This window comes from Camelus ferus, chromosome 15 (assembly GCF_009834535.1).
Source record: "Camelus ferus isolate YT-003-E chromosome 15, BCGSAC_Cfer_1.0, whole genome shotgun sequence".
Taxonomy (NCBI): Eukaryota; Metazoa; Chordata; class Mammalia; order Artiodactyla; family Camelidae; genus Camelus; species Camelus ferus.
The window spans coordinates 5192170-5245994 of NC_045710.1; the positions used below are offsets into that span (position 1 = coordinate 5192170).

At 51.2% G+C, this 53825-nt stretch overlaps 1 long non-coding RNA gene across 1 annotated transcript; it reads left to right on the forward strand.

Moving 5' to 3' along the window:
* The first annotated feature begins 6619 nt into the window (after window positions 1-6619).
* On the forward strand, window positions 6620-25359 carry LOC116668839. The gene is made up of 3 exons (XR_004326033.1): window positions 6620-6630; window positions 7896-7898; window positions 25275-25359. It is a non-coding gene; the product is annotated as an uncharacterized LOC116668839 (long non-coding RNA).
* The last annotated feature ends 28466 nt before the right edge of the window (window positions 25360-53825 follow it).

Here is a 53825-nt window from a genome sequence, read left to right on the forward strand (position 1 = left end):
CCCCGCTTAGGAATGGATTGCAACCTCCTGCAGTCGCTAAATATCTCTGTCATCTGGGCCGATCCTTCCAGCTCTTACATGGAATTTTCTGTGTGCTTGAGGGGAATGAGGACTAGGGAAGTATGTGTGAGGCTTTCACACACAAAAATCACCCCAGGATCTTGTTAAAATGCAGGTACTGATGAGGTGGGTCGGGGTGGAGACTGAGAGTCTGCATTTCCAACCAACTGCAGGGTGAAGCTGTTGATTCCCCACCCCACCTCCAGGGAAAGGGGCCAAGGCCACTCTGTTTAGAAGAAAAGATGTGTTGTAAAGAGATATGCTTTGCCCCCAGGACAACCCAGGACTATTGCAGGCGGCCTGTTAGGACCTCATGTTGCCAAGGATGCCCTAGAAAGGGAAGAGAGCCCGGCTCACAGGGCCGACATCTCCCCTCCCCCTTCCTCCCCAGGGGCCCTCACGGGTTCTAAGCTCACTGCTGATAGCTGGATGGTTTCTCGGTTTCTGATTCCTCAATGTCTGTTCTAGTACCTGGAAGGTGTTAGATGCCCAATAAATATTGACTAAATAAAGGAAGAAGGAAGGGAGGGAGGGAGGGAGGGAAGGGGGGAGAGTTAGGAAAAAAATTAGGACCTACATCAGAGAAGACTGAGACGTGATCTATGTTTGTGTAACACTCACAGTTGTCTAAGATGGCTCCAGGATGGCTACTTACTCCATGCTAGCTAATAGAAAGAACCCCAGCTTGTTTATGAAATTGTCTGCATTTCTGTAGCCTCACAGGGCCTAGGACCCTACCTTGCATACACTACAACAGCACCAAAGAAACTTCTGTACATCTGAAAGGTTACTTTTGTGTGTTAACATGGCTGGGTCATGGTGTCCAGATATTTGGTCAAACATTCTGTATGTTTCTGTGAGGGTGTTTTTTGTGGATGGGATTCACATTTAAATTGGTGGAATCTGAGTTGCAAATTGCCCTCCAGATGGTGGGTGGGCCTCGTCCAATCAGTTGAAGGCCTGAATAGAATGAAGACTGACCTCCCCTAAGCAAGAGGGAATTCTGCCAGCAGATGGCCTTCAGACTCGAACTGCAGTGTGGGTTCTCCTGGGTCTCCAGCCTGCTGTCCTTCCCTGCAGATTCCCTGCAGATTTTGGATTTGTCAGTCTCCTTAATCATAGGGGAATATCATAGATTGGAGAACCCACACTAATACAGAGGCAAAAAAGGGTACTGTGCTTTCTAGCAGATGATAAACACTGCTCATCTCAAAGGACACTCAGTGTAACAGGTGGACTTGAACAGAGGCTGAATAGACTCATGGCCGATGAATTAGCAAGTCACAGGACACTTCTGACCCAGGGAAATATGGACCAGGCCTTCCAACAGTGGTTGTCACACTCAGGTATGGATAAAGGTCAACAGGGGCACAATTAAAAGTGCACCTGCTGGGCACCCACCCCCAGAGGCCCTGGTTCCCTGGTTACGCTGCATCCCCAGCCTGCCCACGTCCCCAGAAGGGCCCTCAGATCGCACCTCAGTGTTGAGCAGCTTTCCTGGGAAGGGTTGCTTGTCTCAGTCAGAAAGAGGCAACCAACATATTCCCAAACACTAACAGGAGTTCCATATGATAGTACTTCTTTTCATACACCCTTAAACCATTGCACAGACCACCTGAAACCCTCTTTGACCATCTTTGACCTATAAAAATGGCAATTTTGTATATAGTTAACCTAACACATAAAACACCTGTAATTGTGCCTCATTTTTAAGATCCTATTGAATAAAGGCCACGAAGTCCTCCCTCTTACAGACCCTCTAGAATGTTCCCCTTCTTGACATCCCGTCTATGTTGGCAGTATATGGTCCTGAGAGAGGCCGGGGCACAGGGCCTTGAGCAAATCACTGCACCTCCAAGACAGCATGCTCACCCCCGAGTGCTGGCAACACAGTGCCGCCTTCCTGGGGCCTAGATGGGACTCAGATGGTCGATGTCTGTAAGCTTCCCTCACACACAGCCATAAGGAAGGGGTACTGTTTCCACGAGGCCCCATTCTTTGCTGGAAGATGATGCAAGAAATACCCCCAGCCCTTGTCTCCTGAGCTGCACGGGCTGCTGGGAGCTCTAGGCCCCGGGCCAGTCCAGAGCTGCGGCCCGTGGCCCCACCAGTGTTTACAGACCCTCCGGCCCCAAGAACTCAGAGTCCAGAGAGGCCCCTGTGGGCAGGGCTGTTCCAAACCCACCAGCTTCCCAGTGCTGACAGGAAGCCCAGCACACAGCAGGTGATGAGTAAATGGAGACAGAAAGGAAGGAGGTGAGGGGGAGCAGGGAGAGAAGGGAAAAAGGGAGGCCCTGGCCCCGTTTCCCACTCACTGCTCCCTCCAGGGCACCCGCCGTCTGGCCCCTGCTTCTGCCCACGGCCTTCCGTCTGCAGCCACCACGGGGAGGCCAGCTCTTTCCCCACGAAGGAGCTAGCTCCCACCCCCTGCTCCCTGCGGCTGCCAGCAGCCCTCCCATGACGCATGGCTACTCCACCAGGTGAGCGCCGCCAGCCCCACTTCTCCCGGCCCACACAACCCAAGGACCCCCGGCCTGCAGCCTGGCTCTTTGGCTGCTGCACCTGCCTCTGCTCATCCTGAACGGGACAGAGGGGTGGACAGAGGGGCCCACAGCAGACCGAGGGCACAGCACTGCCAAATAGCCCCTGCACCCTTCCCAAGGCTGCTGGCAGCCTGACCCAAGCCTTCCAAGCTGGCCCCCCGAAGCCTCACAGGCCCCCCTGAGAGGGCACCCCCAGGACAGTGAGCTCCGGGCTGCACACCCAAAACACGCGCTCCTCCCTCACAATCTGTGACTTCTCCAGCCAGCACCGACTGAGAGCCAGGGGGTCTCAGAAACTGCGGCCGGAGCCAAGGTGAAGAGCCCTGCAAAAGCCACGTGGGAGCGAGAGGGAAAGGGCGGGGGTGGGGACACAGAGATGACACAGGAGGAGAGAAGCCGCCTGCAGACACATCAGGCAGGAGACTCACCCCAGCCCTCGAAGCAGTCGCGGAAGGAGTCATTTAAGGACTAAGAACCTGACCCTTTGCAACCTCAATTAATGTGTGTTAAAGTGGCGAATATTTGTAAACAGCATCCTTGCAGAAGACTGCCCTTTGGTTTTGCTTAATAATTACTGTTTAGAGAAAGGCACACCTCACACAGACACAGCAGGCAGATCTGCATGTGAATCGGGTTCCTGAGGAAATTCACGTCGTGGAGGAAAGGAAGATCACCAGAGAAAAGAACTGACTTTTTGATTCCCCCAAATTGCCTTAAATTAGCTCGCGTCTCAGGCCGAACGTCCTAAGAGTGGCAGATCCACCTGAGAACCCGCCCTCCTTGTTGGGGTGGGGAGGATGCTGTGGTCCTGCTTGGTCTAGTTCAGTTTGCTTTCCTTTCCTGAGATAGAAGCTCAGCCAGGATGCTCATCCACTCATAAGCTGACTCATCCCAAGGCGGACAAGACAGCCAGTAGTAGGTGAGACAGCTCTGCTGCATGGAGGCCACGGAAGAGCCACCTGCCACCCACCCACTGAGGCCACTGTTTATCAGGCTTCTGCCGCACAGGGTTCTCTCTCTGCTAAGGACCACAAACAATGTGATCACGGTTGCTTCCCCTCCACTCAACACCCTAAATGATGGGGGGCCTGCTGTCCCCTTTGGCTCCGGGAAGTCCCCCAAGTCCGGGGTGGCCGCTGCAGAGCTGGCCGAAGGCCCACGGACCTCGGGGGCCTGAGAACCTCGGGTCGGGTCCCAGCTGAGGCCTGCAGCCAGCTGTCTGCATTCAGGGCTGGCTTAGAGAGCCGCGGGACCCCGCATTCACAGGCACAGAAAGTCATTGGCAACCGCGCTCAGCAATGCGGCCGGGCGGCCAGACTTTCTCAGCAGCAGACAATGCTCCCTCGACACCGCGCGCCTACTAAGAGGCACAGCATCTCATTAAACAAACCGGGTACGGATTGGGTGGCTCTGGCTTCTTTAGAGATGTAAGGCTTTTTGCAACGGAAGGAGCGCTGGCAGCTTAAACCCTAATCCTTCACGCGGCCCACAAAGTAGCCGTAAACCTGGAGAGAAATTAGAACACGTTTCAGTGGAATGACAGCCAAGAGAGCTGGGCCTTATTCTTATTCCCTCCACTTTGTCCCCGCTTTTGTTTTTCTTTTTAACCCACTTTTAATGTCTCCTGTGCTCATGTGTTTTTATCCCCTTATAAGCCACCTGAAATCCAGAACAGAGAAGGAAAGAACAAAACACCTGCAATGAAATGAGTTGAGATGAGATGAGATGGGATGAGACGAATGATCAGCTGTCAGACTGTCCCCTGAGGAGGGAAATCAGGGCCCCAGTGTGACGACCCTGCACGTGTCCCTCCGGGGCACGTCCCGGCAGGGCCAGGTGAGAACAGGCTCCCGCAGAAGCAGCAACACCAGGGATTTTTTTTTAATTGAAGTAAAGTTGATTTACAAGGTTGTGTTAGCTTCTGGTGCACAGCAAAGTGATTCAGTTATACATACACACATTATTTTCCATATTACAATCTACTGAATATAATTCCCTGTGCTATACAGTAGGACTTTGTTGTTTATCTATTATATATATAAAAGTTTGTATCCACGAATCCCAGACTCCTAATTTATCCTTCCCCCTTAATTCCCCCCACCATAACCATAAGTTTCTTTTCTATGTCTGTGAGTCTCTCTCTGTTTTGCTAGTAAATTCATTTGTATCATATTTTAGATTCCACCCATAAGTGGTATCATTGGATGGACCTAGAGGTTATCATACTAAGAGAAGTAAGTCAGAAGGAGAAAGCCACGTTAGGGATTTTAAAGGGTTTCCAGTTTCTGGCCCCAAGAGAAGGGTTTCTGTTATGTCAAAGGACCAGCAGCATCAAAATTTCCTGGGTTGCTGAAAACACACGCGCAAAACTGAAATTCCCATTTCTGGGCTCCAGCGGGTCAACGTCTGTGGGTGGCCAGAGCCAAGGATCTGTGCTCTTACCAGGTGACTCCTCGCTCAGGACGTGAGCACCGCTGCCCTGAAAATGTCCAGCCCCCAACCAGCGCCCACGTGGCAAGTCCGGGCCCTCCCGACGTCCAGCAGCGGCTCCCTCGTGCACCCCTGCCAGGCCTGCCCTCCCTCTCCGACACCCAGTCCCCCTCAAAGCCACAGCCACGCGGTGCCCTCCTTGCTGACCCCAGCCTGAAGCCCCCCTCCCCACCCTCCCCCTCCCTGTATGACTCCCATCCTGGCCACAGGGACACCGCGGGGGCCTGACTGGCTCCCCCAAGCCTGCTGGTGCCTCCCGCAGCTTCATGCTGCCCTTCACTGAGCCTCAGACAGGGTACATGGCAAGCAAATGTTTACCGAGCAAACAGATGGAGCTGTATTACTTCCCTCCAGGAACTCACTCGCCTCAAACACAGAGCTCATGACAAAACACTAGATTATAGTTTGGGAACCGTGTGCCTTTCCATGTCTCTAAGCCTGGCCCCCGTGCCAGTTCCCCTTCCTTTCTCCTTGATCAAACATGACTCAAGTTTCAGCCTCAGTTTCAATGCTGCCTCCTCTAGGAAGCCTTCTTTGATATTCTATTATTCATTCAACAAACACTTCCTAAGTGTCAATCTGGCTCAGGCACTTTACTGGGCTGAGAACAAGGAAAAGAGGTAATTCTTGCCAGGACCCTGCAGAGGCAAGTAAGAACCACAGTGATTCGAGGTCCCAGCCGCTCTCGGTGCCTCTGCCAGAGCCCTTTTCTCAGTCCCCCAGTTTCACTCCTACATCTTTATAACTACATTTCAGACGCACATGCCCTCTAACAGACAATGAGTGAGAATGAGTCTTAGTCATTGGCTTGGAAACTTATAAGCAAAAGTTGATCCAGAAAGTTTTGTTGAAAGAAACCAGGCCCACAGCAGGGGACTGTAGGTAAGGCTAAAAAATGAACACTAACACCATTAAAACCATAATAAGATAACACTACCCTCCGTTAGAATGGCCAAAATCCAGAACACGGACGAGAGCAAATGCTCTGAGGATGTGGAGCAACAGGAACTCCCACACATCATTGGTGGAGATGCAAATGGAACGGCCACTTTGGAAGGCAGTTTGGTGGCTTCTTATAAATCTAAACACACCATGTGGGGATCCAGCAATCATGCTCTTTAGTGCTGACTCGGGGGAGCTGGAGACTTAAATCCACACAAAAACCTGCACATGGGTATTTATAGCAGTTTTACTCATAACTGCTAAATCCATCTTGCTTGGATTTGGCAGCTATGAACCAAGAAACCAAGCAATCAAGATGTCCTTCAGCAGGTGAGTGGGTAAATCAACTATGGTGCATCCAGACAATGGAATAGCATTCAGCACTAAAAAGCACTCAAAAGAAATGAGCTATCAAGCCAAAAAAAAAAAAAAAAAAAACCAGAAGAACCTTATATACATATTCCTAAGGGAACGAAGCAATCTGACAAGGCTGCATATTGAGTGATTCGAAACATACGACATTCTGGAAAAGGCAAAACTACGAATACTGTAAAAGGATCAGTGGTTGCCAGAGGTTAAGGAGAGAGAGGAGAGGGTGAAAGGCGGAACACAGGATGTTTGGGGCAGTGGAGATACTCTGCGTGATACTGGAATGATGGACACTCCATTCTACCCTCATCCAAGCCCACAGAATGCACAACTCCGAGAATGACCCCCAGTGTGAACTATGGGCTTCGGGTGACTGTGAGGCGCAGTGCAACCCATGCCCCACTCTGGTGGGGGTGCTGACAGTGAGGGAGGCTGTGCACAAGTGGGGGCAGGGGGCACACGGGAAATCTCTGTCTTCCTCTCAGTGTGGCTGTGAACCTAAAACCGCTCTTAAAAAATTATCTTCAAAAATGTTTTTAATAAAAGAACACTCATCATGAGGAGTCACTTTTTTTCTTACTGGTGACAAAATTAAAGTCCCTGGTAGTAAATGGGGCTGGTAGCACACACCCTTCCCAGCGCCAGCTGCCTACAGCTAGGGCAGCAGGGCTAAAGCTGGCCTCCCTGGGCCAGACCCTTCACTAACCATAGCACGGGGTCCGCGGCAGGACACGCCAGCTGTCTGAGAGCCGCTGGGGACATCAGGAGACAGGAGCTGCCGAGGGCTGGGGCATGCCGGGAGGGAGGACTGGCCAGCAGCCTCCAAAGATGGTGATGTCCTGGGCAGCATGAGGAACAGGGATTGCCCTGGGATGGACAGGCCCGCAGCCCCACTGCCTGGGGGCAAACACCCCCTTCGGCCTTGTACCAGCTCTGTGACCTCAGGCACATGACTTTGCTTCTCTGTGCCTCGGTTTCGCCATCAGTAAAATGGGCAGGACAATAACCATGCTCTCCATGTTACAAGATTGCCATGCCATCTAAGTGAGGTGACACCACAAGCCGTCCCGGAGCCAGGACACATGGTACTATTACTGCCACTGTCCAGCCTGCACCGAACCCCTTCTGTTTCTTGGTTTGTTTAGTCCTCACCACCCCTTCCAAGGAAGTCTGACTATCCTCAAGCTCAGATGGCTTCCCGAGGCCACCGAGACCAAGGATGGCCACCTCTGAAGCCATCCTGCTGAGCTGCCTTTTGGGTCGGAAGTCACCGTGGAGGGTGTACACCGCCTGCAGTGAGCACCAAGCCTCCTGATCAGCACATCCCTCAGGTGGACGTGACCTGGGGACTGAAGTCCCAGCTGCAGGGCGGGGTGGGGGGGAGTGGGGGAGGGAAAGCTGGCCAGAAAAGCCCCAGGTAATGTAAACGGAAACTCTAATAGACAGCCCTGCACCTGGCGTTTCTGCATTTCCCAAGGCAGCTGAAGGGAGCCTGTGTGGAACTGTGAGCCACAGAGGAAACAGCTTCAGACCTGCGTCCGTAGTCATCTGGACAGCTGGGCTAGACCTGAAGCCTCTGCACATCCCAGCTTGGAAATTCCATGACGGAGCTGATTTAAGGCCACCCCTCAGGTGACCTGGAAAACACCTGGGAGTCGCCCCTGACCTGGGTTCTAAGCCAGACCCCTTCTGACAGGCCCTGAGAGCCACAGCCTACATGCCCGCCGGGGGATGCTGTCTGGCTTCCAGGTAGGAGGGAACAGTGCTCTGTCCCCCATGGGCTCCTGGGGGATTCAAGGGAGATCCCCAGGCCACTTGTCCAGGTTGCAGGCAAACTCTCCCCTGCACCCCAAGATCATGTTTTCAGGAACCCTAAGCGTCTGGCCCTCTCTGATGCCAAAAATGTAGGCAGCATACCCCAAAGACACAGGCATAGCAAAGGAAGTGGTGCTCAAAGCACTATGTAACCAGCTCAAGGTCACAGGTAACTGGAAGAAGCAGGACTCAGAGGCAGGCCTGCATCCAAGGCTCCTGCACTTTCCCTGAGCCAGCCGGGGCAGGAACCGCAGCCACTACGGGTTAGGGAAACCGGCGCCCTGGGGAGGGGAAGCCCCGGGCACCAGAAGACAAGGCCCCTGGCTTTGAATGACCATAAGTTGTGGGGCAGCAGGGCAACTGTGTGCAAACGACCAGAGCCAAATCCCCGCATCAGCAGGGCTGGCCCAGCTGCGCCAGACAGACAGACAGGCACGTGCCGAGTGGTCAGGGGCGTGGGGAAGCTGAAGGAGCCCCAGCAGCTGTGCGGTGGGAGGGGGCACGCGGCCAGCCAGCTGGCACCCGCCTGTAAGTGCTGATACCCACCCGAGGTGGCTGCAGAGGACACGGAAGTTCAGGCAGCAGGCCTCGCCCACGGCCCAGACCAGGCCCCAGAACGCAGCTGCGGGGAGAAGGTGGCCGGGAGGCCTTCCAGCCCCATCAGAGATTTTCATCTGAAGTGAGAGTTGGGCGGAGAGCACCCTTCAGAGACCCTGAAACTGCCAGCCGAGCGGGGTCTGCACCTCAAGGGTCCTGTGCGTGTCCCTGCAGGGGAGCAAGTACGGGGCAGGGGCAGTTTGGGGGAAGCTCCGGCCCCCAGTTCTGGTGGACTAGGCAGCAGTGCCCAGGTCTGTGTCCAGCTCCCCACAGCCTGAGCTCCGCTGACCCCCAGTCCCCCAGAAAGGTAGAGCCACCTTTGTTTGACTTGTCTATTTACCACTTGCCCAAAATGCATTCCTGCCCATCAGGTGGTCCCATTCAAGAGGCCCCTCAGACTTGAACTGCAAACCCTCCTGTCCACCGGAACCCTTTCTGAGAGGAGGCGCTTCTGTGAATGATCGTGACATTGACAGCTATTCCCCAGGAACCAAATGTTTGAGCGCAAAACGGCAAATCAGGCCAGATGTTGGCTGAGGGGCTTCACAGTTGCTAGGAAGCAAACTCCGAGTCAACGCACAGCTGAGCTGGGGCAGCCGGGCCGCCGGCCGCCTCTTCCAGCCTCTCTCCCTGAACTGCGGGCCCTTCGGCCTCCCACCCCATGGTGAGTGCCCGTCTTCTCACCCAGAACACTGTCCCTGCACTCTGGGTCCCTCGTCACCCTGTGGATTCAGGGGGCACAGCTCCCGAATGAGGTGACATCAGCTGGGCGGGCAGCCTCGAACTTTTGCTGTGATGCCGCCGCCTACGTCGTCAGGCAGACTCCGGGGAGCTGCACCCACAGCGGAGACGGGCCAGGCGACAGGAGAGCAAGAACTGAACCAGAACTGGGTGGGTCATTTTCATCGTCCCGCAGATCTGTAGCAAGGACCCGGACAGCTAAAGGGGCATCCCAGGCCCCGAGCCGGCTCCCCTCCCCCTCGGCCCCCGCCCTCCTTCAGCCCCCTCCCACCTCTTCCGGAAACTGAGACAGTGAGTCAGGTCAGAGCAGTCCCCGTTCTGCCATCTCCAGAGGAAAAAAGAATTAGTTGCCAAATATTCAGAATGGGTAATTGCTACCTGAATTAATGAGGGCAAACAGCCAGCAAGAAAACAGCGGTTTACTATTCCTAGGAGCTCGCCTCTCCAACTCGGAGTTCCAGGCTCTGCGGGGACAGACTGGCTCGGGGGAGACACGGCTCCCGCTGGCCGCCCCTGCACCTGGGTCAGTTCAAATGCTTCTGTGGCTGAGTCACACCTGTCTCCCTCACACACGCCATACACCCACATTGCACACCAGCAACAACCAAGGGTTTTGAGGAGACTGATCACATCACAACTCTCACCCAAGGCTTTCAACAAGTTGCCCAAGGTGCATCAGCTCTGACCAGGGGGCAGAGAGACCAAACTGAGGGTCCTGCGGGCACAGGAAGGGAGGAGAGGGCAAGTTAAGACAGGCCACCCAGAGAACACAGGCTCCTTGGAAGGCTGGAGGAGCCACAGCCCCAGTGCCCACCCCCAGGCACAGACTCCAGAGTCACACCCAGCAACCCTGGGGAGCCGGCTGAGCCCCATCTCCAATTGCTGTGTGACATCGGACAGGTGACTCCCCCTCTCTGGGCCTAAGCGTCTGCCTGTGTAGAAACAGAGTGAACAGTTCTGAGGTGCTGCCCTCCAGGAAGGCTTCAGTTCCAGTTTGGGGTCCTCAGTTGCCCCTGCCTTTCAGCCCCTCCCCCAACCCCTGCCCAAGCACTTACCATATGACTTCCCCTGAGCACAGTGGCAAGTGACTTCCTCTGGGGCGGCCACGGCTCTCTGGAAGCATCCTGATGTCACAGGCAGCTTGGGCCAGAGCCATCCAGCCACTGACACTGATGTCAAATCCGCACAGGGATCCCGGGCTGCATCTGGATGGACTGCCCACCCAAGTGAAGCCACTATGGAAATTAAGCCTTGTCTACCCGACACAGACAATTCCTCCTTCACTTCTTTATCTAATGGCACATGGTAAACAGCTCTCGCAGCTGTACATGGAGAGCTGTCTTTCTAACAGCCAAACAATATTTCTACCGAATGGCCATATCACAAAAGATCTACCTGATCTCCTACTGAGGTTATCTCATTTCAAGTATTTCCAATCTTGAGCTTTTACAAACATGGCTTATATGTGCTCATTTCAAATAAATAAGAGGTTCTGTGTGTGTGGGTATCTATATCTATCTTTAAAGGTTCATATGTGCCTAAGTCTGGAACCCACTCACCAAGTTTACTTTGGTGACCTCTAAGGGATAGGATTAGGGAAGAAAACTCAAATTTCTGTAAGCAAGTGTCACTTTTTAATTTTTCAAAAAAGAAATCAGTAAAGAGGGAAAGAAACAAAACACAGTCACTCTTCAACCTCTTTAGTAGGCACAGATCTGGCAAGAGCAGAGGCTGGTGAACCCAGAGCAAGGGGAGGAAGGCGGTGTGTCCAGGTGGGAGGGCCAGCACCCACTGCCTTGCTCCTTGAGGTCGGCTTTCCCCAGGACGGAGAGGAGAGGACCAGGTTCAAATTCTGGGGACAGGACTTCAGTCTCCTCAGGTGTCAAATGGGAAGCACTGGGGTACCCGGTAGCCAGGCTGCCGAGAGGTCACATGAAGTACACTGAGAACAGAGAGGCGCCACCAGGTCCTGCCCTGCTGACTTCCTTCCTCTATGACTTTCAGAGAAAAAGAAAGACTGAATTGACGGCCACCCCTCAAATCCTCACTCCTCCCCAGCCTCCTCCATGACTGGACCCAGTTGCTGTTGGGGGACCAGCAAGGGGGTGGCTGGCAGTTCACCCCTTGTCTTTCCTCCCAGAGAGGGAGCTTTGACAGCAGTGAGGCTTCGGGCACACATGTGAAGCCAACTTAAGCACATGTAGAAATTCCAAGACGATTCATGATTGCAACAACCCTCTCTGTCATCAGTAATACGAGAAGGAACCTACTGGCCAATGGTTTTAAAGCTTTTTTTTTTTTCAGGAAAATTCAGTAAGCCCAAGAACACAGAGACACAGCAGCTCCAGGGTGGAACAGAGATGTTTCAGATAGTTGCAAAGGTGTTTATAAAGTTAAACGATTCGCCCCTTCACAGGGACACACCCTGGGTTAGGGGTCAGGTCTCCTGCAAATTCAAGCTCAAAGGGAGACACAGACAGGAGAGCGCAGGGTGCAGCGAGCGGGCCTCACGCAGGGCTGCAGCTGTGGTCACCAAATGCCCGCCCTAAGGATCCACAGTCATCTGCACCCAATCAGGCAGCCAACATCCATGCCAGCTCACCCACGGCTGTGTGACCTTGGGCATCAACAACCTGAGCTAAAAGACTCAGGTTCCTCACCTATAAGAGGCATCTTCTTCCTCATGGGCTGTCGGGAGGCCCTGATGAGATAAATCCCAGGGGCTGAGAACTGGACTGATGCCCGTAGTGGCTGACATCACCGCATGCCCCCAGGTCTCAGACGGAGGACTGTGAGCGCAGGTCTGCGAAATCCAGTGAAGACCACGACAACCAGGGCTTGTGTGTCTTAAGGCCTTTAGCCACCTCCCAGGAGCCAGCCCTGGGTCCCCCACCAGACAGAACCCCCAAGGCTGGGAAGGAAGCTGTCTGGAATCGGCCACCAAAGGATCTGCGTCGACATTTGTGCACCCTTGACCTGCCCCCCTCGCACCCTCCCCGCGGCCCTCACCTGCCCTCCCCCGCCCTCCCCCTGCCCCTCAAGTGCCCCTCGAGGGCGTCCCCCCGGGTTCCCAGCCACCCGGGGAAACAGCTTTGGCTCTCTCCCAGGAGGCACTTAGAACATCTCGAGTGGCCTCTCCAGGGAACATCAAAGACCAGGGCGCTTCCCGTTCATCTTAAACCCGCTGACCTGTGCGCGTCCGGCCGCGCCGTGCCTGTCGGGCCTGACCTGGGAGCTCGGCTTTGATCAGCAAGCGAGTCGCTGGCCCCCCAGGCCCCTGGGCCCCAACTGCATCCCACGGGCAGGTGGAGGGAGCTGAGATGAATTCCGCCTGGATTTTGCACCTTCATCCCCGCCCCCCCAGTAAAGAGCTGCAGCTCCACGCGCCTCTCCCCATTTCATTACGGGTTAAACATTTTTAATTTTAGAAATGATTGCAAACAGTTGACTAGCACACACTGGCTCCATGTCTCCTAGTTCATGATCCCCCGGTGCACGGGGACAGCAATATTTTTAGGCCCTATTCAAGTTACCCACCCTGGCTGCAGATGAAATATTAATTAAAGGTTATGCTCGCAGCCTTCGGAGAATGATTACTCAAGATAGCAATTATATTTCCCCCCTTTTTGTGTGATAAAACTGCACCTCGCTGTGCAGCAGGAATTAATAATTCTGAGTCCTGTTGTTACAGAGGCAGCTTCAAAGCGGAAGAGAGGGCATGCCCCAGAGGGGAAAACTCAAACGCCTTTAGAGCCACAAAGAAAGTGGGTGACTTCAAAAGAGCAGGATGCCCTGAATATGGGCTGGGATCACTTCTCAAGGTCATTAACAACTCTAGCTGACGGAGAGAGAGCAGCCCTATTACAAAGCACACAGAGAAACAAATTGGAGCAGGACGTGGCGACAGCTCCCACTCTGGGTTGCTCAGCACCGCCCACAGCCTGGCGTGTACCTGGATCCCATCGGCCAACTCCCCAGGATCCTTCCAAGGGACTCAAAAACGCAGCATGGCCGGTGACCCAAGGGTCAGCAGTTCGGTAGCGTGCCACGCAATCTCCACGTGAGAAGAAAGAGGACAAGTCGACAGCCTGGGAAATGGCAGGAAGTCTGGCTGCCACGTAGTGTGTCTAACTCCCAGGTGCCAGGCAGACTTCAGGGAGACAAGGATCCCCGTCTTCATTTGACAGATAAGAGCCCTGAAGAGCGGAATGATGAGTCAACACAGTAAATGGCAGAATTGGGGTGCAAACCAATGGACACACAATTCTATGATGGCGGGCTGTATCCGTCTGATTCCTGGCTGTGTCCCCACAGTTGACCTAGCGTGGTGCCTGGCACAGTATAGATATTCAGGAAATTTTACTTATTTGATGAACAAACGATTAAACTCCTGAGTCAGTCATCCATGCTGCGCAGGCAAAACTCAGCAACTTCTCAACAAAGTCAACTTAAAAAAATAATAATAATTGTGACTTTAAATGAGTCTCAGCATTCAGGGAACTGGGAAGGTGAGGGTACTAATGTCTTGATAAGAGGCACTAATCACCACCACCCCCACCCCAACGCATGGCCCAATTCTTCCCCCCGGAGGCACAATCAAATATTTTTCATAAGACAGAATATGAGTGCAGGAAATTAGTGGTCTATGGTATGAAACAATTATGGTTTGCTTTGTTCTGCAACAATGGGAAAATCAGAGATTTCTTCATGAAACTCCCTTGGAGAAACCTTCAATGATGGAGTCAGACCACACCCTCACCCTGAGGGGTGGTTCCCACCACCCTACACCCTTGAAGTAACTCTGGGGCAAAGGAGAAAAGCCTCAAGGCCTCATCTCAGAGGACAAGGCTGCAGATTGCAAGATAATAGATGTTGGTGGCCTTGACTGTGTTGTCTCCAGATCGTAGCCTGGAGCCAGGGGCCCAACAGGCAAAGGAGAATTTGCTCCTCCTGCGGGAAGAGCTGCTGGTGGGGGCAACAAAGCTGCCCCAGGGCCACTGGGGTGGGTGAGGCCTTGCCCCTTGAGCAGAGGAAGGGTTCCCAAGAGCTGTGTGAGTGGAGAGAAGTCGGGGGGTGGGGGGGACTCCCAGCGGGGTGGTGGGGCAGACTGTGGTGGGTGCATTCTTCAGGTCCAAGGATTCTTCTGGAAACTGTAGCACCTCTGTGTACACGAGGAGCTGGGGCAGCCCTGTGTGATCTGAAAGCCATTGGGGTCAGGAGCGGGAGTGGGCAGGAGAGGGGACAGGAAGAGGCTGTGGGGAGGCACTCAGGGAACTCGCTGGTTCTCAGAGCAGAGGGAGAGTGCTGGGTGCACTGTGTTCCCAAAAGCAGGCAGGCAGAGCAACAGAAGCCCAGCCACCGGCCAGTGGCCAGAGGGAGGGACACTTGTTTCCTGGGTGCCCGGTATGTGTGGCCCTGCACTCGGTGCTGGATACAATGTCTAATAATGCAGACACATGAACAGACAAGGTCACACAGCCGGATGCAAGAATCAGGGCCCAGAGCCAAGCTGGCGAATCCGGACGGAGCCCGGTGCTGCACTGTTCTCCTCGGACTCTCAGCGCTAGGCGGAGGGCCTGTGGTCCTGAGATACCTCCCAGCCCCCGGGGCCTGCGAACCTTCTTACCAGACAGCCCTCTGGGATGAGGGCACCCTGGCAGGAAGCACAGGTCACAGCAAGGCCAGGGGCGCTGGGGGAGGGAGGGGCCGAGGGAAGGTCCCACCATCTCTGGAAAAGAGACCCAAGCCGCCTGCTCCTTCTGCTACCAAATGGGTCACAGATACTCCCCCTCCTTGGGCAGAGAGAGAGGTCCCGGAGCTCAGAGGCTTCCAAGCTGCCAGCCTTCTCCTGCCCTGCCCCTCTAAATCCTTCCCTGCTCAGCAGGGCTTGGAGAAAAGGCACAGCGGCAGGAGACAAGACGGAAGAGGGGTGGCCGGCGGTCAGAGTCCCACAGGAAGCTGGGCCCTGGGCAGAGCAGCCTGGGAACTCGTTCCCGAGGAACTCTGTTCAGGAACTCCTCGGGAAGCCCCAGGACCCCCACCAGCCTCCTGACCGGGCTACCTCTGGGGCTGGGGGCGGCAAGGGAGCTCAGGACAGACAGGAGAGAGACTGGAAGGCCGCACCGTCAGACCCGGGGGGCTGAACCAGGCGGGCTTCCCAGCCAGGGACTGACTCCACCACTGGAGGGACCGGAGGAGCCACATTCGTGCGAAGGAAGAGGAAGCGGGAATGTTCCAAGATCCTCCTTTCCTCTTACAGAAAATTCAGGCATTTTCCAGGAATGCTGAAGAAGTTGATGAAGTTGCTTTGCACATCACCGCTGAGATCAGAGACACTGCCCCCATCACAGATTCCACCGGTGATGGCAGCCCTGTTCCGAGGGCAGGGAGCAGATGCCCCAGGCAGGAGCCCAGAGAAACTGGGGCCAGGGCCACCCCTGGACTCAGGAGCCAGTGCTCACCTGGGCTTTTTGTAGGAAAAAGCCTTTCATTAGTCTGTTTCAGCTTCTCCTTCCACCTGAGGCCTCACCCAGCATCGGGATGGGACCGCCCAGGACAGCAGGACCCGGGAAGCATACCTGATATGTGAGCACCTGGCTGCTCAGGGCCTAAGGGCCAGAAGCTCGCGCCCCTCCAGCTGGGAGGAGGAACGTGGTCCTGCCAGGATGGGCTCCCTGAGTGTGTGCAGCCCAGCCTGGTCATGGCTAGGTGGGGATGCAGTAGCTGGAGGGAGGGGGTTCTGCCAAAGGCAGGGCTCAGAGGAGAAGACCAGCATCACATTCGTGTTCACTCCCTAGCACGCACTTACCAGATGCCTCCCTATAAGCAATCATAAAACGGAAGCGGTCTCTACCCACGGGAGCTCCTGGCGGAGGAGAGAGACGTGAATATATGACCCGAGCAGAGGGATGCAGGTAGGTGAAGGCCAGCCCAGGGTCGCGCAGGGACACAGCCCGGGGGAAGGGGACACGCAGGGGGACAGAGAGGGAGTGCGGGCCGGGGTGCAGAGGAGAGAAAGGGAGAGCAGGTGCACGTCCCGCAGGCCCCGGGGCTCGGCTACACAGATGCCTGTCTAGAGCCTGGATTGAGGAAGTTGGGGTCAGAGCTCCAGACTGGAGTCCTTGCTGAATTCCCCTTCCAGACATGAGAGGCCAAGAGGAACACACACACTGGACACCACCTGCAGCTCTTCCTGCTCAGTGGGAGAAGCCGGTCGTCCTGCATCTGGCTGCGCGCGGCAGGTTCCCCTTGGGGGAGAGCACGCGCAGATTCAGAGAGGAGGGCTGGGGACCTCCGGGAGGAGCTTGGGTAGGCCCCGCCTACAGCCCACGGCCACGCCCACCGCCCTCGCCGCCTCCGGCCGCAGGGCTCCTCCTCCCTGCCTAACTTGCCCACCTCCTGCGGGACAGCTTGCGTTTCTGCCGGTCCCGCTCCAGCTCCCACTTGCTATTCCTGCCTCCCAGCATCACCTGATCTGTCAAAATCACCTCTTTCTGGTGAAGTCCGTTTCATTGCTTTTTCTGATGAATCCTTTCATTATTCCTGAGCCCTGATAATCTTTCCCTCCTTTACACCCCCCCCCCAGGCCCCACCCCACTCTCGCAATGTCTGCAAACATCTAATCCAGCAGGTCAGACTCTATGAGCTTCAAGCTTCAGGCAGACCCTGTGCCCGGCCCACTGCGGGCACTGGGGGTTCTTGGAAACCATTTATGGTGGGATGAGAGGCGACTTGCTTCCCTTCTGTTTCACACCACACCTTCCCCCTTAAGATTCTCATGAACCAGGACGGGAAACACCGCTCCCCTACCCCACCCCACCCGCCCCATCCTGCCTGTGGGAATAAAGTTTCCTCCCACCCTGACCTGAGTTCTCCATCTATAGGACCCACTGGGTGCTCCTCTGAACAGCCAGGCTTCCTTCCCAACTGCAATCCTGAAGGGCAATTCAGCTCTCCCGTCGTGAACCTATTGTGTGCTGGGCATTAGGCGAGGAACCAGGAAAGCCGTAACACCCTGCTGGTCCTGGGCAGGGGTGCTCAGCAAGGTGGGAAGAGTGCGGACTGTGGGGACAGGGAGACCCAGCTTCAAACTCCAGCCCTGCCTCAGGCTGTGATGGTAATCTTGGGAAAGCTGTCCAACTTCCTGGAGCCTCTGTTTCCTCAGCTGTAAACTAGGGACAATGATAGCTATCTTGCAGGCTTGTCATAAAGATTGAAGGAAAGTGTGGCACATGGTGGGTTCACAACAAACATGAATTATTATTGGACACCCAGGTCACTGGGGAATAAGAGCACAAGCTCTGGACCCAAATTACCTGTTCAAACCTTGGCTGTGTGACCTGGGACAAGTTTCCTCACCTTTCCGTGCCTTAGTTTTCTCATCTATAGAATGGGGATAATATGCTTAACAGTTTCAGAGTTTCTGTTTGGGGAGGGATGATGAAAAATTTGGAGAAATAGATAGCAGTAATAGATGCACAACATTGCAAATATAATTTGTGTCACTGAATTGCATACTTAAAATGGAAATTTTTATGTTATGTATGTTTTATCACAATTTTACAAAGTTAATGCAATATATCAAGAAGCAATGAATTGTATGCTTTTAACGAGTGCATTGTATGATACGTGAATTATATCTCAATAAAACTGTTTTTTTTTAATAAATGGAGAAAGATAATAATACCTACCTAAGAGGGTTATTGGAGGGGACTAAATGAGCCCATACAGTGCTTGGAAAAGCTTAAAACTGTGTCCAGCACCGTGTCCAGTGTTGTATGTAAATATACCTTATCCATCATTTCATTTAAAATTCATAAGAACCCTACAAGGTTAAGAAGTACTTTTACTCATTGTATGGGTAGAAAAATTGACGATCAAAGAACTTATATCAGTTTTGCATGTAAGTTGCAAAGCCAAGATTCAAACCCCAGGTGTGTCTGACATCAAAACCCATCACCATAGACTTGAGAACTGTGCTGAGAAGACTTCTGACTGAGTCTGAGCGAGCAGCAAGCTGAACGGTACCCAGGTTGCAAGCACTGTGCCCCACAGTGGCAGTGGGCAGACAGCAGTTTACGCCATGCGGATGGAGGACAAGTAAGCCTGCAGGTAAACAGGTGAGTGCCCTGGGTCCTTGGGGGCCATGTGATAGCAACTTGGCTATCCTGACAGGACTCAGAGATTTGGTCAAACATTATTCTAGATGTTTCAGTGAAAGTGGGGTGGTTTTTTTTTTTTTTGGATGAAATTAATATTTAAATCAGCAGATCAGAGGAAAACAATTAGTCTCCATAATGTGGGAATGTGGGTGGGCCTCATCCAATCAGTTGAGGGCCTTGACAGAAAAAATCTGATCTTCCCTGAAAAAGAGAGAATTCTGCCTGCAAATGGCCTTTGGACTTGAGCTGTGACATCAATTATTTCTGGATCTCCAGCCTGCCGGGCTACCCTGTAGATTTTGGACTTGCCAGCCTCCACAATCTCATAAGCCAATTCCTCAAAATAAACACGTCTCTCCATAGATAGATAGTCCATAGGTAGGTAGATATGATATAGATACAGATACAGATACAGATACAGATACATATATATAGTTACAGAAACCTACTAATGATTTGTCTCCAGAGAACCCTGACTAACACAGGCTACAACTTCCCTGGTCCATTTGTGACCAGAATGACCCAATCACTATTGCCATGTGCCCCATCATGGCCAATGTACCTGAGATGTGCCCTTGACCATATCTCAGTAAAAAGAGCTGGAAACCCTGTCACCTTCCCAAGGAAAGAGAAGCACAACTGGGTTTGGGGATCTGGGAAAGTCTGGGTTTTCTGGGGCTTTTTTCATTTTCTTTTAGGATCCTTTTTTATTATTACTCAAACCACTCAGAAATGTCTGAACTTTCCACTTCTAAGTTGGCTGTAAGTCACCTGACATGGGCGTTGCTAGGTGAGAATTAAAGATCTCAAGTTTGAGACACCATCCTGCTGGGATACAAGAGGAAAGGTTCCCATGGGAATGCTGCCCCATAAGTGATTAGACTCCCAGCTACTGAGTGTGGAGCTTGGTCCCCTAGAGATAGCACCCACATGGCACCAGACACCTCTAGAGGCTTCTCCTCTGATACCTGTGGCTGCAACCATTCTTCACAGCTCTGGGCTCAGGAGCAGAAACCTGGCCCTAGGCTGCTTGGTAGAGCAGGAGATGCTGGGCTCCAAGAAAGAGACTGACAGCTCTCAGAGGCTCAGGTAGGGGGTGGGTGAGAGGGGACCATCTTCCACATGGATCTTGAGCTCTGCTTCACCTGCCTGAAGCTGAGTTCACATCTAACCCCTAAGGACCTGGTCAAGCCACAGAGGTCACACTGCCAGGTCTAAGAGGCAGGACTCAGCCAGCAGCCAGAAGACAGAGCAGTGGGTCCAAAGCCAGAGGGTCTCCTGGTTAATTCACTTAGTTCTCAGAACAACTGCAGGACGCGAGTGCAGCAGACTCCAGGTGCAGAGGGGCTGAAGCAACTGGGAGGCCAGTGGGACCAAACCAGAGGGCAGCATGGTGGGGGAGATGGGCATGCACAGATGGAAGTGGGGTGCGAAGGTGCCCAGCCAGGGGCCGACCCCACAAGGCAGCAAGGGTTGTCCTGGGTCAGGGCACCTCTCAGGAGCCAGAACAGCTCATTTCAAACCAAGACAAGGGAGACTAGCTCAAGACAGCACGTCTACAAATTTTAAACCAACCCCAAATCTGGGATAGGTTTGCAACTAAATCTGAAGATGACACATTTGCTTTGCAGTGAGAAAAATGAGGTTTGAAAGCAAATCTTGAACTGAGGGTATGATTCTAAAGGAGGACTGACAGGAGTTGGAGGGCCCCTCCACTTGCCTGGCCTCCCCAGGTCACCCACAGCACGGTCGCCTCCCCAGGATTCCAGCCAGCCCAGGTGGAGGGCACATCTGACCTTCGGAGGCTGTTGGCTCTCCTGCGGGCTGACCGCGGGAGTGCGGGGCCCAGAGGACCGCAGCGTGCTCCCCAGGAGAGGAAGTGAGCTCGCCCACTTCTGCTCCCTGCTCTCCGCCCGCGGCAGAACTTCCCGGGGGAGCAGGCTTTTCACCCACATGGGGGCTGGGGAACCTCACTTTCCCCGATAAAGCTCTGCATATTGGAAAGATGCCAGGCACGATGTAACCAGGGGCCGCCTCAACAGCACAGCACCCAACACCACCATCCGTCCTGTTCCCTGTGTCCCCAACTCATTATCTCCCTCTAGGCGTCCTCCAGCAGCCTCCTACCTGGACTGCAGTGACAAAGGGCACCAAAGCTGCCAGCTCTCCCTGGGAGGGCCCTACTGTGAGTGCCCAGGGCAATGGTGTAAAACCCCCAAAGGCAGTGTGATGCCTTTGGGGGCTCTAAGAAGCACCTCCCTTTCTAGGCATAGTCTTCAGGGGGCCAGGATGGAGGCTTACTGATCTACTGACTCAAGCTGCTCTGGGAGACGATGCTGGAAAACACACCAGCCACCACCTCACAGGCCACTGGGCCACACACTGTAATCCACTTCCAGAACCCACACAGAAGCTAGAAGAAGGCTGTCAGGCCAGTTGGGGACGGTAGAAATCTTAACTAAAAGAGACTCACCTAATAACATCAGTGCCCTGGGAGTGCAGAGGGGGAATGGCCCCAAGGACTGCAGTCAGAAGGTGGTGAGTGCTCAGAGCAGGCGTTGTTTAATGAATATTTGATTATTTATGACCTATTTAAACATCTACAAGCCAAGAAGGCTCAGTAAGGATGAGCCAAAGAAGCACAGTGGTACCACGGTGCCCTAGAGAAAGACGCCTGCCTTGTGCTGTTTAAAAGTGACCCAGCGGCAGCGTTCTTCTCCCAGCCCCTCCCTCCCCCCCCCCCTCCTGTCACAGGTCTTGTGATATATAACAGCCTTTCCCGAGTCCTAAATATCTTCTCAGGGCTTTCTGGCTTCCTAGAAGGATTTGGAGAGAGTTGTCACATTGTGCTTCTCAAGGTTGCAACTTTGTAATCTTGTACTGTTAAAATCTAGCACTTGATAAACGAGCAATGACTGCACATTTGCAATGAATCTCCATGTTTTGGAGAGTTCCAGCTTGTACATGGAAGCTGGTTCTTATAAATATTGGTTAATTAGCTGTACTATAGTTTGATTTATTGAAGTAAATAGTTGCTCTCCGTCTATGTGGTGGTTAACAGTTTGTGAAACGGTTTTTACGTACATTAGCCAGTGGCTGGAACGTAATCAGTGCTGACTAAAAGCTTATGGAACTGAATTGAGGTATCTAATTTGATTTTCAAAAGGGCCTATGAGGGGTCAGATATTTGTTGGAGGGAGAGGCTGCCTTTTTCAAATGTGATCACTACAAATGTTGTACAATGTCAAGTTAGCCTCCTGCCCATTTCAGAGCCCCACCCACACACACACTCTCTCTAGAGGTAACATCATCCTGGTTCCTATGGATCTGTCCAGAAATTTCCCATCTACACAAATACATACAAATACCTTTCTGCAAAGAATGGATGTGTATCTTTGCCATGAGTGTTTATCTTTTTGTTTAACTGTAATAACATCTTGGCATGCTTTCATATAAAATGTATCTTATGCATTTCAACAGCCGTGTAGTATTCCCTCTTATGGACATGACATCAATTACTGACCAAGCTCGTCATTTATCACCTTTACAAATCTTGCCTGTAATGAGCAAGCCTGTTCCCATGCCTTCACTTGCATCACCAGAGTCTATCTGAAGAATAAATTTTTCTAGAATTAGAATTAGAGGCCTCAAAATATGTGCACTTGTGGTGTTGATAGCTGATGTGAAATTCCCACCAAGCAAAGTGAAATTGGGACCAGTTTACACTGCCACCAACTGGGTGTGGGAACCCTCTTTCTTCACGCAGCTCAACACTGCAGTGACCAAACTGCCACTCCACTTGGTGAAAAATGGCGTCTCCGCCGATTGGCAGTTATGAATCAGGGAAGCTGAGCACCTTTTCATGTATTCCCAAGTTGTTGGGTTTTCGTTTTGTGAAAGTGGGACGAAGGCTCAGAGAAGATGTACAGCAAAATTTTCAAATGATTTCTCTCGGGAACTGGGGAGCAGCCACCCCTGCCTGATGTCAGCTCCAAGGTAATAACTCATAAGAATCCAAACGGACCAGCCAACAAACACCCCCAATTTTATGCTCAGGCCAAAACTATTTCTGCCAAATTTATCTGCAAACTCAGCTGCCAAATGGAGGAGAAATTGAGTTGACTTGTTTGGTGACCGGATGTAACGCTTTACGGCTCCGAGTTTCCAGGGCCCGATCACCCAAGTGTCTGTTAGCCTTTATTAAAACTCGCCCGCTGTCATGTGCAGAAGGAGCCAGCGGGGTGCCCTGACGTGCCTTTGGAACCACTGTGTCTGTTCATCCCAACTGAGCAAAGTTTGTCTCCTTTTTATTTTTCCCGTTTCCCATATTAACATCATCTTTAATTTCCTCTCTGTGTAGGTGAGATATGCATGTGGTTCACAACTAGAGACAACAGACCCAGGTGAACACTGAGAGATCATCTACCTCTCCCCCTTCCCTCTTTAGCTTCTCATCCCTTTAGTGTTAATAGTTTTTGTCATTAAAATAACAGGAGCTTTTCTTCACTTCATTTGAAATTTCCCAAATTTCAAAATGTATAATAGTGCATCGGCTTTTTCAAATGCTTTTGGAGGCCTCTGACCCCCTTGCCCTCACCCAGAAGTCGCCCTCGTCCTCCCTTCTGAGAGTCCCTGGACCGTAGCTCTCCAAGGCCCTGCCCAGAACTAAGACCACAGGGTAAACGTGAGAGGGAGCCAGAGTTCAGCTGCTATTAAAAAAAAAAAAAAAAAAAAATCTTTTAAGTATCAAAGTTTCCCAGCAAGGAAATTGCCGTTTGGTGAGTGAGTGTCTCCTCCCTGGAGCTTCAGGGAGATGCATTCAGGGACACTGCAGAGATTTCTGCACTTGTCCAGAGGAAGGAGCGTTAGTTTCTTCTACTTTCAAAATTCCATGTTGAAATTCATTCATCTGTTTAATCAGTAAACATATATGAAGCCTCCTGTGTCCTTAGCAAAGTGATGGGAGTCACTTACGCAAAGCTGAAGCGTAAATCATACCTGCGTTCAGGGAGCTGATGGTCCGACAGACATACATCCAAGTCCAGGACTGTCAGACACAGTGGTGCCGGTTTTGCAACGCACAGATTTCCCAACTTCATGGATGCCCTGAGTCAGACAGATAACTAGTTAGCAGACAGACAGACAGACACATAGGAAAGACTATCATTAGATGCCGAGTGTCAGTGGGAGGGGGTGGGTGGGAAGCAGAAGGTAACAGGAATAGATTTGGAGAAGAGGGTTCCTGGCTGAATCCTGAGCCTCTCCTCACCCACAGGCCCCCGCTTATCAGGCGCCACAAAGGTGAGATGGACAGTGCTCTCAGAAGGAAGGGGCGCCACCGGGATCTGGGGAGGAATCAGGGGACCTGGGCTCTGTTCGGGGCTCTGCCTCTGCCTGACTCAGCCTTGGGCAGCCAGGCGGCCTTCCTTCCAGAGTCTTCTCCATCTGAACAACAAGCTACCTGATTCCCACTCCCGCTTTGTGGAGCCATCAGCCATGTGCACAGGGCTCTAAAGCCCCATAAAAATCCATCCTCAGCTGGTGACCCAAGACCCAGACTCTGCTGAAAGAGGAAAAAGGCAGTAATTCCACGAGTCTCTCCAAAGAGAAGTGGCATCTCTAGGAGGAACCCAGAGGCAGAAGGGGAGGAACCCCAAACCTCTGCAGGGCCCACTGTCCTCCAGGCCGGTCCCTCGCTGAGAGTTTATCCCAAGCTGCAGAGGAAGGGTGAGGGCGGAAAACAAAGGGAACCACACGGGGTGGCATCTAATCTGGGCCAGGCCCGTGCTGGCCACTCAATATCCATCGTTCTACTGTGTAAATTTAAAATCATTACTATGGTCCCAACTGTGTGCCCCAAAACTCATTTGTTGAAGTCCTAACTCCTGGTACCTCAGAGTGAGACTGTATTTGGAGACAGAGCCTTTAAAGAGGTGAAGTAGTTAAAATGAGGTCACCCGGGTGGGCCCTAATCCCACATGACTGGTGTCCTTATAAGAAGAGGAGATGAGGCCACAGACACGCATGGCCCATGTGAGGATCCAGGGAGAAGACAGCTGTCTGTCTAGAGGACAAGGAGAAAGGTCGCAGTGAGGCAGAAAGCCCTGTAAAAAAAGACCGGCAGGACCCCCAAGCAGGGCCACTACTCTCGTGCGGGCACCATCCGGTTCCCTGGCCCAGAGGATCTATCTCACTTTTTGCCTCTGAAACGGCTTACTTACCCTTAAAATTCTGTTGGTTCCCTGAGCTCACTTCTGATTGGTTATTCCCTTCACTCCTGATTGGTCTATTTCTACAAGGCTTGTTCCTGGTTGGTCAACTTCTGTTATACTTTATTTGCATATGATGTTGCAAAGTGTAAAACCGGCAGCCTATAAAGGCCTGTGTAAACCTACAGACGGGGTCCAGAGCTTGGAGAGTTAACTCCTCTGGGCCTGCTGGTGTAATGAACCTGAGTTCTCCAACTCTCCAAGTGCTGCTTGGTCTCTCGCCCAGACCCAGGTTGCTGTCACAACTGAGCTGTAACACCGACCTGTGACACATTTTTCCGCAACAGCAGGAGAAACCAACCCGGCCCACACGTTGATCTTGGACTTCCAGCCTCCAGAAGTGTGAGAAAATGAATGTCTGTAGTTTCAGCCCCCAGCCAGAGGCATCTTGGTAACGCTGTCCCAGCAAACTAATACAAGTATTATTTATCACCCCGATACTTTTCATCTTTCTTCTTTTTTGAGCCATGTGTGGTTGCCCTCCTTCTATGAGTAGGTAAAAAGTCCTTATAAGAGGAAGCCACAGGCTGTGTCCCCTGTGTACACACACACACACACACACACACACACAGTCCGTAATGCCCTCCATCCATCAAGCCTTCTGAAAAGACGTGCTCACGTCTACCAATTCAAGCACTGATTATCGTCCAGGTGAATCCTGATTCATGAGTGACCTTAAAAAATGAGAGAGCCCCTTTGCAGTGTGACAAGAGGAGCTCGAGGGACCACCGACCCGTGTGTGTAAACAGCCTCGACTGATTTCTCCTTTTCCTCCTCACTGCCCACGCCCCACCCCGGGGAAGCCTTTTCCCAGGTCATCAGCCACTTGACCAAACGTTTCCATGGCGTGTATTTGGAGGAGATGATACACTTCCCTTTCCTTTTTAATAAATAAGGATACAGATATGATTTTAAGATTGGGTTCAAGCAGGAACCAGGAGGTCCGTGGGGAGCACTGAAACGTTCCCTTCCCTCCAGGCTCCAAGTGCACACGTCCGGTGGCCGCGGTGCTGGACAGTGCCTGAGCTGACCGGGTCCCTGACCAGGAGGATGGAGACATCCGTCCAGAGCCCTGCAGATGTCCCTGAAGGTCTCTTAACTTCATTTTCCTCACAAGGGGTCACCCCAACCACCAGGAGCTCAGAAGCATCCCAGGATTTGTAACCCACTTTCGTTCCCGGCAAAAGGCTGGTCTTTTCTGAAGGAAGCCGCTGCTCTGGAAACAAGCGTCATAGACGAGCTGAAAGGGCATCTACCCACCAGAAATAGTAAGCCACTTTGAGGTGGCTGTTTTCCCTGATAAACTCTTGAAAGATACCATTTAGTCCACACTGGAATGTGGGCTTCGTCTTCTCTGAACGGCTCTACCCAGTGAAAACATACTCCATCCAGTAAAACCGTTGACATAAAACACTTTAAATAAATTTTTGTTTTTCACGATGTTATTTTACTGAAACAAAAACAAAACAAAACAAAACAAAACAAGAGACTAAAACAAGAATCCAAATTACCCTCGAGCTCATCCCCTAATAAAAATGAATCTTTCTCTTTATCCAGACTCTTCTCATTCATAGGTAACATTCAGTTCTCACCCATAAAAAAATGTTAAATGAAGTAAATAAGATGTAGTTCATTTTTCCCTTTCTGAGAAACGTGCTGTCTTCGGGAAGTCACAAGGGTAATAATGTGAAAATGAACAGAAATCACCAAGGATGTGAGTCATGGGGTTATCGGCTGTCCTCAGATGGCCCAGGGCCTGAGGTGAGGGCCCCCGTCCCAAGCGTAAGGGGGTTCTGGCTGTGCCTGCTTCTCTCGAGGGAGGAAGCACCGCCACCAGCCCCAGAAGCGGGTCACCAGAGTCTCTTACAATTTGAGCAGCACTTTGCCTTCAAAAGATACGTTTACACACATCCTCCCCGTCAGTTACACCTTAGGCTGGTAAGACTGGTACCTATCTGAGAAAACCCACCTGTCCATGTCAGAATGTCCCCTTGCCTATGTCCCTGCCCTTCCTTACCTGCACTGACTTCAGAGGAGTGGTCCGGCCAGCAAGCCAACTCGCGAGGACCGGAGGCTGACTCTCATCCTTTCCCAGACAAGTTGTATCAAGACACCTTTCCTCCAGGAAACCTCTCTGGGCAGCGGGAAGCATTTCCAGGTTTGGAGGGCCCAGCCCTCACCTGCTGCAGCTTTTCCCTCTGCGCCTGCTTCTGGGGCCTGAATTTCCCGGGAGAGCAGTGTAGACAGCGATCCGGCTGTGAGGATGCTGCAGGGCCCCCTTCCTCCCTGCCCCACCCTCAGGCTGGCCGGAGCCCACCAGAGGCTTCTGCGCAGGGGCTGCAGCCCAGACGCCTGGCTCCGGCCCTGCTTCCACACCCCTCCCGCCCCATGCAGCGAGACGGCCCTGTGGCCTCCCTTCTCGGCCAAGTCTGCAGCCTGCCTCCCTCCTCGGCCCTGACGAGGAAGTTCCACTACAGCCCCCGGAACCCTCCAAGGGGAGGGGAGAGGACCGAGGGCCCCCTAACCATGTACTGTGCCACATGGTCAATTTCAGAGCATCAGAGACCAACTCAGAACTGTGGGGGACAAAGCAGGAGAAAGTGCCAACCGCTCACACCACGACAGCCGGCGCCCTGCTGTGCCCCAGCCTACGCTCCAGATTCATCTCTCTCTTTCTTTCTCCAGAATAATGCTGGCACCTGGCCAAATACAGACACATACACACACACACAAATACACACACATATACACACACACATACACACAGAAATACACACATATACAAACACACACACACATACACACACAAATACACACATATACACACAAATACACACACATATACAAACACACACATACAAACACACATACACACACAAATATACACACACACACGACACACAGACTGCCACCCTCATTAAACTATCTGTGTCCAGAAATTGCAATATTCAATAGGACAAAAGGAAATTAAATGCTTCTGGTAGAACCAGAGGAGGAAAGAGAGGGTCGGGGGCACCTTTGCTCAGATTTCAGCTCCTAAGCGTTACCAACACCGTCTCATCCAGTGGAAGCACCCACAGCATCACTGCCAACATTTCCCAAGCACGGCCCTGCATCCTGCTTCCTGTATCCAGTTCTTCCCCCTTTCTGTCCTTCTCTCCATCACCCAAAAGACACGGACATCCTGCACATGCAGCCGCCCTGCTAGGAGGAAGGCCTGATTATCGTGAGATATGGCAGCACTTGGTACCTGTGGTCCATGGAGGGGAGAGCAGCAGGGGTTTTCTGGAAGAGGCCCCAGAGACCACTCCCTGGGCTCCAGTTTGGGAGACAGCCAGGGCCATGGTGCCGTCTCCAAGAGACAGAGGGCGTGACCTCTAAGAACGACTCAACCCTCCCAGGAATTCCGTGTCTGCCTCCTCCTGGCAGCCTTCCCAGGGGCCTCTCTGTCTTCCAGCCACAGCTCCCTCCACTGGGATAAGGAGGACTCAAGGAGGCACCACCTGCAGGCAGGCGAGCTGCTCTGTAGGAAAAGCTCCTGCTCCTTTCCTCTCTAGAGAAAGAACCAGAAGGACACAGTCCCTGCCCCCACGGGCCAGGTCGGGGAGGGTTGGGTTCAGGGAGCCCTGAACTGGGCCAGAAGTGCTCCCTGAGGCAGACCCGTGCGGGAAGCCTGAGTCCAAGCTCCCCCGGGGCCTGGGTCCACAGGACGGAGGCAAGGTAAGCTGGAGGAGGCGCTTTGCTGCCTCCGGGGTAGATGCCACAGTCATGGGACCCACTCCAGGGGGCCGGGCTAACTTCTGTTTCCTCAATCAGGTCTGCAGAATCCCAGCTGAGCCAAAATTCAGAGTCAAAAACCCTCAAGCCGGGTCTGCCCTCTCCACCAGGCTCACAGCAGAGGCCTGGGATCTGGGCCTCACAGCCAAACGAAGCAACATCGGTCACCAGACAAATGCTGGGTGTTCTCCAGGGCTTCCACAGCAGACAGGAGAGGCTGCTCTGAGTTTTTAGTAACTTGCCAAAAAAGCCCCTTGCTTTCTCCCAAGCTTCCCCCCGCGTGGGTTCTTCCTTTACGCCTGGTTCTCCTCCAAGCCCATCAAACCTGGGCCCTCTCATGGTCAAGGGCTCGAGGGTCCCACAGGTTTCGAGGGAGAACGGGCTTCCTGCTTCGAGGGGCAAGGTGTGAACACCTTCCAAAGTCCAGCTTAATTGGAAATAACTCACAGAACAATCCAGGCCACCAAGAGCTCTCTTGACAGCAATGAATTCTCAGCAAAGGTCTCGGGCGTTGAGGCCCCCAGAGCGGAGGGCACCTCCTCTGAGGTGGCCCCCGGTTCATCATAGGCTGGGTGAACCACTTCCCTCAGATGATGTGAACCCAGGCAGCCGAAGTCCCGACCACAGCAACTGAGGAACCAGATGCAGAGTGTGACCCTCAGAAACCCCCACGACGCGGCCTCAGGCACCTACAGCCGTCAGGGGCACGGAGGGGCTGCAGCTGTGGTCTGGTTGCAACTTCACAGTCACAAAAAAATTAATGGAAAGACTCAAGCTCTGGATGAACATTGCATGAAAGAAATAAAACGATCTCTCTTTTTTTTTTTTTAACTTGGGAACTGTGTCATACCTCTCCGTGCACATTACACATTTCACAGTTCAGAGACCATGAGCATCAGTCCTTCTGATGTAGCATGGCCTCATTCACATATTGTTTCCTGGAAGACAGGTCTTGAAACTTTAAGTAAAAGAATGGGAAGGATGCGAACCATGCTGTCCATGTGAAGAACAAAGAATCATCGTTCAATTTAAATTAGAAAGTTAAAAGTAGTAATAAGATAGAAGCGAACCTTACCTTCCCCTAACTCAAGAACCATTCACCTGCAATCACTGCGGAAACCCTCGAAAACATTTGTGAGGATGGAGGCGGGCTTGCCTGGATCCTGGACCCTCATCCACCACTGAGCAGCGGCTGGAGCCCTTTCCAGAAGCAATGAAACAATACGTGCATTCTTAAAATGTTTTAATCATTTGACCCAGAACCCCGCCTGCTGGGAGCTTGCACTAAGAAAATAATTTAAAAGAACAAAAATGCTACACGGACAGATATGTTCACTGTGGCGTTATTTACATGTTAAAAGTTGACCGCAACTTAAGTATTCAGCACTGGACACAATCAGTAAATTATGTCCTATCACTTGAATATAGTCTTACAGGGGGTTTAAAATTAGCCTTGCAGCAGCAAGGGAAAGGTTGTTAGTACTGCTCCATGAAAACCTACAGAAAACGTGTGACTGCTGGGTAAGGTCACGAAGGCACTTCCCCAAAATGAAAGCAGTTGTTGACTTCCTTTTTTTCCCAACCGTCTATCTAAATGCCCTTCATTTTGTTCTAGAACATTCTCAGGGAACAATTGTATATTTGTTTTATTAGGATGCTGCAAAATAGGGGCTCACTATTTCAAAATCACTTTTGAGAATTTATTCTAAGGAAATTATCTCACATTCATTGCTATACTATTTCCAATTTTTTTTAATGAGAATAACATAAATGACCAGTAATAAGGGATTACACATGTAATACATGTCCAAACAGTGGACTATCGTGGTGCCAATCAGAATTACAACATGGGAGAAGACTCGCAGGGAAATGTTTCAGATAACGTTGAGTGAGTAAAGCAAACTATAAAATCGATCGGAAGTCTGATTCCTCTTTTGTAAAGTATGCACTTTCTTTCATTTTAATTTCGTATTTTTTTTCTCTCATACAATAAAGTTATTTGAAAATGGAAGAAAGGTTCACCGCGCTGAGACTGGTAATTTAAGCAGAAAAAATATCCAAGAGTTAGGAGCTAAATCTGTAAAACGCGTAGAAGAAAACATAGCTGTAAATCTTGACGACCTTGCATTAGACAGTGGTTTCTTTCATGTGACACCAAAAGGACAAGCAAGCAAAGGAAAAATAGATAAACTGGACTTCACCAAAATTAGAAACTTGTGTGACAGAGGACAAGAAAATGAAAAGAGAAACTACAGAGTGGTAGAAAATATTTGCAAATTGTGTATCTGGTAGGGATATAGCATCTAGAACATACAAAGAACTCTTACAATTCAACAATAAAAAGAAAAGTAACTCAATTCAAAAATGGGCAAAGGATTTGAGTAGACATTTCTCCAGAGAAGATGTACCAGTAGCCAATAAGGGCACGAAAAGATGCTTACTTGCCATCATTAGCCATCAGGGAAATGCAAGTCAAGATCACCGTCAGGTACCTCTTTACAGCCAACGAGGATGGCTAGAATCAAAAAGATGGACGAGAAAAAGCACCGATGGGGATGTGGAGAAATTGGAGGAACGAAACATGGTGCAGCCACTGTGGAAAATAGTCCGGCAGTTCCTCAAAAAGGTAAACACAGTTAACACATGGCTCAGCAATTCCACTTCTAGGTCTGTACCCGAGAGAGCTGAAAACATATGTCTGCACAATATCTAGCACAGAAACATTCAAAGCAGCAGATTCCTAATCGTCAAGCGTGGAAGCAACCCAAATGTCCACCAGCTGATGGACAGACATAGGAAACATGGTCTGTCCATACAATGTAATATTATTTGCCAGTAAGAGGAATGAATAATCGACACAATGAAAGCGACAGCATAGATGAACCAGGAAGACATCACGTTCAGTGAAAGAAGCCGGACTACATGGTTTACCTACAGGAAGTGTGGCAACTCCATAGAGACAGACAGTAAAGTCGGGGTTGCCAGGCCTGGGGGAGGAGGGAAGGAACTGCTTCCAGGTAGGAGTTCTTTTGAGGATGTTGTAAATGTTCTGGAATTGGATAGTAACCGGCTGTTGCACGCTCTGCGAATACACTAAACACTGCTGTATTGTACACTTTAAAGGAGTGAACTTCATGGTGAGTGAATTACAGTTGACCTGTGAACAACACGGGGTTAGCAGCGCGGACAGTCCATGCAGTCGGAAATCCCTGTATAACTTTACAGACTCTGTATCCGCAGTTCAGCATCCTTGGATGCAGCCAGCTTCAGCTTGCGCAGGGTCATAGTGCATGTTTGTTGGGGAAAAAGTCCACGTATAGGTGGATCCTCACAGTTCAAACCCGTGTTGTTGAAGAGTCAACTCTGTATCTCAATTTTTTTTAAACATAATATACATATATGTGAGAATAAACTATGATGAATTATTATTATTTACAGGTCATTCTAAACCCAGATACAAGGAGTCTCTCACCCAGAACTTTTGAATTTCCCACTGACAGCCACAGGGAAAACATGACGACCTCAGCAGACAATAAGCAGAATGCTTTCTCCTTGAGTTACTAGCACAAGGCAATGCTCACACGGAGATTTCAGATCTGTTGGTGATTTGGGGGGAGAAATCACATTAGCTTAAGGAAAATGATGATCAAGTCTATAAGCATTAGGTTTAAATACTCTGCAGATGAATCAGACATGAGAATGTTGCAGTCACGCAGGAATCCCCAGACCTGGAATTTTTTGTTATGAACCTGTACTCTTGACTTAATTCTTGGGAGCAAAGTACAGCAGCTACAATTCCTGTAAGTCCTGTGGATCACACTCCCACCCCAGCCCTGGCGTTTTGTCCACATGCTCTCCTCTGTCTCTGGCTTTGAACCAAAGATCACTTCCTATCATCCGAGGAAAGGAAGAAAAAGTACCAGCCAGCTTTTCTCAGGAGGCTTAGCTGAGCTGTCAGCAGACAAACAACTTTCTGATGCCGAAGCATCACCTTCACATTTGAATCGGTTTGTGCTTTGCAACCTGCGCTGAGAAGCCTCACCTGGCCCCGGCCTCTGATCCAGGTGACAGCACTAAGTTAGAAGGCGGCCCCAGATCAGAGGTAACAGACCCACAGGTGAACAAGACGTGCTTTTCTCTTAAGTGCGAGGTCCTAACTTTCCTTTTGACGTAACCCAGACCTGCCTTCAGGAATGAAACCTCTGCTTTAGGAACCCAACCACAAAGGTGACCTCAGGAAAGTCAGGGGCCCAGACACTCCCAGAGAAGGAGGCTTGTGAGTCACCGAGTCCAGCGTTCCCACCCCTCCAGGAGCCCCATCCAATACGGTCTTGCAGACCCAGCATGCTGGGGGCGCCGAGTACCGCAGCCGCAGCCGCTCTCCAGCCCCAGGAGGCCCTGCTGGTTTGATTCTCTTGGGCTGAGCTGCAGTTTGCCTTGTGTGATTTCCCACAGAGGCTCAAGCTTATTGCTCTGAAGCAGCTTGTAGAGGGAGTGTACTCCTAGCCCACGTGAAAGTCCCTCAGGTGGATAAACAAACCAGCCGGATCTAGGCCGTTAGTTCAGCAAAACTGAGAGCAGATGAAACCAGGAATCAGCGACCGAGAGATGTGGAATTCTAACCTACGTCTCCAGCTCCAAGCCTGTGTGACTGGTGGCCAGACACTTTCATTTCTCTGGGGCCCACAGACAAAACACAGACACCACCTCCTCACCAGCATTGTAATGAGAAGTGCATTAAGAGATAGTTCATAGGCACAAAGCAAATCTTTCTTGGTTTTTGTTTGTTGGTTTGTTGTTTGTTTTTGAGAAAGAAATTGGCCAGTACAGACACCCAGGCTTGCAAGCCTGGTGGTGACAAAAGTCAGTGACAATTGCTTTCTCCATGCTTCTCTTCCATCCTTGCAGATGCTAAGGGCGGGGTCCTCTTCCCAGGGAGCCCCTCCCCGTGTTTCCTGAAGAGGACCTGCTCAGCTCCACCAGCAAATGCATCTTGGGGAAGAATCATTCCCAAAGGATGTTGGTGAAGAGGTGGGGGGGATGCTGTCAGGAACAGCACATGCTGAGTCCACTGGCCAGAGTTCTAGCCCCGCCCCAGCCACCAACCACAGGGACCTTGGGGAAGTCATTTCACCTGGGGGGGAATCCCCGGTGCCCTCATCTATAAGCGGGAAGGACTGGAATCCGAGACTCCCAAGGTCTGTCCTAATCTCTTCCCCAAGCCCGGACTGTTGTTTGCAAGCTTTTAAAGCAGGTCCCAGATGCACTGAACACCAAGCGACTGATCGTCCCGACTGCAGTGAGAAATGGGTTTGGCAGAGCGGAAGCCTCTTACGGGTTAGCGAGGAGGTGCCTGGCCAAACGAACGGCCACAGAAGCAGCTTTGTTGTTTTGCAAGACAGTCTTTTCCTTCATTTCTGGTAAAGAAAAAAAAATGCCATCGTTCTTAACCTCATCTGACTGCTGGTCAAGAACCACTCACTCTGTGACAGTTCTGCTACATCCTGTAAGTTTCTGGAGGGAAACTGAGGCCCAGTGGACTGCAGAGAAGGCCCCACTTTGTGTGGATATGGTCAGAGGACGATGCCTCCTGGCTGAGGGGCCGGGGGAGCCGGTGGAGGAATCAGGGAGGGCTGCCCTCTCCTCCCTTACCCCCTGACATTATAGACCCCCAAACAATTCCAGGGGGCATTCTTGGTCCCCAGCCTGGGGCTGGGGACCACCAGCTCTTTGGATGGTGCCTACAATTACAAATCCCAAATATGAAAACAAACATATGTATGTGTATGCAGGACTGGGACACTGTGCTGCACGCCAGAGACTGACACATTGTGACTGACTGCACTTCAGTTAAAAAAAAATCCCAGAGCTCCTCTTTCTCACACACTGATAAGGCTGACAACCCACAAACTCTGCCACGTCCACCCCAGTCGTCACCATTCCAGCGGGAGCCCTAACCTGGACACTGCAAGGTCACGTGCATTTTGGAGCTTCTGTTTACCTGCCCTTTGTCCTGGGAAGGGATCCACCTCGGTGGAGAGGATCCAAGGGCAGGACTCCACCCCCCCTACCCACCCCCCCACCCCACCCCACCCCCACCCCCCGCCAACTGCCTCTCCAGGGCAATCAGGTTTTGTATGACAAAACCGCACGCGGAATTCCCTACTGATAGGACAACTGCAGTGAGCGGTGCAGAGAGAGACGTCTGCAGATAAAGGAGGAACCTCTCCTCCCTCTTTACGGCCCATCCCGAGGCCGGAATGACCTACGTGCTCTCTCTAGCGGGAGGAGAGTTCCAGGCAGACCAATAGTTGATCTTTATGGCCTGTGTCTGGGTCAACTGCACATAAACCAGACTTTGCATCCTGTGGTCAGTTTATTATTTCCCAGGGTAGGAGAAGGAGGCTGGCCCTCTGCAGACTTTGAAAATATGTCAAACAGAGCGAGTCATTTGGCCTGATCGGGCAAGAATCAGTCTCAGTTTTCTTCTGCATGTTTCTCTTAAGTAGATTCTGCAAAAAAGGTCTCACTCATGTGATACAGGACAACTCAATAAAGGCCAGTTGTCGGTCCAGCTTGAAAGCCCTGTGCTGCGCCTCCGCACGGATTAGAGGCTCAGATAAACTGCAGCCAGGCGGCTTCCTCGGTGCGTGTGCAGAGGCCGGGGCTCGACACGAGCTCGGGCAGGGCCATCTGCAGGGTTTCCCCAGACTGTCGTTGAGTGCTGAGGGTATGAGAGAAGCCTGGTGCCCGGGCTACCGCAGCTCAGAGCAGCCACAGGGGACCCCAGCCAGTCTTTCATGTCCTCTGCTGAGCTGCCTGGCCCTGGACAAGTAGCTCACATGAGCCTCGTTTCTCCAGGGAATCCCTCACGTAAAAGGAAGCAGCAGCACCGACCTCAGAGTGATGGAGAGGGTTCGAGGGTCCGCAGAGAAGTGCATCCGACGGGTGTGCCTCTGAAGTCCTGTCCCTGTGTCAGTTATGAAGACAACCACGCTGAGCTCAAGTAGCTGAACAGGTGTCCCCGACAGGAAGTTCACCCCAGTGTCCAGACCCACCCCGTCTCCCCCAAGTCAACAGAGGCTCGCACAAAATAAAAAACCCGAGAGCTGCCATCACTGGCCACCGGCTCTGCCCACACAGTTCATCCCTCACAGCTACTCTCCTGGTCATCAGTGTTGCCACATCATGGAGAAGGACATAGAGTCTGGGAAGCTCGGGGACCGGCATAACCACCAGGAGCTGGGTTTGAAGCCCAGCCCTGAGAAGTGAAGACATACAGATGAATGGATATGCAAAACACAGAGACTGCCAGACAGACAAAGCAAACTAGTGGTCACCAAAGGGGACGCTGGCGGGGGAGGGGCAAGTTAGGGGTATGGAAAAAAAAAGAAGTGAAGAGAAGGAGCAAGCAGCCCACCCAAGGTGGAAGGAGAACCTGGCGCTGCTCGGAGACCCTCAGCCCCTGCCTCCCTTCCCTCCGCCCCCGCCGAAGGGAGCCAGCTGGGACCGCACAGCTCCTGCCCCCAGGATGCCACACGGGGCACTGGCGTCCACTCCAGAGCCTGGGACCTCACCGCTCCATAAAGGATGGGCTGCAAGTAACTGTTTGCTTTGAAGCTCTGCCTCCCAGGGCAGCTCTAGGGATCCTGAAGTGATTGTGGGCTCAGGGGAGCCATGCGGCGCTGGGACTCGGTGGGTCCTCCCCAGCTTCCCCGGGGAGAAGGGCTTTGCTGTCCCTGTTGACCCTTTCTGGTGCCCTAGTTGGTTGACGTTGGCTTTGAGCTTTAACAGTGAGCGTCTACAGCACTTCCCCAGAAACAGAGTGGCCTCATTCCGCTTGGAAGGCTCCAGACCCCTTCCTTCCTCCCATGCGTGATCGGGAACTTCGGGGCTCAGCAGACTGGAGGAGACCAAACACTGTTTCACTGAGGATGTCTCCAGCTGAGACGATGCTGTGGTTCCTTTCAGAGCCCAGGAGGAATGCTTAGCCTGCCCACACAAAGGGGTAATAAATTTTGTCGTCAAATATTGAGAAACTTCAGATCGCTCAGGGATCGGTGGCCTTGAATGCTGCAAGCCCTCGGGAGGCCTGGGTCCCAGAGGCAGTATTTCATTCTAATGTGATGCTTTTATAGGTTATCACAGAGGTGGAAGCTGTAACGACCGAGGGTGAGCTAGTCTGACCCCCTATGTTGGGGAGAAGGACACTGAAACCCAAGCAGACAGGGATTCATCCAAGGTCCTAGAGACACCGGACGCAGAGCTGAGAGCGGCCAGACCCTCAGGTGGTGCCTGTTGCGGCTGAACTCTGTCCCCCCGAAACTTATATGTTGAAACCCCAACCCCTAGGACCTCAGAATGTGACTGTATGTGGAAACAGTGTCTTTAAAGAGGTAATTCAGTTAAAATGAGTTCTTATGGGTGGTCCTAACCCAGCATGACTGGGGGCCTTATAGGAGGGGGAGGTTAGGACACAGACACACACCGAGGGGTGACCACGTGAACCACAGTGAGAACAGGGCCACCTACGCCCCCAGGAAAGAGGTCTCAGGAGAAGCCACCCCCGCCAACACCTTGATGTCAATCTTCTGGCCTCCAGAGCTGTGAGAAATATATTTCTGTTGGCTAAACCGCCCAGTCTGCGGTGCTTCATTATGGGAGCCCCAGGGCACTGATGTCTCCCCCAGCCACTTCCCCGCGATATGGCGGCCTTCTAGGGGAGGGGAATTTTCAAGTACCCTGTTTTTGCACCATTACTGACATTGACATGTCAGGCAAAGCACTTCTAGTTTATTACACATATTTGGGAGAATCCCTGGGATATTGTTTGTATTGTGCGGACAGTGATGGAAAGTGGTGGAAATGGCTTTCCAGTTATCTCTGCAATCAGCTCCCAAAGAAGTCATTCAAGAAGCAGAGCCACAGACATAGAAAACAGATTTATGGTTACCAAAGCAGGGAGAGAGAAGGGAGGGATAAATTGGGAGTTTGAGGTTAGCAGATACAAGCTACTATATATTAAATAGATAAACTTCAAGGTCCTACTGTATAGCACAGGGAAGCATATTCAAAAGCTTATAATAACCTATAATGAAAAGAATCTGAAAAAGAATATATATACATATAACTGAATCACTATGCTATATGCCAGAAATTAACACAACATTGTAAATCAACTATACTTCAATTTAAAAAAAAGCCCCTGGCAGAGATGACATCCCTGGAGTGATTGTTCAGGGGGAGCGCTGCGCACTTTTATGGACAAGATCAAGTTCGTCTGTTTGAACAAAGGATAACAAGCATCTCATGAATGTTTTTTCTCACTTCTTAAGTTATGGAAATGGACGGAGAAGGAAAAAGCAGGGAGGTTTCTAAGAGAAACATGAATGGAGGTAGGTAGAGGAGGGAGTTAAAGGAAACTAGAAAATGTCTCTCACTCACCGGTGCATCATGGGAGTGACCAGCATTCTATGGGCAGAGATGGACGTGAGGATGGACATGAAGATCTGCACTACTGGTGACAGACCTGCAACACGGCAGCCACACTTGTGGACTTGGAGCCAACCTGCCTCCCTCGCTCGCTGGCTGTGTGAGCTCAGGCAGGTGCCTTAACCTCTCTGTGCCTCAGTTTCCCTGCTATGTTTTAAATAGAAATCACAGTAACACCCCTCTTACAGGCAGTTGTGTGAATCCAGTGAGTTCACACGTGCAAAGCTGTCAGCACAGTGAGTGGCACAGAGAAGCCCTTGCTCCAGTCTCGTGAAGTCAGATTCTGGGAAAAGCAACCACAAGAAAATGCAACCAGTGTCCTAATCAAGGGCTTGGCAGGGAGTACGCTGCCACTGGAGAGAAAGCTGTGCTGGGGAGGGTGATGGGACATGGGGATGGAGGGGTTGAGAGGCGCCAGCCGTGAACAACCTCTTGGTAGTCCTAAAGCAGAGACTGGGCTGAATCTTAAGATGCTGCGGGGCATCAGAGCCTCTTCTCTCCCTGTGCACACGGGGCATTAGGTCCCCGGCCTCCCTGACAGTTGACTGCAGGACCACGGGACTAAGTTCTGGTCAGTGGGATGGAGCAGAATGTCGTAACACGTTTCCAGGCTTCAGGCAGGACCCCCTGGTCCCCTGCCCTTCTGTAGCACCTAGAAGTCGTGGGCTCCAGGTAGCATGGCTACAGCTGGACCAGGACGCAATCCCTGGAGGAGAGCTGCTGGGAGACGCCCTCCACCCCCATCAGCTTCGTGTGGGCAAGACACAGATGCTTTTTATGCCAGGCCACTGACATTCAGGGGTACTTGTTACCAGAGCACAGCTCACCTGTGCACCCAGGGGAATCAGAGGACTGGTCATTGGACAGGGCTGGGGAGAGAGGGGAGTCCAGGCAACTCGCTTGGGCGACCAGGTGACGGTGGTGCCATCGATGATGGCAGGAGACACGGGTGGTGTCTCCACTTTCATCCTAGACATGTGGGTCTGAGGTGCTTGTGGCAAAAAACACATGGCGGCTAGAAATGTGCACAGGAAATGACAGTCAGAGAAAAGGCTGGGGCTGTAGCTGTGGATTCGGGGGCATTGGCTTCCGAGCAGTGACTAAAGTCTTCTAGAAGGAAAGTGGGTGGCTGGTGTCGGTGAGGATGTGGAGGGCAAAGGACACTAACAGTTAAAGAAAAAGAAGAAAAGGAGGCAGGGGATGGGGCAGGGGAGACGCCACTACTCAAGAAGCAGAGCAAGGAGAGTCTGATGAGGATGCCAAGGGAGCAGAGGCTTCAGGAAGAGTTACCAGCAGGGTGGAATGCTGCAGGCAGGGCCAGCCAGATTAAGACCCAAAAGCACACACAGATCCAGCAAACAGCAGGCCACCAGAAGCTCGTGTCCAACCCAGAGCCGTCCCAGGGACTGAGGGAAGGGGCAGCAGATCCCTGTGGCCGAGGAAAGGGGTAGAGTGAGCATCTCATGGGAGAAGCCTGGTGGGAGGGGAAGAAGGAGGCTGAGGGAGATGCAGGGTCCAGAGAGGTGAGCATCTACGGGGGAGATGGAAGAATGACCATCCACAGGGAAGCAGCCTAGCAGGAGGGAAGTGAGAGGAGACAGCGCAGAGAGAGGGGATACCTGATGGAAAGACACTGACTGCAAAGGAGGAAAGAGCATGGCAGGAGATGGCGAAGAGGGCAACCACCCCCTCCCCGGGCAACTTCCTCCAGGAGCCTCTGAATTCCCCGGACGGCCGGCTGCTGCCCTGGGATGCCCTGCCCCAGCGCCTACCCTGAGATGCCAGAACTGCGTAACTGCTCGGCCCCTGAGTCCGGGGATGGCGTCTGACACCACACAGGACTGGGTTCGGCTAAATGATAACCTAGTGCGAGACCCCTGGCTGGGCATGAGGAAGATAACAGGGGGTTACGACAGTCCCAAACCTGAGGCCCTAGTGGTCCAGGAAGCGAGATAACGTGGGTTCAGAAATAACTCACCAGAGGCGGACGGTAAGAGGTGCCCCAGGAGAGGAGCAGATACTACACCGAGGGAGCCCCAGAGGGAGATGACTCCCAGCTAGGAGAGACCAGGAAAGAAACAGCTGAAGCAGGGCCCTGGGGTCCAGGCCTAGTTTGTGGATGCCAGTGTCACTTCCAGGTTCTGGAATAAACGGTTTCTCTCCCTCAGCTGGCCTGGGCTTCCTTCTGGTTTAATTGGTGGATGGCAGTGGCTGTCACAATGGAAAGTGTTTTAATTCCCTTTGTTCCTTGGACGACCAACAGCAAAATGAATCCAAGGAGGTAACACGAGCTGACGCCTGGGTCTCTGTGGGCACCCCTGGGATTGTGGGAACAGAGGTGCTAGAGCTGGACCCCAGGAATGGGGAACATTACCTCCCATGCAGTTCTGTCCGGCAAAAATCACAGATTCTGCTTTAACAGTTGCAGGCCATGCTCCCTTGACAATTGCAGGCCAGTCCAGGCTTCTATAACAGAATCCCACGGGCGAGGTGGTTTAAACAGCAAACATTCACTTCTTGCAGTTCTGGGGGCTGGAACGGATCAGAGCACCAGCTGGTTGGGTTCCAGTGAGAGCTCCCTTCCTGGCTTGTAGATGGCCACTTCGTGCTGTGTTCTCACTCTCTCATGTCTTTTATAAGGGCACTAATCCCCTTCGTGGAGGCTCCACCCTCACAATCTAACCACCTCCCAAAGGCCCCACCTCCAAATGCCATCACACTGCAGAGGGGTTAGGACTTCAACATATGAATTTGGGTAGGGACACAAACATTCAGCCTGTAGCCCTCCTTTATAAATTACCTCCTGTTGGATAATGAAAACTCCAAGAGGTCAGCGTCCCGTCTCAGATCTCTCAAATGATTACTGAATTTGGACCACAAAGGGTGTCAATAATTTTAAAGGGAGGGGAGTGAGCACCCTGAGCACAACACATAGTGAACTAACTACTTATATGACACGTATTTTTTGAATAATGAAATGAGAACAAAGGTCAGTAACTTTTTCAAATGTGTTTTTGCATCTCTTAACTTGATTTCTTCTCCCACGACCCTTTGCAGTCACTGGGGAGAGAACCAAGATGTGAATTGTTTTAGATCAAGCTAAAGTCACAAGGTCACTTGTGGAGAGACAGGTTTGTTCCAGAAAGACACTGGTTATTCTGGAAGAGTTCTGGTCAACTCCGGGGAAAGTGTACAAAGAGAAGGAAATCTCCCCCTGGGGCTGTCATTTTTCTGCTCTGTGCACTACTTTCCGTGGCACAGTGACCACATCCAGGGTTGAATCTTTAAGCCACACACTCAGAAAATTCCCAAGAGCCAGGGATGGGGGGAGCAGGGAAAGCTGACGTCACCGACAGCTCACCCTCCAGCTTCCGTTATCAGAGTCTGACGGACTTTCAGAAAGGTGTGCGCTGAGCTCTGGGACTTAGCACACCGCGCTGGCTAGCATCGGCATCCCGCGGTGTCCAGGAGGGGCTGAGGGCTCCCAGGAAGTCAAACCCCAATACGAGTCCCACTTTCTACAGACGGAACCTTCCTCGCTCAATCTGAGCCTGATTCACACTCCTCGCCCCCAGACACTGAACTTCTAAACTTAAAAATCCCATTGGCAGCTTTCCCCCTGAAGCACACACATCACAAGCCTCTGGGGGCAGCTTCCGGTCCCCACCCCCTCCGTCTCCGAGAGCAGTTTGCATCGGGTTTATGGTTTGGAGTCAGAAGCCTGTGGCTTGGTTTCCTTTCATTCTAGAGCCAATCAGCTGGGAAAAGGTGTTTTTTCAGGGCACAATGGCGGTAGACCGTCTTCCCCGCTAGCCACTTCGCAGACATATGGCCTGCCATCCCATCAGTTAGGAAGTGATTATTGGAGCGGCACAAACAGATTTTTTTTGTGAAAGTAGAAGTGTGATTTTCTCAGGTTCTGTGAGAACACACACACACATATTTTTACCAATCCAATCTGTTTCCCAGCAGCCGAGTGACCGCGGGGGCTGGGAGGCCAGTTTGGATGTCTGGGAGTCATGAAGTTGCTGTCTCTGGAAGCTTCCAGCATACCTGACCCGACGGGAGGCTGAACCACTGAGGATCAGGCAAGTTGGCCAACAACCCTTGAATAAGGAGGAAAGGTGGGCTGCGGGGAGAAGAGCAGGCCTGGGGGCAGGAGGTCCCATGACTCAGCCTATGACTCCAGGCAACACCACCCCTTCCCACCTGCCCAAGCTCTCACCTGTGACAATAGGGACCGCTGCAAATTCCGCCTCCTTACACAGAGCCATGTAACAGTTCTCATCTACCACAGGGCCAGAACTTTCTTTTCTAACTCATTATTGCTCATTTATCTCTAAGATCTCTTTGAAATAAAATTCAAAATTCACAAGAGATACCAGGGCAAAGATGGCAGAACACATTTTTTAAAATTTTATTACCTCCCTAATTACCTTGAAAACAAAAACTTTTTTGTTTTGTTTTATTTTACAGTAGAGATCTGAACTATCCAAAACGGTATCCACTAGTCACATGTGCTGAATTTACATTTTTCTTAAATGAATTCTAAAATTCAGTTTCTAGGTCACACTAGCCACATCTCAAGTGTTCAAGAGTCACATACGGCCGGTGACTATCGTATCGAACAGAGCAGATTAAGAACGTTTCCATCACGGTGGAAAATTGTTGGGTGGTGCTGGTGTAGCCCCTCTAGGAGCAAAAGCCGCGGGCAGAGCACAGTGGGAAGGTGCTGGAAAGGGCAGGATGGGTGGTGACTGGCAGGGTGAGTAGGATAAAGCTGGATCCTAAACCAGAATTGGGGGATGCAAGAAGAAGCCAGACCACCCCTGCCGTTTGCGGGTCCTGAGCAGGAGTGCCAAAGGCAGCCCCACGCCCTAACTCTGAAAAATGGCAAAACCATGATAACAAGCTTCATTGAAAGGATTTTAAAAGTCCCATCTCTCCTCTACCTTGACTATGACAACTTCTAGATGATGGGAAAGACAACATATAATGAAGTGGCACACACTGAGCGGCTTGAAACAGCAGAAATCTATCAGCGTGCAGTTCTGGAGGCTGCAAGTCTGAAATCAAGGTGTGGGCAGGGTGGTTTCTTGTGAGGGCTCCTGGGGAGAAGCTGCCCCACGCCTCTCTTCTGGCTTCTGGTGAAGTCTCGTGATCTTCTCTTTCCTCGGTTTGTAGACTCATCACTGGCACAAAGATCCTGATACTGGTGGTTCCCCAGCAAAACAGCCCAGCCATATCCCTTTATGATGAAGCCCATGTCAACGAGCTCAACCACCCACTCAGCACTGCCAGTCAGCTTCTTAAGTCCCACTCGTTCGGTATGGATGCACCAGTGACCAATCTGAAGAAAGCCTCTGACTTGAGAGATAGAAACCAAAACAGAGAGAAAGAGGGCAACTTGGAGGAAACAGAGATAAGGCACAAAGAAGAAAACATTGAAAACAGAAAAATGTGAGCCTCCTCAGAGAGATAAGAAGATATGGCATCCATTTTTTAAAAAACAATGCTTTTTTTCTTAAAAGGGAAGATTTAGAGAAAAAAATAGCCACGGAAAATTTCAAATGTAGGCTCAGAAATAGAAATCTCATTTATCAGATTGGAAGATAAGAGAGAGAAATAAAAGAAACAGAGCAAAAATTGAGGTTTAGTTCAACAAGTTCAACATACAAAAATAGAGTTCAGAGAGAGAAACCAAGAAAAACAGAGGAAAGGAAATTATCAAGATACAATTTAAGAAAATATCTCAGAACTAAGAGAGTTTCTAGCTTAAAGAACTCACTGAATGGCCACTGAAAGAGATGAAAATAGAGTCACCCTAGGTTAAACATCATGAAACTTAAGAACATGCATGACAAACAGAAGGTTCTACAAGTTGTCCATGTCAGACATTCAAGGTGTCAAGATATTTACCACATACCTCGAAAAGACACTGGATGATTTTCTCACCCCAAATAAGAGAAAACCATGAAAAAGTCCACGGGATGCAACCCAAGGGAAGATCAAAGAGTGAACTTCAGACTTCTGGTTTCAGCTCCAACATGTAAAGAATTTGTGAGTCATCATCCACTATCCTTACAACAACAACAACAACAACAACAACGCTGGACAAATAGGAAAACCATGCCTTTCCTTGGACTCCTTAGGGAATTGATGTGTCAGGGCAAAATGCCACCCCTAAATCTGGAGAGACAGGTACAACCAGAGTCATAGCCAAGATCTCACCTGGAGCAAAATCTGCTGAAGTCATAAACTGGTAGGGACACTGAAATGGCAATTTTAATGAATTGCTGGAGTCTTTCAGTGGGGACTAACTTAAGAGAGAAAACTCGCGGAGCTGTGGGATTGGGGGGGCTCTCACCCTTTTTCGGGCTTTAGTTACAGGAACCCCACCAAGTTCTCACGCTGAAGATCTGAGAGAGACCCCCCGATGGCTCTGGCAGGGGGAGGGAGAGGTACCAGGTGAAATGCGCCCAGAGTGTCGTCCACAACAAATGCCAGCCCTGCAAGGGAGAAGACTTGGCCAGAGCCTGTCCCAGCTGGGGGCAGGGCATTCCTCCCAACCCAGCTCCCTCTGGCCTTCCTGGATTACCTATCCAGGAAATGGCTGAGGAACATGGTTTAACAGGGATCATGGTTTCAAGGAAATAGATTGGGAGCACTGTATCCAGGGAAGCAAGTAAAGGACAAGAAGACAAAAGCTACCTTGTTTGTGAAAGTCACAGCCTCAAAACACAGGTCCATTAAAGACTGAAATTTAATTAAAAGATAATAGAACACTCTCCCCTTCCCAACACAGTATCATTGCACCAACAGGGCTCAGGATAATAGCTGGATTACAGTAGGAAGAGCTGCGAGACACAGACCCTCTCTGAGGAGAAGTGATTAGGGGATCCCAAAGTCAAGAGGGGAGGGAAACAAGGATATTCAGGGGATCTGAAGCCTCTGGCACCTACAGCAAACATTTAGCACAGCCCAAATTCTAGCCAGATTTACACAAATCCTCACACTCAAGCCTGTTTACCTCAGTTCCTTCTACCCAACACGACATGTCTGGCTTTCAACAAGAAAGTATAAGGCATGCCAAAAAAAAAAAAAAAAAGCAAACAAAACCAAAGTCTGAAGAGACAAAGCAATCATCAGAACCAGACTCAGATATAACGCAGATGTTGGAATTATCAGACAGGGAATTTTAAATAACTATGATTAATATGTTAAGGACTCTATTAGCAAAAACAGACAAAATGCAAGAACATATGGGGAATGTAAGCAGAGAGATGGAAACTTTAAGAAAGAATCAAAGTAAATGCTAGAAATTAGAAACACTATTTTGTCAAAAACACTGAAATGAAGAATGCCTCTGATGGACTCTTTAGTAGCCTGGACACAGTGAAGGAAAGAATTAGTGAGCTTGAGGATAAGTCCAAATGAATTTTTCAAACTGAAATGCAAAGAGAAAAACAGAACGAAAAAATGGAGCAAATATCCAAGAACCGTGGAACAAGTTCAAAAGGTATAACATATGGATAATTGGAACACCAGAAGGAGAAGATAGAGCAGAAGAAATATTTGAAGCAAAATGGCCAAGAACTTTCCATAACAGATACCAAATCACAGACCCAGGAAATTCAGAGAATACCAATCAGGATTAACACCAAAAAATCTACACCTAAGCACATCATATTCAAAACTGCAGAAAATGAAAGATGAAGAGAAAATCTTGGGTTGCAGCCAGTTTCGGCAGAGGAACAAAGATAATCACTCCATCAGACTTCTTGCCAGAAGCCATGCAAGCAAGAAGGGACAGGAGTAAAATACTTAAAGAAAAATAAAACAGCAACTCAGAATTCTATATCCAGAGATATTATCCTTCCAAAGTAAAGGAGAAAACTCTTCAAGTTTTATACACTAATTGTGTACAGCTTTCTGTATGTCAAAAGAAAGAGGGGAGGATACAAGGAAACTGTTGGAGGTGACAGATATGTCATTGCCTGATTGTGGTGATGTTCACAGATGTATCCATGTGTCCCAACTCACCATATTATACACTTAAAATATGTGCATTCTTTCCTGTGTCAGTTATATCTCAATAAAGCTTTTTCCAATAAATAAATAAGAAAGAGAAATTAAAACTTTCTCAATCAGATAAAAACAGAGAATTCATCCCCAGCCTGCCTGTCCTGCAAGAAAAGCTCAAAGAAATTCTTCAGAGAGAAAGAAAATGATACAGGTAAGAAACTCAGATCTACATAAAAAGGAAGAGTGTTGGGGAAGGAATAATAAAATCTTAATGAATAATAGGTAAAATAATAAAAGGTAAAATAAAATCTTCTGTTTTCCTTACTTTTAATAGATCTAAAAGATAACCTATTAAAGCAATAATAGTAACAACGTATTGGGTAATTATAGCATGTGGATAAGGGAAATAAAAGCCAGCAGTGTTACCAGGGGTAACAGGGAGGAATTCAAGATTGTGGTTAAAAGCTACCTGAGTGACATGTGAAGTGATACAGTATAAACTGAAGGTGGACGTAGAGTAGTTTAAAATGTATACTTTAAACTTTAAGGCAATCACTATTTAAAAACATTTTAAAGTATAACTGAAACTCTAAGGAGATAAAATGAAATCATATAAAATATGCAATTAAAACCAGAGAAAACAGAAATGATGGGGGGAAAAGAAACAAAGAAGAAATGTAACAATAGTAAGTAGCCAGAAACATGGTTGATATGAATCCAACTATATCAATAATCACTTAAAACATGAAGGGTCTAAATACACCAATTGAAAGACAGAGTTTATCAGAGTGGATAAAAAAAAAAGACCCAACTATATGTTGAATACAAGAAACCCACTCTAAGTGTACAGACACCAATGAAAAGTAAAGGGATGGAGAGAGCATGTGCTAACACTCATCAAAAGAAAGCTGACGTGGTCACATAGATTTCAGACAATACAGACATCAAAACAAGGGAGATTATCAGGGGTAAGGGGCGACTTACATAATGACAAAGGGGTCAATTCTCCAAAAAGACATAGAGACCCTAACACCTATGTACCTAATAACAGAGCATTAAGATGCAAGAGGCAAGAACTGACAGAAGGTCAGGGAGAAGTAAACACACCAACTGTTGTAGCTGCGGCGCCGACACCCCTCTGTCAGTTACTGAAAGTCCGTGAAGACAGAGGTGAACTGGACAGCCTCTGTGGCCTACTTGACGTTTACAGAGCAGTCCATTCTACAGCAGAACACATATTCTTCTCGAAGAGCTTAAGTCAGCTCATATAAAGGTGAGAAACAGCAAAGCCGATCTGCTATCAGCAGGCAGGATAGTGGTTCCCTGGGGGGAGCAGGAGAAGCGTGGTAACCGGGAGGCACATAAGGGACAGTCCCGGAGTATTAGCGAAGTTCTACTTGGCAGCTGCACGTGCACTTGAAGATAATTCATCGAGACACGCCCTTATTCTTTCTGTGCTTTTTTGTATGCACGTTGTGCTTCAAGTAAGTTAATTTTTTAAAACCCAGAAAAACAAAGGAATGCCCCAAGATGATGGAGTTGCCTGTAGCACAGTCAGTACAGATGCCCAAGGGCTGCAGTCCAGTCTAGAGCAGCTCAGAAGATTCCAGAGTGAGTTATTGCAGGAGGATGAAACTGACCTGCCCCCAAAACATTCAGAATCAGAAGAGGGAAGTATCGCAAGGGCAGGAGAGGTGGATGGAGATGGGGTCGTATGTCCACAGACTCCCCCAAAGTGCGGATGCTGCCAAGGAACTTCCTTCTCTCCCAGAGGGATGGGGGGAGGGCAGGTGGATGATTTGATGACTTAGATCAAGACCCACGGGATTAGGCAGAAGGCAGCAGAGCCCCCTGTGCTCCTAGACGTTCCATCAGCTCATACAGTGGAGTCTGAAGAAGCAGGAATAGGATTTTCCTCCCTAACAGGCTTTCTTTCACGTAGATGCATTACATATTGTCATGTGGCCTGGTGGCACTTGCTGTCTGAGTGAAGACAATGACCCTATTCGAATTTCTCAAACTCTTGGAGACAGGTGTTCATTTCAAGTTTAGTCTCGGTGCAGAGCTAAATGCACACCTAGCTCGCTTGCTTTATCTTCACATTTTTTCCCCTCGTGGATTTAATAAAGGGCTGATTTTCCATTTCCATAATTTTCCATGATAACAGGCAGAGGCCAAGAGAGCAGAGATAAACGAGTTATGGAATGCTCTCTCCAGACTCTCCACACTCTTTCTCAATCCCAGCATTTACTCCCTCACTCCTCTTTCTAACTAAAGGTGTATTTACTCGGTTAAGGACACACGAGGGAAGAAATAGATGGTTTCAGCGGAGCCACCAACACCTAATAAGGCTGAAAGCCTTCACCTTCTCCCCGTGCTTTTCCACTGCCAGCTGCTGATGCCAAGGAGACGCAGAACGGTCGAGATGCAGACATCAAAGGGGCAGAAGGGAATTCAGCAACTAGATCAATCCACCGTGAAAAATCAGGAGGCTTTTATTTTTTTTTTTCTGGTCACGTTTTTATAATTAACCTACAAACCTAAATTCTGTGCAAAAGAATCCAGTGCAAAATCCCAAAGTAGTCATCAGATCTCTGCTTCCGGGTTTCACATTTCAGGTGGGCCTCAGCAGTCACCGCTCGCTTCCTCCCGGCCGATTCAGCTAATAACGAGTGAACAAAGTCCTCCATCTTCAACCTGTAGCTTTAAATTTAATCCCAGGTCCCAAGGGGGCCTTATTGCTTTTCTAGTCTGGCCTCCTCATTACACAGATAAGAAAACCCAGGCCCAGGGAGACAGCATTCTGCCCAAGGTCACACAAGGTCAGAGGCGCTGCTGGAAACAGAACTCAACCCTGCCCTCACCTTTACCTGCGTGTCCCCACCCTGGGAAGGGAAACCCCAGTCCCAAAGTGGCCCATGCCCTGCCACAGCCTGGAGACCCTGCACTCTGACCCCCAGCCCTCATGCCAGCCCGAAACTTCTCCCCTCCTCGAAGCTCAGAGCTGTCTCCTCCCTCCCTGTCAGCACGTCCCTTCTCCTCCAGAGGACAGAGGCCACCAGCAGAGATAACCAGGCCTGCCTCCAACCTGTCTTGTCCCTCCATCCCCGGAAGGCCATCTCTGTCTGGACTTTTGACCGCCCCCTTCCTGCTTCTCGTGGCTCCTGTCACATGGACGAGCTGTCCCTCTCTTTCTCTTTCTCTACCAGCTTCTTGAAATTGACTTTCAACGCTGGTGTCTCCCTCTCAGAGAACAGCACACGGGCGCCCTGCTCTGGGGCTCTCTGCCTTGGGTGGCCCCCTGTGAATGTGGTCCCCTGTGCCCTCACCTCCCCACACTGACCTTCATGGGATCGGGGAAAGAGGAGCAGCTGGTCCAGGTGACCAGGTTCAGGTCGGTCAGTTCACATGAGTCCCCAAGCCCGAGGGAGATGAGCTCAAACTGGTCACCTCAGTTCCACTGAGCAGGAGCCTGGCATCCTGGCTGCCACGGTCCTCCAAATGACATGGTAAGGATGTGCGCCCGCCACCAGACCTCTCTGTGCTGTCTGCTCCAGGTCACTGGGGAGTGCCCCCAGCCTTCCGGGACCCGAGGAGTAGGGGCCCGACCTTTCACATGACTGAACCTTAGATCACCCAGCCCACCCTGGCACCAGAACCGCACCGGGGCCTCGAATCCGCAGCCACATGCGCGATGCCACAGACAGACTGCCTGTGAAGAGCCAGGTGTGACCTGCCGATCAGGGCTGGTCACAGAGAGCTGCTCCAGCAGGGACCTGTGTTCAGCAGGCTGCCCTGCACTCAATCATCCTTTGAGAACACAGTCAGCAGCCCCTTGTGTAGGACCAACAGGATCGGAGCCCAGAGAAACCAATGAACACTGGCCTGGGACTAAGCCTTCCATCTCAACATGAAGCTGCGACTCTGAGTGTCTGCCAGGCTGAGGCCAGATGTGTGCACCTGCCCAGGGACTGTGTGTTGGATGTCGTGCACACAGGCCTCAGACAGCTCCCAGCTCAGCTGCTCTTGGTCCCTCCCTCCCTCCTCCTCCCCTTCACTGTCCCTCACAAACATCGGTAAATAGTGGGGAATCAGGGCCACCATGCACCCCAATGAAACATGTCACTTTCCGGGGATGCAGCTCCCCGAAAACTCTGGATGGGGAGGTGACATTGATCTGGGGAGGAAAGCAGGCAGGAGCGATCAGAGCCTTCCCGAGTCCCGGGAGCCGGAGCAGCAATGTCAGCTGAGAAGCCACAAGTCCTCGGGTGAGTCATGTAACCGCCCAGATGTCCCATGTCCTCATCTCTAAAATGGGGGCAAGAGCGTACATTGTATATGCCTCACGGGTACATTGAAAGGTGAACATCACTTGGCCAGGCAGTTATGCTTTTTCCTCTTCTCTTGGCAAGTTGGCCAGTTTTTAATTATTCCAGACAAACAGAATAGACTGATTTCATGCCCTCTTGACAGCTCTATTATATTTCCAACAGTCACACTTTATTTCCTTACTTATGGGAGATGTTGGAGAGAAAGTGCCCCAACCCCCACAGGTACCCTATGGCCCCAAATTCCCTCCTTATTTACTGGGCAGATACTAATGAAGGTGCTTCATTCTGCAAGGGGGAGGGAGATAGTAAATGATAAGCTTAATACACAAATAAGTTACATAGTAGGTTAAAGATTACATGTATTGATGGCGGGGGAAGGAGTCGGGAAGGGGGCCCTGGGAGGCCGGGGAAATGGGGCAGGCGGTACCTGAATTAGATGGGTCTATGTGGACCTCACTGAGAGATGAGATTAGCAAAGGGAGTCAATCACGGGGAAATCTGGGGAGGACCCCTCCAGACCGAAGGACTCGGAGTCGACAGCGTGCCCAGCATGTTCACAGCTGCCCCTGAATCCAGCCACCTGTCTACACCTTGCCCCCTGGTTGGGATCCTGGGCCTCTGTGGGCCACCAGGATAGGGGCCCGGCCTTGCCCCTGTGGTCCAAGCTGAGACCCTATCTCCTGGATCCGCCCAGGTTTCCCTGCTCCCGCTGGAGCTCTCTGTTCCTACAGGAAGACCCCTCAGAGCAAATGCACTCAGGACACCCATCTTTGCTATTTCCCTTACACCCCGATCAGCCTGCCAGACTGGGTTTTCTCGACCAGCCTGCTACAGCATCTCACCCCACTCACCTCTGTGGGTCCAGCAGTGGGTCTTAAGGCATGGGTCCAGGTCCCCAGCCCAGATCTCCTCGGATGCGCCAAGTCATGCAGCTAACCACACACTGCCGACCCAGTCACCACTCACGGCCACCAGGAATGGTGGTGGGACTGGAGGTGGCCCTAGGAAGGGGTGGCTGCCTTTATGATGAGTTGGAACAATGGCTGGATGATGGGTGGGTAAGTGTGGGAAGATGGATGAAGGAGAGATAGGTGGGTCACAGACGAGCAGGCTCGAGGAGAGGAAACAGTCTTATGCTTCCTCAAAAAGGGTTCTGAAGAGAGATGTCCTCTCACCCTGAAAACACTGTTTCTAGCACCCCTATCCCCACAAATGCAGCCCCCTCAGTTCCCAGCCTTCAGTCCCAGACTCACACCCAAAGTGACTTCACCCACCGCCCTGCGTCAGTGGTCGTGGACACGAAGATGCTTCGTGTATACCATCCAAGCGTCTTAGTGCTGCGCGCAGGGGCACCAGTCATTCCCAAACGCTATTCAGCAGCAGAATGATTCCTTCAAATGAGAACTCATGAAGAACTCTGGGAGACAAAACAGAAAAGGGAAGCTGGTCTGATTGAGGTGAAAAAAGGGAACGTGGCTGGAGCGCCCACACTCACCCCCCGCAGACACCCCTTTCCCTCCGCTGGGCATCCCTGGGCTCCACAAACCACCCGGCAGCCCCAGGGCCTCTCGAGGAGGAAGGAGAGCCCCAGTTCTCCTCGGCCTGTGGTCGGAGCAGAGATACAGGCCCAGCTGAGTCGGTGAGGGGTGTGTGTGTGTGTGTGTGTGTGTGTGTGTGTGTGTGAGAGAGAGAGAGAGAGAGAGAGAGAGAGAAATGCGGAGAGAGATCTCGAGTCATGTATAATTTAACTCTACAGCTAAACACACAGGCCGTAGTTATGGCCATTTCACCAAATGACCATAAAACTACAAGATAAACGGGACACCCCTGGATGACAGGGGTTGCTGTGAGTAGGGAGCGGTGCGATAAAGTGCTATCTGAACCAGGTCAAGCTGGCAGTGACCCGGGTGGAGCAGACAAACAGAGGAGGACCTGTTTCTCCCCGTCAGCGGCCCCATAAAACCTTCTCCAAGGCTGAGAGCTGGGCTCCAAGCCCCAGGTCGAGGACAGGTCCCCAAGACTGAGGAACTCGGAGCTTTCTGGGAACCGGGCCTCACGGAGAGCAGCCAAGGGGCACACCCAGCACGCGTGCACACAGACACACACACAGAGTCACTCGCACACCTGCACTTTTGATGCCTGCCTTCTAAGTGACCTGCTCAGGGACTTCTTACCCCCAGGACAGACTGACCAAGTCCCTCCATCTTCCCACCTCCCCCCCCCAGCCCCCGACTCCGGGCCTTCCCTCCCCAGCTCCCCGGAGGAACTGGTGCCTACAATGGAACAGCCACGTAAAACCTTTTTTTTTTTTTTAATCCATTAAAGAAAGGCTGTAGGCTTGGGAGCCTGGGGCTGGCAGAGTGTGCCGCCTGCAGATCCAGCCCGGGGGCTTCTCCCACCAGTCAGCCTGGAGGAGGGTCACATTAGCGAAATCACTGCTGCTCCTTTCTCCTGGCCTCGGGGCTGCCCAAGCGGCCAGGACCAGCCAGGGCTGTCAGGCAGTGGGGGAGCCCAGGAAGGCACAGCAGAGGGAAGGCTCACAGAGAGCAGAGGGCTGCCTGAGGCAGGACAGGGATAGAAGCAGGAGGCAGGAAAGTGACAGTTTTAAAGTCAGCAGGGGCGTGGTGGGAAGCAACACTCGTCTAAGCACTGACAATGCCAGGCCCTGTGTCTGACGACACCTTCCCCACAGTCTTCTGAAGCCTGGATCATCTTGTCCAGTTGATGGGGGAAGGAACTGAGACTCAGAGAGGTTAAGACACTTGCCCACAGTCACCCAGCTAATGCATGTCAAGGCTGGGAATGAAACCATCCATGAGAGAGAGCAGAGGGCCAGCAGCAGGGGGCCAGCGGGGCCTGCACTTTGTGGCCCTGGTGTCCTGCTGAGTATGTGGGGACCTGTGTCCCCTTGGGGCTGCTTCACTCAGCAGAGCAGGATGGAGAAGCCCAGACACCCCTCCAAGTGTGCCCGAGGGCACACAGCAGGCCAGGCCCCCGGTCCAAGAGGCACAGGGCTGTGGCTCAGCCGGGGCACAGTGGCTCTCCACTTGGATGGCACAGTGTATCCAGCCAAGTACTTGAAGCAGCCCACAGTTTTCCTGCTTTCCCTCTGTGACAAGGAGCTCACTGAGCACCTCACTCAGCCATGCTGGCAGAGCTGGACTTCTCACAGCCCCACTACTCACCCACGTGCACAGGGTGGGGGAACCCCGG